This window comes from Brienomyrus brachyistius, chromosome 21, assembly GCF_023856365.1.
Source record: "Brienomyrus brachyistius isolate T26 chromosome 21, BBRACH_0.4, whole genome shotgun sequence".
NCBI lineage: Eukaryota > Metazoa > Chordata > Actinopteri > Osteoglossiformes > Mormyridae > Brienomyrus > Brienomyrus brachyistius.
In genome coordinates this window covers 12,630,699-12,700,336 of record NC_064553.1, presented here as the reverse complement: position 1 = coordinate 12,700,336, position 69,638 = coordinate 12,630,699, and the positions used below count along the sequence as shown (strand labels likewise).

General features: G+C 46.4%; 5 protein-coding genes and 1 non-coding gene across 14 annotated transcripts in view; 4 read left to right on the top strand and 2 right to left on the bottom strand.

The window, feature by feature from the left end:
* The first annotated feature begins 5,240 nt into the window (after positions 1-5,240).
* Positions 5,241-7,724, top strand: theg (theg spermatid protein). Of its 2 annotated transcripts, XM_048989024.1 has the most exons (7): positions 5,241-5,275; positions 5,426-5,544; positions 5,809-5,870; positions 6,075-6,141; positions 6,454-6,577; positions 6,985-7,144; positions 7,413-7,724. In XM_048989024.1, exons 2-7 carry the CDS (start codon positions 5,483-5,485, stop codon positions 7,652-7,654), a joined length of 717 nt encoding a protein of 238 aa, XP_048844981.1. In that variant the 5' UTR covers positions 5,241-5,275; positions 5,426-5,482; the 3' UTR covers positions 7,655-7,724. The 2 variants fall into 2 exon arrangements, with proteins under 2 accessions (XP_048844981.1, XP_048844979.1); XM_048989022.1 differs by lacking the exon at positions 5,241-5,275 and having other exon boundaries at positions 5,285-5,544.
* A 1,254-nt stretch (positions 7,725-8,978) lies between these two features.
* LOC125716520 (interleukin-6 receptor subunit beta) lies at positions 8,979-24,327 on the top strand. Of its 5 annotated transcripts, none has more exons than XM_048988920.1 (16): positions 8,979-9,244; positions 9,639-9,685; positions 10,313-10,410; positions 10,706-10,826; positions 12,673-12,845; positions 12,952-13,112; positions 14,654-14,864; positions 15,434-15,516; positions 16,161-16,392; positions 16,795-16,983; positions 18,023-18,124; positions 19,253-19,399; positions 21,270-21,395; positions 21,770-21,866; positions 22,024-22,105; positions 22,890-23,066. In XM_048988920.1, exons 3-16 carry the CDS (start codon positions 10,344-10,346, stop codon positions 22,920-22,922), a joined length of 1,824 nt encoding a protein of 607 aa, XP_048844877.1. In that variant the 5' UTR covers positions 8,979-9,244; positions 9,639-9,685; positions 10,313-10,343; the 3' UTR covers positions 22,923-23,066. The 5 variants fall into 5 exon arrangements, with proteins under 5 accessions (XP_048844877.1, XP_048844876.1, XP_048844874.1 ...); XM_048988919.1 differs by having other exon boundaries at positions 8,982-9,217; positions 10,313-10,364; positions 22,886-24,327; XM_048988917.1 differs by having other exon boundaries at positions 8,982-9,217; positions 22,886-24,327.
* Positions 24,328-25,406: 1,079 nt separating this feature from the next.
* Positions 25,407-40,648, top strand: LOC125716560 (phospholipid phosphatase 2-like). Its single transcript, XM_048989011.1, has 7 exons — positions 25,407-25,651; positions 25,780-25,866; positions 35,688-35,839; positions 36,218-36,480; positions 37,032-37,089; positions 37,997-38,173; positions 38,254-40,648. The coding sequence occupies exons 2-7, from the start codon at positions 25,806-25,808 to the stop codon at positions 38,401-38,403; spliced, it is 861 nt and encodes a 286-aa protein (XP_048844968.1). The 5' UTR covers positions 25,407-25,651; positions 25,780-25,805; the 3' UTR covers positions 38,404-40,648.
* Positions 40,649-43,319: 2,671 nt separating this feature from the next.
* trnaq-uug (transfer RNA glutamine (anticodon UUG)) lies at positions 43,320-43,391 on the bottom strand. Its single transcript has one exon. It is a non-coding gene; the product is annotated as a tRNA-Gln (tRNA).
* A 5,629-nt stretch (positions 43,392-49,020) lies between these two features.
* Positions 49,021-64,933, top strand: LOC125716516 (transducin-like enhancer protein 1). The gene is given in 21 exon segments (XM_048988905.1): positions 49,021-49,642; positions 53,009-53,163; positions 55,128-55,191; positions 55,845-55,889; positions 56,845-56,907; positions 57,123-57,227; positions 58,010-58,181; positions 58,671-58,687; positions 58,797-58,892; positions 59,006-59,050; positions 59,564-59,725; positions 59,863-59,922; positions 59,924-59,987; positions 60,842-61,020; positions 61,125-61,204; positions 62,048-62,297; positions 62,390-62,637; positions 62,915-63,062; positions 63,205-63,355; positions 63,464-63,540; positions 64,155-64,933. Coding segments are annotated over 21 exon segments (2,313 nt in total). The 5' UTR covers positions 49,021-49,618; the 3' UTR covers positions 64,263-64,933.
* Positions 64,934-67,003: 2,070 nt separating this feature from the next.
* Positions 67,004-69,638, bottom strand: part of LOC125716517 (transducin-like enhancer protein 4) — an 18,466-nt gene continuing 15,831 nt past the window's right edge. For all 4 annotated transcript variants that reach the window (XM_048988906.1, XM_048988907.1, XM_048988908.1 and 1 more), the window contains 4 exons: positions 69,431-69,578; positions 69,138-69,288; positions 68,757-68,833; positions 67,004-68,137 (listed from right to left, as the gene is read on the bottom strand). In XM_048988906.1, the coding sequence (XP_048844863.1) occupies positions 68,030-68,137; positions 68,757-68,833; positions 69,138-69,288; positions 69,431-69,578 (484 nt within the window). In that variant the 3' untranslated portion in view covers positions 67,004-68,029. The remainder of the gene's footprint in view (positions 68,138-68,756; positions 68,834-69,137; positions 69,289-69,430; positions 69,579-69,638) is intronic.

Here is a 69,638-nt window from a genome sequence, read left to right as displayed (position 1 = left end):
GGGAGCCGTACGTCATCCAGTCTAGTTTTCTCCAAATATATGACGTCTGACTCTGCTGAATTTGTGTTTTAAGCGTATTAACTTGCAAAAACTGCCCCCCAAAAGCACAACATGGAAAAAACGCCAATCCCACTTTTATATTTGCAAGAACAATGGCTCCTCCTCATGGATCAATGGGTATATAGCGTTTGTTTTCAGAAAATTAAAACGCGTTACCGAACCTGTTGTAAATTACACAAGAGAAACAGGCAGCTGTAAAAAAAATACAGTAATATAATTACTATATGTTTACTTTATTAAGAATGACATTAGGAATTAATTATGATTTAATGATGTTCAGTTCTTGATATTTCAACAGAATTGTACTAATTTTATTGCTTAACAATAGAAAGAAAGACACTGAAAATAATTCATACGATTAGAAGTATTGTTTTTCACATAATTACACTGAACAAAAATATAAACGCAACACTCTTGTTTCTGCTCCCATTTTTCATGAGATGGACTTAAAGATCTACAATTCATTCCAGATACACAATATTACCATTTCTCTCAAACATTTCTCACAAATCAGTCTAAATGTGTGATAGTGAGCACTTCTGCTTTGCTGAGATAATCCATCCCACCTCACAGGTGTGCCACATCAAGATGCTGATCTGACATCATGGGTAGTGCACAGGTGTACCTTATACTGCCCACAATAAAAGGCCACCCTGGAATGTGCAGTTTTTTGCTTTATTGGGGGTCTGGGGACTCAGAACCGGTCAGTATCTGGTGTGACCACCATTTGCCTCATGCAATGCAACACATCTTCTTCGCATAGAGTTTATAAGATTGTCAATTGTGGCCTGTGGAATGTTGGTCCACTCCTCTTCAATGGCTGTGCGAAGTTGTTGGATATTAGTGGGAACTGGTACACGCTGTCGTATACGCCGGTCAAGCACATCCCAAACATGCTCAACGGGTGACATGTCCGGTGAGTATGCTGGCCATGCAAGAACTGGGACATTTTCAGCTTCCAAGAACTGTGTACAGATCCTTGCAACATGGGGCCGTGCATTATCTTGCTGAAACCTGAGGTGATGTTCATGGATGTATGGCACAACAATGGGCCTCAGGATCTCATCACGGTATCTCTGTGCATTCAAAATGCCATCAATAAAATGCACCCGTGTTCTTCGTCCATACAGTAACAGATGCCTGCCCATACCATAACCCCACCACCACCATGGGCCACTCGATCCACAACATTGACATCAGCAAAGCGCTCACCCACACGACGCCACACACGCTGTCTGCCATCTGCCCTGAACAATGCAAACCGAGATTCATCCGTGAAGAGAACACCTCTCCAACGTGCCAGACGCCATCGAATGTGCGCATTTGCCCACTCAAGTCTGTTACGGCGACGAGCTGGAGTCAGGTCAAGACCCCGATGAGGACGACGAGCATGCAGTTGAGCTTCCCTGAGACGGTTTCTGACAGTTTGTGCAGAAAGTGTTTGGTTATGCAAACCAATTGTTTCAGCAGCTGTCTGAGTGGCTGGTCTCAGACGATCTTGGAGGTGAACCTGCTGGATGTGGAGGTCCTGGGCTGGTGTGGTTACACGTGGTCTGCGGTTGTGAGGCCGGTTGGATGTACTGCCATATTCTCTGAAACGCCTTTGGAGACGGCTTATGGTTGAGAAATGAACATTCAATGCACGAGCAACAGATCTGGTTGACATTCCTGCTGTCCGCATGCCAATTGCACGCTCCCTCAATGCTTGTGGCATCTGTGGCATTTTGCTGTGAGACAAAACTGCACATTCCAGGGTGGCCTTTTATTGTGGGCAGTATAAGGTACACCTGTGCACTACCCATGATGTCAGATCAGCATCTTGATGTGGCACACCTGTGAGGTGGGATGGATTATCTCAGCAAAGCAGAAGTGCTCACTATCACACATTTAGACTGATTTGTGAGAAATGTTTGAGAGGAATGGTAATATTGTGTATCTGGAATGCATTTTAGATCTTTAAGTCCATCTCATGAAAAATGGGAGCAAAAACAAAAGTGTTGCGTTTATATTTTTGTTCAGTGTATATCGGTTATGGAATCACATGGCAACGTGTATTTAACCAGCATCAATATTTCAAACATATAATCCGTGGCTGTCCCAGAATGCTCTCGGTTCTTAATGGGTGAGCCCCGATTATCATGGGAGCATCTTTAACCCTTTGTTCACAAGGACGTCACGTGGCAGCTGATGCCGACGAGCGATTTTGACTGCTACAGGCATCTATCATGTGTCGTCTGTCAAGGCTAAACAGGTGATACAGTGTGCACTGTACACATTATGCAACATTAAAATACGTTGCCATGCATTTTTTCGTGCAACACGGTTATTGCAATTGACCCTTGTGCTAATAATGCAAAAGCTGTAGGTTCAAACCCCATGGAGTACGCTTTAAAAAAAAAAAATAAAAAAAAACAAAAGTAATTCCTTCCTTTAGTGCAAGTTGTTTTGGATGCAAAAGCATCAGGTGAATGTAAATCAGGGGAGGGGAGCCTGATCCATGGAGGGCCGGTGTGGGAGCGGGTTTCTGGGATGACCTGTCAATCAGCCAATAACAGTGGGTCCTCCACTGGAGCTGAGAACCTTATTATTGACTGACTGAGAGGTCATCTCAAAAACCTGCACCCAGGGGAGTTTGTAGTTATGGAAAAGATCTGGGGCTAAGGGATTATGCTTAAAACATGATCAGATCTAATGACCCCCCATGCTCTCCATGAATCAGGTTCCCTTCGCCTGACATAAATGTTAGAGGAAATGCAAAAGATAAGAAACTCGGTCCATTTACTATAATCCCTTCCTTGACTCTAATGGCAGAGCTGAAGTCCCTTAGGACCCTCTGCCAGGATCCTTTTCTTGTCTTTGCACACAGATGATTTGCATCCTGAGCCCCCTGACCTACTACAGCGGGAGTTAGGTCTGGAAATCAGGCCCGGGATCTCCGGACAGGACAGCTGCAGGACAGCAGCAGGACAGCAGCAGGACAGCTGCAGGACAGCAGCGCCCTCATCTGGTCCCCGTGGGCCTCGTCAACCTCATCTGGCATCACTGATGCCTAGATAGATACAAGATACATATTGTCACTGTCATAGATCAATCTTGTAGAGGCCTTAATAAAAACTATACAAGGTAAATAATAATAATAATAATATAAAAATAACATGTAGCTATGTCTAAACACACAGAGTACTCAGTTGAAAGTACCAGAGAAATATTGCACTTAAATTATTACTTAAAATGATTGCACCTGAGAAAGGCAGCAGTTGAGAGCTGTAGCATTGCCGCAAGATAGTGATTATGATCAACAGTATTTCATTGCATAGAACACAGTTGTGCTGGGATGAATGTAATACAGTCAACATGGGGGGTTGTGTGATGATTAGGAGCCAGAAGAGTAATAGTGCATATTCTGTGTGTGCAGGGTGGATAAGTCTCAGTTCAGATAAGTTCATCTTGTGTGCCATCCAGCCACCTCCACCAGCTGATGCTGGGGGAAATACAGTTCAAAAAATAGGAGCAAATCATCAGGTGTAGACATTTGTTGACACTCACCAGCTCTTGAACACACCATCTGCATCTCTTTGAATCTGTGATCGCTTGTTTTGCCTTATGGCACAGCCCCTTTGGTCTCAGCCTCAAAGGGCCCCCAGGCATTAGTATGCGAGACTGTGCAGTTCAGACAACAAGGCTGGTGAACAAGTCGCTTGGTCAGGAGGACTAGGACGGTCGGATGGACCGCACCTTCACGGCCCCCGCACTTTGCTGCAGAATTCCTGTTACGGGTGTTGGGCCAGCCCTGATCAAAACACCTGCTGATACCTGTAGCTGGCTGTTCACTAGAAGCTCCGCCCAGCTGCACTTATGCCTAGTTGACTCATCGACAGTGTGAATGCTTGTAATGTGCTGTTTGCCTCACTGTAAGTTGCTTTCATACAAAAGCATCTGCTAAATGTGTGAATGTACATGTCATGCGATGCATCCTCCCAAGACATACAAAAATTCCAATCTATTAAACTGACCAACTCCAGACCATAACACTGTCTTCCTCACTGCAGAAGCCAAACTCTCATATTCATCCTTCTGATTATTAAAACTGTCTTGCGATTGAACGTGAGGAAACACACGACTCCCAGCATCACGACTTACATGACGGGTTTGTTTTTCTACACGTTTGCAGATCAGGGATTTTTTACTACAGCAAATTAGTGCTTTGGGACATTCTGGTCTTTGTGCTGAAGTAGAACCAGGAGATGGTGCTTAGCAGAATAATTTCACTGTACAGTGCACCCGAGACATATATAACCCACTGAGCAACAAGCAATATTACATTAGACAAGAAACAACATTATCTAGATAGTTAGCAATCAGCTTTGTAGCGGGATGGAGATCTGAAGTTACCCGATATCACAGGCAGAGTGTGAAATCTCACAGGGACCGCTAGCTGCCAGGACCCTCAAAGGGATGGAGTGACACCCAGAGACCATATGCTGAGGTATATTTCCAGAAATGCGACAGATGCATGTTTAGGACTAACTCCCGTCATACCCAATCCCGGGATTTAATACACGCCGCAATTTTATGTCATATTTACGTTTTTTACTGCCCTTTGTAAACCATAATGATAGACTTCATTAAATGCGATGCTAAATTATGCTAGGTGATTAAAACTGTATTCCAAATAGCTCAGAGACCAATATCTCTAAAGAGACAATATGTATTAGCAGGAGACAAGGAAAATCATTACTGAGGGTATATGAAAGATTGCTAGCAGACCGAAATGCTTTGGGTGCCCGACTGAAAGAGTGTTCTAAGGAAGAATGTGCAAGAGCAGCCAGCGGTATTGATCAATGAATATAATTATTGGGCTCAAAGATTTCTTCTACTTGATTTAATAACATCTGCATCGCTTGCCATTTGCAATTTTTGAAAAGAAAAAAAAAGTTTGTTTCTGTGTTTTCGGAAGACTCCCAATAATAAATAATAAATAAATAATAAGAATAAAATTGGCAAAAGTTCCACTTGGGGTGATTGATTAAACCTTTCGACTGAAGTTCAGTCAGGGTTCTACTCTTACAACTGCTTATGCTAGTCAGATTAATAAAAACAAACAATTAAGTACAACGGATATAACTAAAATCTAGGCCTATATAAAACCCCCTACACTGGCGGGCGGCCCACGTTGCTATGGTACCGGGTTTAGCGTCTTTGTGACAGCGATCAGGTAGGATATGTACATGCATTTGCATTTCAAGTTTGCGTGCTTATTTAGAATGATTAGTTAACTTGTCGATTTGCCATTCAGAATAAGTTAAATGATACAGATACAGCGATAACATTTTGAAATAAGATACGACCGATTGTCGTTCCACAGATAAATAAAACCGAGTTAAACACTTAGATCGTGACATGCAGCGAAGTGCCGCAGGGTATGTCGGCACGAATGGAACAGCTCGCCCGGCCGAAGCCCAACCTGCAGAAATACCCCGACAGGTGCCGTATCACGCCGCGCCGCCTCCGGGACACACCGCTCACTGTTCGGTGCTAAAGGTACATTTCAGCAGCGATTACAAAAGCAGTCTCTTCGTGACACCATGACATCCATCACAGCAACGCTGCAGTTTCCTTAATTTAAAATTTTCATAATTTGTTTATGTGGCCCGCAAACACAAGGGCTCGGAATAAATCAGCTTCCCAGGTTTTGTGTTACTCGTGTCCTCGCTGGGGTCTCACTTCTGTCTCTATTCGCTGGTGAAGGAGATCGGTATATTGGCTAGATGAACTTCCCGTCGCATCAAAGGGGTCAACAACCACCTTCGGTAAATAAAACCTCTCTCTGCTCTCCATCTGTGCTCATAGCCATGTAAATCACTTTTGTATAGCTTGTATTCGGACAACGGCTTTCTGCTATATGAAACCTGCTTAAGGTTCACTGCCATTGTAGTTCATTATAAAAATGAATTTTATACTTAAGGCGCCCGTATAAGCTATTATTGATGCACGTATTTTTAACGTGTGTCCAGATCTGACACCACGCTGGGCCCAGCTCGCCCTTAAGAAGCTGGTCCACCCCAGTTTCCAGGAGAACAGGTGAAATGATGTTCTGTTATATCTCCTGCGTTATTCTTTCCTGAGCACCTCCGTGAGAAATATATATTTTCAGGTGTATGTTAATAATAGGTTATCTGCTTTTGTGCGTGTTCACTTTAATAGTTGATGCACATTTCACGTATAATGGATGTTTTTTTTCTTGTGAGTGAAATGTTCCTCACATCACGCCATAATACAAGCTCCTTTAGGGCAACAGCCTTTTTGTCTGCACTTGTCAGGCTGTTATAATTTTATCGAATTTCACCTGGGGTAAAACCGATGTTACTGTTGCTACTGTTCCATTCTTTGCAGGTCTCCGGCATGGCAGGTGTCGGCCGCAACCCTGCAGGCTTCCCCCTCGGAGAGGGTGTGCCACCTGGCTATACCCCGCCCGCCCGCTAAAGGTTGGCAACCAGATCGCCCCCTGTTGGCCACAGTGAGTATTGACTGTGCTTTCATTTGGCTGATGCCTTGATCACCTGTCCAACTTAAGCTACTTTCTGTTTTCACATCGTTTGCTGTTTTCTTTTACTTCTTTTATGTTGTTACAATACTGTTTGTTCCAGGTTAATAACTCGTTGAAAGAAAAGACAATGTTTTATGGGTTTACCATCCACTGTCATTGGCTACCTGCATTAATCCAATACAAATCACCAAAGCTACCCATGAACCCATGAGTTAAACCAGTCCTGACTAACAGCATACAATGCATGGATGTATTGCATACATATTAGTAAAACTCCTACATGTTTTATTAAAACGCCAGATGGACCAGATTGTGTAAGTGTTGCCAGGCCTGCAGAAAGGGAAAGTGAAGATTATTGTAGTCTTTGTTGTCAGTAGCAGGTGAGTAAGTCTATGCGGACAGCTGCTCCCAGCCCCCGAATCTGCCAGTTATCCCAGCCTAGGAAATCGGCGATCCTGCTCCCTGATGATGAGCACAAACCATCTGCCAGAGGGCTGGGTCTCACCAAAATGTCCCCCCGAATACACCTCCTGGCCAGTGAGTGACTATGAATTATCACTATTAATCACAGTCTCTGTTATCACGACAGCAGGTCCTGGGTTGGTTTCTGATTATGTTTCACAGATGATGCTGCAAGTATGCGGCACGAAAGCAGGATGTGTTTATTATGAACCTGCTGAGAAAAATTAACTCTTGACTAAAGATAAATTCTGATGAATGGAAGCATAAATGTATAAAGATGAATGGAAGAAATGCTTTAAGAATATCTAAGTGTCTGTGGTCCCATCTGTGTCCTTCCCTTCAGTCCCAAAGTCTGACCACCCCGAGCACCAGCAGGATCGGCCTGTGCTGTGGACAGTCCCTAGGTCAGCTCTTTGTGGGCTTCCCAGCGAGCGGATACAGGTGCTGGCCCAGCCTAAACAGCGGAGGGCGCTGTTTGAAGAACATGACCCCTACTGTGTCAGTCCGGCCGCCCTCTATGGTACTGCCTCCCTGCGGCTCCTGCAGCTCAGCGCCCCGCTGCCACGCAAGTGCAGAAAGAAGTAGCCAGCATGTCATCTGGGGCCAAGGGCCCAGAAAGATAATCCCTGTGTTTTTGCTCAGAATAAAGTCTGTGAAAGCCACTGTCGGCAAAGTTCTCTGCGTCTGAAAAGGCCACGTGCGACGACATGCACAATACTGCTGCTTTTAACAAAGATCCTTGCATGGTGTGACACAAACAGAATAAGCATTTACTGCTGGTTGTTCAGGAAGAAGTCATGCACATTTAGGCTACTTACATATAAAAAAAAGCTCATGTAAAAATACATGGTAAATAATGTTTCTAGTCTCAGGCAGGGGTGGCATGGTGGTGCAGTGGTTAGCACTGTTGCCTCACACCTCTGGGACACGGGTTCGAGTCTCCGCCTGGGTCACATGTGTGTGGAGTTTGCATGTTCTCATGTCGTCGTGGGGTTTCCTCCGGGTACTCCGGTTTCCCCCCACAGTCCAAAAACATGGTGAGGCTAATTGGAGTTACTAAATTGCCCGTAGGTGTGAGTGTGCTGTGCAATGGGCTGGCCCCCCATCCTGGGTTGTTCCCTGCCTCATGCCCATTGCATCTGGGATTGGCTCTGGACCCCCTGCAACCCAGTAGGATAAGCGGTTCGTAAAATGGATGGATAGTCTCAAGCATTTGTGGAATGATGGAAGCTACAAACATTGAAGATTAAGTCCTCTAGGTCTGTTACACAGATTTAAGCACTTTATTTCATTACACTGTTATTTGGGATACTTGTTATTAATACTATGCTCATTTCTGGATTCAGATAACACATTACAGCGATTGCTTGTAGTATCAAGTGACTCAAATTTTTACAACATCAAAAAAGTGCAAATTATTACGGAGGTAAAACATTACTTTAGGCGCATCAACGTCGTGTTCAACATATGAATATTTCTTAATAACCCTATAACTGAATTTGTACTTCAAGTGCGCAGTAATAACTGCTCAGTGCTTCGGTCTTTGTTTTCATATTAACCCAGCTAGCAGGGGGATGTTAATCGAGCTATCTTCCTTTTATGAAGCCACCACTGGGATCTTGTACCTTGTGTTAATGCATAGTGAGCCCGCTCAGTGCGCTACTTGATGACGGGGCGACTGAGATTCTTATTTAATCGGGGGTAATATCACAATAATTATCTAAAATGCAGCCGGACGTCATTTAATGTTTATTGGCTTTTGACTAATAACGGGCAGGTGTACAAGTTACATAGAAAATCCAGAACACCGACGTTAGTCACAGCACCAGAGCCGACTGCATTTCTAACTCTCCGCCAGGGAAGTTTCTAGCTAGTTTTAGCAAGTCAGGTTTACCTGGGGTGTGACTTTTTTATTTTAAGGAAGACTGGCTTCGGAGCTGAAATACTCGAGGCTATAGCCTGAGCGATCGAACCTAACAATGCACACGCACTCCACTCCCGATTCACCATAAATGCGAACAGGTGACCATGCAAATTTAACCATGCAGAGGAGTTAAAAACAAGTGAGAAAACTGCAGGGACCGTCCGCTCCTATCCGAACTAGTTCGCCATCGTCAGTGCCAGCGGTCCTGTCACATCATTTTCCAAGTAAGTTGGGAAATGCGTCGTTTTAAGGTAATATATGTTTTCAATCGTGCAGAAAAATAATGTGTTCTGTCACTTTTATATTACCGTACCTTTATCTTTCAAAGTCTTGTATTATTTTTACCTTTTATCATGCATGGGTAAACAAGTATGTTTGCTTTAATAAAGCTGAATACATTTGTTCCTCGCATAGAATTAAAATTCGCTCTTTTATTTCATAGAGCAGTCGAGGGTTACATACTGAATAACATCCGTTAATATAACGCATGGCATAGATCGAAAGAATCTCTTCGAACTAATTTCTAAACTTTAAGGGGTGTTTTGAGATCACACCCCACCCCAAAAAAATGTACTGGAAATGGTTTTCAGAATATTGGAAAGGACTATTTAACAACCTAACACACCTTTTTTTCTTTCAATACAGGTCCTGCTGGTTTCTGTTCTACCTCCGCTGTTAACTGTTGTATAACAGTAAGAGTATATATTATACATAAATTATTACATGTGGATGGAAATGATGGAGATCACATCACTGGCATGAAATGTTGATGTAAATTTGATCCGCAAATATTGCAACACAATTTTAAAAAATAAACGTGTGTTAAGCTTTAATTGTCTCACCTTCCCTTAATGAAAAAAACGTTCGTAGCTTTATCCATTTTGTCGGTAAAAGATTTTGTCGCGATGTCCTAAAAAGAGAAATGATTATTAGGTAATCTTATTTTTGGTTTATTAGTATTAATTTTGAGTATTTGGTGTGACCGGTCTTTAATTATGGGGCACAGTGGTTAGTGCTGCAGCCTCACAGCAAGAAGGTCCTGGGTTCGGACCCGGGTCTCCCCATGTTCCCGTGGGTTTCCGCCGGGGGATCCGGTTTCTTCCCACGGTCCAAAAGTGTACAGTGCAGGTTGATTGGCGAGGCTAAATTGGCCCTGTGTGTGTGTGTGTGCGCGCGCGCGTACCTTCAGGTGTGTTGGCAACTGCCCAGGGTTGGTTCCCGGGATAGCCTCTGGGTCCCCCCACGACCCCAGTTGGGATTCAGTGGTAATGGTGATGGATGGATGGTTTTGTGGGTCATTCATTGACGGTGCCTTACAGGTGTCATGCTTGGACCTGGAGACACGGGATCATGACTTTGATGCATTGCAAGGTGGCTGACTGCCTCGTCCTCACAGTGGGAGTTGCTCTCATTGCAGGTGTAGTGGGGGCTGTGGTGCCTGGGATAACAAATTGGTTATATGCAGGGATGTCATTGGGGGGGGGGGGGGCAGTTGGGATGAGTCCGAGAACCTCTGATTGAAAAAATTAAGCCATATTTTCTTATAAATATCCTCAGTAAATATTTATTCATATAGTATGTGAATATTATATCTTTCTCTGTAATTTTTTGCAACAGGCAACTTGGGGTGAATTGTGTTTGAATTGTGAATTGTGATGAACTTATTCATCAATTCCAAGCTGGTCTAACATGATCTCTACTTGTTTCAATAGCCCTGCCCCCTCCAACCCTTCTAGACTGTGAGTTCCTGGAGCACAGCAATGCCACCTGCTGGTGGAACCATGGACCTGACAGCACCGTCCCAGCAACCTCATATATCCTGCAGATCAACGAGTAAGACGGCGATCACACCCTCCCCCCACCCCGACCCCCTTTGACTGCACTCTGGGCACCGGAAAGTCCTTGTGCACAACATTGATTGACAGGCCTCACTAATGGGAAATGCATGCAGATGGATGGCATTGACTCTCTTCTGGAGATGAACTGATACTGAGCTTCAGGCTGGCCTAGGGACTTCACCTCCAGCACGCACCATGCCAGTACACTCACGCTGATTATAAACAGTGCAGCCGTGCAGCAGCTCCGAGCGATAGGCTCAGGGAAGGAGCGTCCTCTGAGCAGATGCTAATTATCTCTGCCCACGCATATGCAAGACGGGGCAGCTTCATACTCGCCTCGTTTCTGCAGCAGCTGCTCAGGACTGACTTTTTCTGGCCTGTTGCTGCTCAGGGATTAGTGTTGGATTTATTAGTCTCGTCCTCCATTAGATCTTTTCTGTTTGCTGAAGGCAGGCATTTATTGAATAGTTTTCTTAAGTACCGTCCATCCATCCATCCATCCATTTCCTGAAACTACTTGTCCTTCTCAGGATCGTGGGGGGGTCCAGAGCCGATCCCGGAGGCTAAGTGAAAGGCAGTATTGATTTTAATCATTATATGATATAACTTTCCTGCTCTATCAATTGAATTGAATTGTGTATAGATACTGTCCTCAAGATCAAGCGATGTGGTGTGTCAAGTTAGTTATGGTTAAATCTTGTTTTACCGCTACTTTTTACTATCATTATTACTGTTTTTGGTACTTACATTACTATTTTGTTACTGATATATATATTTATAATTAATAATAGAAATTCAGTAACATTTCTAGCGACTTTTTTGTTTTCCTTCTGGTCTGTGAATTCTGTGAAAAAATGAAAAAGAGGGGGTCTCGCAGCAAGGGGGGTGGGATCCCCCCCTCGGTGCAATTTGCAGATCCCGGGAGAGTGGCTTCTCTGTGAATTGTTGCACGTTTTGCATGACCATATGCTATCAAACGTGCATGGTGCCTGAACAGCATTGCGGATATAAATGCGCCATCAGTAGACAGTGACTGGGGCAGATCAGGAGCAGATAAAGGTCCTGCTGCCCTCAGCCAGTTCAGCAGAACATCAGTAAAGGCTGAAACTGTGTGGCTGGCTGAGACTGCAGCCGGCGTGCGTCCTCTGCTCATGCTGGCACACACAGCTGGGGATTTCCTCCCAGCATACGAGACCAAAGTCAGTGTAGTCGCTGTCCTTTTTATACTAGTTGGCAAAATTGTGGAAACACCCTGGCACTTTTGGCATTATGCTTTAAAGACAACTACATGAATATTAGTGGTGATGTTTAGATAAACGAAATGTTACCAAATATCACACATTGGTCGATAAAATAAGTAACTAGAATAACGTTCTGCAGTCTCTTAAAAATAGGAAGCGTTTCCACAGCTTGGGCCTCTAGTGTAGATTCTGTGGTTTCTTTCGCCCCTCTAGCTTAACCCTGTGTTCTAAGAGCTCTCAGGATTGGTGGGCTGACCTTAAATTTCAGATATATTGAGGTTGGAGCCAGCTTGAGGCCCTCAAATGTAATATCAGTGCATGTCCCTGGCTGTTGTGGTCAAATGAGCTTCCTGCACTGAAGCATGTGAGTATTTATCAGTGTGAGGGGAAAGGTGCTTACTTTTGACAGTTTGTGCAGGATGTTACAGGCGATATGATCAGACTGGTTTCTGTCTTCTGATCAGCACCAGATAATGTGAAAATAATTTTAGTAAAGACGCATGTTTAAGATATTGACAGGAAATGTCTGTTTCTACCATGGCTTGTATTGAAGAGTAATGGCCCATTTCAGCTTGGTGTGTCTTCACCCACCATTTTTAGGACCCTGGAGCCTAATGGTGAGGTGTATAAGGTCCGGTCTTGTGAGACGGTCAGGGACCACTGCTCAGTGAACATCACCACGGTGACAGCCTACTACTGCATCGCCGTGACGATGCGCGGAGCCCACGGGGAGGCCACCTCAGCTCACCGTTGCCTCCACGGCCTTGAAATAGGTCAGATCCCGTTAAGAGGGGCTCCAGACCTCATTTTTTGAAAAGAAGCTTCAAAAAGAAATGAAAAGAAATGATTACTGTCCTTCTGCTTGTGCTTCCACCCCAGTGAGGTTGTACCCCCCCAAACTTTCCCAGCTGTGCCCCGTAGCAGGGCGCCCCCACTGCCTGCAGCTCCGGTGGTCCCTGCCCCCACACTTCGCCCTGTCTCCCCGGGAGGTTGCAGAAGGCCATCTGAGGTATCAAGTGTGGTACCTGTCTGAGACCCAGGTCAGCAACTCCTTCTTATTCAGGCCCAGAACATACGAGGAAATTTCCCAGTGGTCTGATCTGCCATTCAGAACATCATCATATGGTGAATTAGATTTAAATAGACATTTCTGGTCCAGAAAGTAAAAATCCTCACCTGGGTTCTGTTTCAACCAAGCAGCTGATCATAGAGTAACAGAGTACTCAACTGGGTGGTTGAAACACAATGCTAGTCTGGGTTTTTACTTTCTGGACCTGAATTGTCCACCTCTGGTACCGACCCGTGCTCTTAGTTCGTGGTTTCACCTGTCTGTCACGGTCCCACAGCCCTCTGAGACCCACGTATCAACATTGTTCATAGAAAAATAGAAATTACTAATTACAAAGTGTGCATTGGAAAAAATGAGTCCAGTTGCTGATACATCAATGAAAATGGGCAAACACTCTCAGTATGCAGATGACTGCTTTATCATAAAGTTTAGCAGTCATATAATGAGTTATGGACTGTTATTAACTCTGTGATCCACCCAAACAATATTATTGTGTTTCATTGGTTAACACAGAGCCTCCCGACTAACTACGAAAAAAGTTTAGCTACTTGCATTAATGGTTAAACGCCTCATCCCCAGATGATTGTTTGTAGTGATTGGACATGGGATGACCAGCGACACCTGCTGGCCAAGCAGGGAATTGTCATAGGACAGGGACCAATCCTGACATGTGGCCTGGTTTACAGTTAGGATTCTCAACCTAAAAGAGCCTCCCATCCAGCAATGTTCTTTGGGACGTATACAACAGTATAACCATATAAAATATAATAAAGCCAAATATGCTCTGAAAAATTTTCAATGATATACAATAAAATATGGTTCAGGTGCCAGTCTGCAGGATCAATGTATACAGGCAACTCCCGACTTGCTTAACTTACTTGTGTAAATCTAGATTTATGCAAAAAATATCCAAGATACAGAGTTTATGGAGACCCTATAACAAAAAGGTGAGAAACTGGAAATTATATTTAATCCATCTCTTTTTTTATTTAGTATGTAAGTATGAATTAGTAGTATAGTTTCAGTTTGTTTTTCTTGCTTTAAGCAGGGGGTGACCAACCTCATCCAGTAAGGGCCATTGGGTATGCGAATTTACGCTGGAACTCCCTAATTAGACTGATTTATTGACAGATAAATAGTAATCAGACTTTATTTATACAGCACTTTTCATACAAATACAATGTAAAATGCTTTACATAATAAAATCAATACCCCCCCCCACCCCTGCCTCCACCTTGAAGAGTCCTCACGCCTGGGTTTGAACAGCTGACCAATAAGGTTATCCCAATAACCTGCGAAGACATTGGCCCTTTGTGGATAAGATTGCCTAATTCTGGCTTCAGGTGTCATGAGTGGTATGGGAAGGTAAATCTGATTTATGAAAAATTTGACCCACGTAAGGGTTTGTAGGATGGATTACTTCTGAGGCAAGGACTGTGTGCATTTCGGCTCAAGGTGGCGCCATTGAGGCTCCCATTGCTGTGAGTCACGCATTCACCCTTGTCCCTATAGACTACACCCCAAGTGTTGGAGCAGGACCTCAGGAGGACGGAATACGCACAGGTGTCGGAGCGATCCCTCTCCCTCTCCACCAAACACACCGTGGAACTGTGCATTTTCTCTGCCTTCACCCGTTACACCGTGCAGATCCGATACCGCTACCACCGCTCGCAGCACTGGAGCGATTGGAGCTCGGTCCTGGAGGCACGCACCGCGGAAGGAGGTAACATATTGTAGGGGGGGTGGGTAAATTGAAAGAGACTCTCTCAAGGGTGCATAGAAGCCGGCGCCCAACTGTTTCTATGGTGACAGACACAATGGCTGTGTTCGAAATGGTTCACTTGCTCACTGACTACTTGCTGTGGGGAATTTGTCGATGAACAATTTCAGAACTAAATTCCAAGGTGTCCTGCGTTTGTATCCTTTGACAGGTGACAATTGTCTGTACCCTAACCCATCATTTGTACAGTACAACTTGCAGTGTCTTGTGGACATTTTATAGTGCACTATACAGTGAGTCAGGTTTGCCATTGAGAACTGAAACAGCATTATAGAATGGCAGGCATACTATGTATCGCACTGTTTCTGCAATGGGAAGCGATTGTGATCACAGCCCAGGATGTGTCTGTTGTCTTAGCAATGAGAGTAGGGTGGTCTGGCATAAACGGCGTGTTGGATATCTAAGCTCTGATGGAGCGCTGGTGTGACTCCCCAGAGAGTGCAGGTTGTAGAGTGACGGCTTGGGCGTGCACATGAGTGAACGTGCATGTGTGTCACCCCTCTGCCCTCTAGCCCCTTCGGTTGCCCCCCACATCTGGATGCAGGTGGAGCCTCCAGGCCCAGGAGGGTCTAGGAAAGTCACCCTGCTCTGGAAGGTGAGAATTAAACAACGACCACCCCCCCCACCCCATCCGTACTTATAAACTTGTGTGGTTAACCCTTCCGCATTCTGGTCACTGGCAGAGATGCAGTAACTCAAACAGTTGGAGTCCATACCCAATTATTATAGCCTGCAGGGGGCGCTGTGTTGGTTCAGTGAGTTAGGGTTCCGTGCCTGTGATCAGAATATTTATTCTTATCTGTTCTTGTCTGGTGACACATAACTAGGACCATCACTAGAGATTCTGAACCTCATGAAAGCATATTGGGTCTCCAACCCACACCAACACTTATTTTCCAAATTCCAAATTTTTTTAGGGCCCTAGTCACTCAGGGGACTCGCCCTTGGACTCGCCCTAACCTCCCCCCTATTTACGGCACCCCTGGGCAGAGTCATCTACGGGTTGCGCTCATGAGCAAAGCCTTAATCCTAATTGCTCTGTGTACCAGCTGACCCCTCTTTTTCAGTTCATCACTTTGGATAAAATTTCCTACTAAATAAATGTGTATATAGAGAACGCAAGACATTATCTTATTATTATTATTATTATTATTATTATTATTATTATTATTATTATTATTATTATTATTGTTAATGTAAGGTGTGTCTGCACATGGCTCTTTGTCCTGTGTTTTATAGCCACTGCCGCCCAGCCTGGCCAATGGTAATGTTGTGGGGTATAACACTTCATGCGGGTGTGAGGACCCCCCCACACAGACACGGGACATGGGCTGTGGGGCTGTTTCCCCAAACTCCACGTCCTGCAAGCTGGACCTGCCCCAGCAGCCCTGCTCCTGCAGCGTGTCCCTGGTCACCTCCGCCGGCGCCTCCCCGCCTGCGTGTATGAGGATTCCTGCTGCCACAGATCCAGGTGACCCGCCAGCCACCGGTTGCTGTTTTCGGACCCCTTGTTGAGTAGCTTACAAGCACACACTGCTTCTCCAGTAAGGGATTTAAGCCTCCATTTATGAACAAAACATATGAGAAAATGACATTGCACAGGAAAAGGAGCATGATGGTCCTAGAGCCGGAATCTGAACCTTTGAACAACAGTAGTGTAGCTTTTAGTATATTTTTTTCAACACCACTAGATGGTGCTCTTGGTTTGCTTTGGAGTATGTTTTGTGTCTTTTTTGATTAGGGAGCGCCATCTAGTGGGGTCAAAAAATACAGCAAATGGTTCATGAAGTGTTATGTTGTCCATCATTAGCTGATAGTGATAATAAGATGTCTTAAACTCAAAAGGAGTTTATCTATGCCATTTTATTCTTAGTCTGCCCGCCTCCCAAGAACATCAGTGTGCTGCCATTGGATGAATTCAGGCTCCTGGTACGATGGACAGCGCTAGAGAGCCAATTAGCAAACCGCTATGTGGTGGATTGGTTCGCAGTGACCGAGTCTGCACCACGCTATCTGTACTGGGAGATGCTGGAAAACGGGACTAATCACACCGTCATCACAGGTCTGTTGGAATTAAGAGATTCAGTCCATCCTTTCAACATTCTGTGACAAGAGTCTGTACCTCCTGTTTTGTTTCAATGTGGAAAATGGATGTCTGGTGCAGTAGTCTAGTTTGCAGTTTGGGTACATTAGATGTGTGAAGATTGTGTGGAGTAATCTGCGATGCACTGGTTTCCTGCCCAGAATGCTGCCTGCTCCGCATCACTGGTTCTCAACTGCTTTAGCCTCAGGAACCCAAATTATTTCTTGGCACAAAAAAATACGAGAGGAAAATTTTGTTACATTTGCCGATGGGGGTGGTGCTGGCGGCAAAAATAAACACCCACGTTGCGGCACACTGAAAACGGTCCCGTGACCCACTTTTCGGGCTACAACCCACCAGTTGAGAAGCAGTGCCCTGTGTTTCCTGGGACTGGATCCAGCTCACCACTGTAATGACAGGATAAGTGCCTATTAAAAATGTATGGCTAAATAAATGTGTACACTCCAAGCCAAACTGTTATGTGAAAGCCCAGCCCATTAGGTTAGACTCTGTGTCATTCTGCAAACCGAGTGGCATGTCTGTTACATTTTTATGGCTGCTGTTTCGCGTGAGGGCAAACTGAAAGAGGCGGCCAGTAGTTAGTGGTCATGGGTTCACAGCTGAGAGCAAAAACACTGCAGGAATGACAGCGGTTGCTGCATCTTCAGATTCAAAAGGTTTATTGTCATTTGTAGTAGTACAAGTGCTAGCGGTGCACGATATCACATTATGATTTAATCGTGATTATGTGGCACATGCACGATAATCACCAGGACTTTGGATAATGGATAAAACATTTGTCCGGACGCCAGCTTCCCTGTACTATCCAGACATTTACTTGCATACACAATTTGGTAAGCAGATTAGCATTGTGCCTAAAATATTAACGAGATGTGAATTGTGACGCTCAGAAGTCAGTGATCTCCTTAGAATTTCATCTAACATCCAAAGAAATGTGCAGGTTCTGGGCTCAGTGTAGGAACCCGGATAATCCCACCATGCTGCCTTTGTGTTTCAGAGGGGATCAGGCCAGAGGTTCTCTACAAAGTGTCAGTAAGGGCCCTGTACGGATCTTTGCCCGGGCAGGAGCAAGCGGTGGAGATCTACACACGACAGGGAGGTACGCTGGCCTCGTCTCCCTCCTCTGCTTCTGGTAGGAGGCGCTGATCAGGCCGTTTATCACTCTCGCTAAGGTTGGGCTAAAAGGAACAATCCAGGATTAGCAACTAAAGGTAGTTTCACACGGTTTCTCTTCCTCCCGCTGGTCTCAGTTCTTTGTCATCCCATCATGACGATACAATGCCGCTTTTCTGTGACTGTTCCTCTGGACAGTGTTGTCACATCTGTCATTGTCTGAGTGTTAGTTTTGGTTCTGGATCTCTCTGGTGTTTGACCTCTTGGTTTCTCAGTTTGGACTTTGCATTGTTCTGCAAGCTCTGTTTGCACTTCATCTAACCGCGCCTGGCTTTCAAGCCTGAAGTGGGATATTGGATATTAAATTGTAATTAAACCCCCACATCTTGATCTGATTTCTCATCTCTGTGACTAATGAAATAACAGCTTCATAGTCTCTGGATTAAGTTCTCGTTCCATTCTTTGCATATCGTAGACGTGGCTCAGACGTCTGAAGTGACAATAACCGAACACTGTGTTTTTGATTGACATAAATCATTGGGATGAGTTTGCAGCTTAGTCAGATTTTTATAAGGTTATAAATAGCTGTTGAGGTGCAGAGTTCTGCCTTCTGAATTGCGACTTTCCCTGCGATTTATATATATATATATATATATATATATATATATATATATATATATATATATATATATATATATATATTTATATAGGGGTTCGGCATAAAACATTAAATGGGAATTTTTTGGGAATTTTGCAAAAGCTGCAGATGACATGCGAAGGCCAGCAAACATCCCACAAAAATATAGTAACTCATAAATGCATAAAATATACATACAGTGTTGGTTTGGATGGCAACCGTGTTTACATGAGCCTCTCACGTGACACCTCGCTGCGATCTCCCAGAGGCTTTTGTATCTTACATCTGTCGTATCTTTTAGCTTTAGTTCCCTCTGCTTGCATGCTCGCTTTCCTCAGCAAGGGGACCAAAACATTTTATGTGGTTTTTCCAGATCAAGGTGGGCCTGCGCCCTTAACCCCGCGATGTCAACTTTATTCCTTGAAGCCTCCGGTCCGCATGCATACCTCACCTGATTTCTTAAATCATGCTCCACAGTGCCATCTGCTGGACCGAGGCTGCAGGTCGTAGAGCTCAGAAGCAACAGTGTGATCCTGCAGTGGGAGCCCATTCCTGTGGAGCAGCAGCACGGTTTCATCCGGAACTACACCCTGTACTGGCAGCACATGAATGACCAAGTCGGAAGTGAGTATCCCTGATTGGAGGACGTGGGTGAGGGTAGATTACAGGCTCCCAGCTGCCTTAGGAAGGCCTGGGGAGCCACCAGAGAGGGTTAGAGCTTCGGGTCTTGGAGAGAGAGGTCTTGTTTAAGCTTCTCTCTATGCTTCCTTAAACAGGAAACGTGGTTGGATGGATGGATGGATGGATGGGTGGATATAATATGGATTTAACTAGGGAACATATTCAAATAATATCATTTGTAACAGCAATGGGCAATCTTATCCATAAAGGGCCGTCATGTGTGCTGGTTTTCACTGCAACTCCCTAATTAGATTACTAGAGGACTGATTGGCTGAAGAGTCCACACACCTGGGTTTGAACAGCTGACCTAAAGGTTATCTCTGCATAGACACTAGATCTTTAAGGGTAGGATTATAGTATAATGCATCTGTCAGTCACGGGAGGGGCTGAATGTTATCTTGGGTAGCAGAGAGCATGAGGCAGGTGTATTTGTGGGATGCCAGTCCCTTAATGGGCACACGCATCCATGCCCAGAAACATACATTACGGGCCACTGAGAGATGCCATTTAACCTAAGGACACGTCTTCAGATGGCGGCAGGAAAACCCAAGTGCCCAGAGGAGCCCCATGCAGCACGGGGATACCATGCAAATGACACAGAAACCTAAAACGCTCATCCCGAGAGGTGTGAGGAAACATGCTACCTGCTAAGCAAACATTATGCCCTTTATAATATTAATATTTAATAAAAAATAACTAATATTATACTAAAGTACAATACTATTAGTATATAGTATTGTAATTACAATGCTAGTATTGTTGTTATTTTACAATGGAATGGGTGTTGTGCAGGAAGGGTTACAAGATCATAAAAAGATGGTTTAGTAATCTGTACTTTGGAATGTAGCGATAATCAGTGTGAGTACCCAATATTTCCACTAGGGGGTGGAAAATCCTAAAGCAACGATGTAAGGTGGAGGAGAGTCATAAGGTTTTGCTATAGATTAGCTCGTTAAGCAGCTTTGAGTAAATGTAAATCCAGCCATCCATCCATTTTCCAAACCGCTTATCCTACTGGGTCACGGGGGGTCCGGAGCCTATCCCGGAACAATGGGCACGAGGCAGGGAACAACCCGGGATGGTGGGCCAGCCTATCACAGGGCACACCATTCACTCACACATGCACTCCTACGGGCAATTTAACAACTCCAATTAGCCTGTGGGGGGAAACCAGAGTACCTGGAGGAAACCCCACCACGACATGGGGAGAACATGCAAACTCCACACACATGTGACCGAGGCGGAGACTCGAACCCGGGTCCCAGAGGTGTGAGGCAACAGTGCTAACCACTGCACCACCATGCCACCCTGAAATGTATATTTTGTGTTTAATTGCATTAAAGATTTCAGCTCTGGTATTTTATTCAAAAATAATTCACTGTCTTCCAAATGAGAACACAACAAATTTATGTTAGAATAAAAAAATGTTAGAATGAAAAATTTTGTACTAAGAATCTAAGTCCCACAGTTTTGCCAGTTAATCAATATCTTAATTATGTATACATGCCTTGGACTGCTTAAAAACTAGAATAGAAGATAAATTTACCATTGAATCATTTTATTTTCTGCAAATATTCTTTCAAGTTAAATGAATTTATGCAAATACAACTATTTAAAAATATTATGGCCACCTACAAACTACTGCATTGACAATTTAAGAATTTATAATATTGACATTATATGATACAATACATGTGTAACTTTGCCATATCGGTAAACATTTGTGTATCATATTAATTGTTTTGAATGGCAACAGCAGAAGGTCAAGTTTGCACATGTGCCAATATGCGTGTGTACTGTGTGCGTGTCGTAGGGATTGTGGTGCCGGCCAGCTGTCATAGGCACCTGCTGAGCGAGCTATGCGGAGAGTACAACATCCATGTGGAGGTCAGCACAGATGTGGGACAAACAGCTGGACTGCCAATCACTGTGGTTGTAGGTGAGGACACTCAAATTCTACTCCCCCAAACCAGAACCTGACTCTCACCCTAGGAAATGTGATGGCCAAATGGACTATTTGTTGTATTATTTGACAACATTAGTTTGCTTTGGGGCATGCTTCGAAATTTTTTTTTAACATAGAGCACCATCTAGTGGGCATCATATAATACAGCAAATGGTTCATGAAGCTTAATTTGTCCAATACCAGTGAGGCTCATTACCATAAAAGGGAACCATGTTCTGCGACAAAAACACGCCATTCATCCTAATAAGTGGACAAGGAAGCATTGTAGTGAATCAGTCCAGCTACAAGCCTGTTTCCTGTGCTTTTACATCCCCCTTCTGGAACAATTTGGTCTTTTTATGTCCTAGGGCAGGGTGATTTGTCACTGTTGACCATCCTATCCTGCATCATCATCTCTGTCTTCGCAACATTCATACTGATCACCATCCTGTGGCACAGAGAGAGGTGAGAGTCTGATAGTGAAGATCACCATGTGGGCAAGACAGTGACTGAGGGTGATAGTGGACTTGTGTTCAGGTGACTCCATTCTATAGCTGAGTACAGACCTCTTCATGTTACTTATTGTTACCTTATAACCTGATAACAGTCATGTCGTCTTCAGGGTAAGAAGGTCCCTGTGTCCAGTGGTACCTGATCCAGCCAAAGGCAGCCTTTCTGTCTGGGTGCCTAGGATGTATGGGAAGGTAAGATAAGTCCAGATTCTTCTTCCATTTTTAGCACTGAAGCACTGTGATGTTACCTCAGGAAAAAGGGTCATGTATCCCTCGCACTGTTTTCCCTTCATCGGCTGTATACTTGGAAAATAACATTCATGGTATTTATTTTGTCAGAGAAACACTTCTTTCAGAACAAAGACTTCACAACAATAATCTTTAATCTCAATACACTCACATCCTGCTAATTTTCTTAGCTACGGTCACTCAACATGTTTCAGAACAATAAAATCTGACATTGTTTTGTTAGTAGGATCCCAGGACGTCTGCCCGTTTAAAAACACCAGGTCTCATTCCCATTTGCCTGATGTATAATGGCTTTTGTTTTGAGTGAAAAATAAATGGCTGGATTTACGTTCGCAAATGCAGTTGTTGCTAATGCAAAGATTTTAGTATTTCCTTCCTAAAAACAGATGAGCTGAATGTCCAATTTTATCATATTATGCAAGTCAAGTTACAGGAACTCACTGAAGATTTTCTTGCACAAAACATTGAATGCCTTGCAGGTTTTGTATATTGTACCTGTTGAGATGTGGTATGTGGAATGTTTCATAACACTTCATAAATTCTCATCAAATGACCTCCCAAGTTCAGCAGAACTAAAACGGACGCACAGGTTAACATCATTGTACTATGCTACCTACTGCTTCATCTATCCTGGATACTGAAGCTCAATTAGATCTGAGTCAATCTGAGTACCTGTCCCTTATCAGCACATGCAGAATGTTTATCAATCACTCTCTCCATCAGAAAGATGTCAGCAGTTCTGAGATGGAGATCAGCATGAAAACCTGTGACCCCATCAGTGGGCTTGTCACCTGGGAGGAAAATGAGCACCAGCGACCCCTAATGGTCATTCCAGTCGTGCAGGATGAATACATTAACTGTTCAACAGTGGCCATCTGCAGTGAGGTGGGCTATATACTACCTGATGACCAGAGGCCAGCCAGATGTGACCTGAAGTCTTTCTGTCACTCCTACACAAACCTTATGAGAGAAGACAATGCTCATCACTACTACCCCTGGAGGTCTGCCCCACCTTCTGCCTATCAGCTCCTCAACAATTTCCCCAGGGACACTGACTTCCCTCTGCTACTACAGAACCTCCTGAAAGACTCGGATGCCTCATCCCCTGTCATTAAGAGCTCCCCTCTCCGGAGACTCGTGACATGCAGTTATGAAGAGTTCCCATTAGAAAAGCCACCACCACCAGTGATTCTGTAGTCCAGTGGTTCTCAAACTCGGACCTCGGCCCCCACTGCCCTGCTTGTTTTCCTGCTATCCCTGCCCCACACACAAGTCCCAGCTGTCTTTCAGCTTCTGATTGACTGAACACACCTGACCCAGGTAATCAGGAGTGTGTGGGGCAGGGAGAGCTGGAAAACAAGCAGGGCAGTGGGTCCCAAAGGACCGAGTTTGAGAACCACTGCTGTAGTCTGTGTGAGAGTTGGCACAAGTTCCATAGCTGAAGTTTCAGACAGGCAGTATTTTTCACATTTTATTTATTATACACTTTTATCCAAAGCAAACATTTTTGTGAAAGCAGCGTCAGCCAGTCCCTGTGGCTTTTGGGGGTTAAGGTCCTTGCACAGAGTCCAACAATGAAATTACTCTGGGATTTGAACCAGCAACCTTCTGGTGACAGCCACACTGTTCTAATCCACCCAACCACACACCACTCTGACTGTTTTGTTTGGCCGCAGTGTGGCCTTGAGAATCCTGCAGCCCATACACGAATGCTGTCATTTCCAAAAACTGATTGTTACTGTTGCAACTACGTGGTATCAGACTATGAAAGTTAATACACAAAACCCTGGATTCGGTCATATTATATAAATGGATGTATGCTAAAGATAAGTCTGCAGGCTTAAATCTTGACAGGTAAATCTTATTTTAACTTGACCTGGTTAATAACAGACTGCACGTCCTGTATTGGTCCATCGAAGAGAATGGAGTGATGCATTAAACTCACAGCAGAGGGCGCCGTTGGCCGAACACGGTATACGGAATACGGTAATGTACGTCGCTTGTTAGTGAAGAAAACAACGGCGCAAATATTTAATTTTGTGAAATTATGAATATACTGTTCATATGTTTAATGAATAAAGCTGATAGTTAAATGTAATAAAAAGAAAGAAATGTAGTATGTCTTATCTGTAACTGATCAGACCAGATAAAAGAATTGGCATCAATAGAGTTGACTTTGGCTTGTCACGGTACCCAGACGGCCGGGTCTATCTGTGGGGTTGTCCGCAAAGGTTTTTCTGCAGAACAATAGACTGAGACGGGAACGCACGGCAATGTCACCGTGTTAAAAAAATGTAGCTGAGACAGCGGCTTTGTGCAATTCGATATGTATCATAGACACAATGAGCCGCTGCGGAAAGGGGAAAGAGGAGAGGTCCCTCGCTGGGACAACAGGCTGCGTTTGTGGGAATCTGAGGGCGATGCGCCAGGATTCAGTGCCGCTGGGGCTGCTTTCCTGAGGCTTGGATTCCTGACAAAGACGGGTTTTGTTTTGACAGCGAATGGCTCCATGGTGCCACATCCATCCTGCAAGCGCTGCAGATTAGCCGGCGTCAAAGGGGAGATAGGCAATATGCCAAGAGTGGCCACACAACAATGGGATTTCTGGAAAACAGATATCCCACAGAGAGCTGTCATCGTCTACGCTTCCATCTTTGACGTGCATGCCAAAGAATGCCATTCTTGGCATCTGAATCTCTGAATCCGTTTTTCAGCAGAACTTGGGCGGATTTGTGGAAATGCAGAGTTACAGCACCCCCTATGGGTCACCGTGTGCAACTTCCCTTCGAACTAATGGCTCTAACCTGTGTGACATACGGTTTGGCAGCAACGTTCCACTTCATGTTGGGTGTATTACGATTGAAAAATAATCCAGTAGAGTCCAGTAGTAAATATTCTTTCAATAAATCCAGAGGGCTCATAAATATTGACAATATTACAAAAACAATAAATGCATGGATCCAGAATCCACAAACAACTATTCCGATTTCACTTCGTTTAAAACTAATGTGACAAGGACCTCATTGATGCGATTACAACTGATTGTTTTTTAAAGGTAGGACAGTTCATTGTGAGACTTCAAAATAAATTCTAGTAATTTCTTCTTGAAATAATTATACAAGATTTTCACTGGGTATCATTGCATGTGCAACTGAACTTGAACTAATCTACACGTTTAATGTAAGTAGTAAACCTCTGATGTTTATTTTTCACCTTTATAATCTGACGTCAAAACGCTGGGGCGGGAAGATATGGAGAGCGAGAGGGATCCTTGCACAGTGGTAGCCGGTCTCCTACAAAGGATCTGCGGGCGGTTCGCCTGAAAGCAACCATTGGCTTTTTTTTGTCTCATTAGAGAGACGGAAAGACATAATGCGCACAGAGCTTTGAGAGCAGCAGCAGCAGCATATTGCCACCCACCGAACGCCTGGGCGTTCAAGGGGCTCAAGTCGAGAAGTTCCGTAAAGCGCACCTACAGCTCCGAGACAGGTAGGGGCAGGAGCCGGAAGAACCCGCAATTCAGGTTGCACTATATAATACGGATTTACTACGCTCCACATGCTTTGGTTTTGATTGCGGGTCTGTCGTACATATTATAATGAAAAACGTTTTAAAAGGGTCTCAGGGATCAGAAGGGGAAACCATGCCGGAGCAGCGAAAGAAGAAGCTCTTCGTGTTAGTGGATGTGCTCTGCGTGCTTGTGGGTAAGTACAGTAAACTTAATTCCTGTTTTGCCTAAATTTTTCTTTTCGCTAATCTTAACGCTTTCCTTCCCCCCTGAATCCTCGGGAGTCGTTTGCAAATTAAACACCAAAAAACTCCGTTTATCGGTCCTTTAAGTAACGTGTCCAAGTTCTTATCAATACTTGAAAAGAAACTGGGTTGGTCAATGCAAACTGGATCGTGAAACGTGCCCATTGCACTACTGTGCTTTGAGTCTAACGCGCAAAATAGACTAAGCTGTCAGTGAATGTCGCACGTTTTCATCCCGAATACATATTTTTACATAATTTAATGATATACACTGAATACTTATACTTTTACATCAATGTAAACTATCCAAGTATTACAAGTTAATTTATTATCATTAATCACAACCCTGGGCATGTCAAACACGATTTACAATCAAAGCCAATATTCAATCTTTCTTTTTTTTACGGTCTTTTAAAATCAATGGGTACCCTCATCTCATGGTTATTAATGTCAGTTTTTAAAAGTTAAAAAATCTGTTCTCTCCTTTTGAGTTAAAGTTCAGCTTTGTTAACTGTAATGAATGTGTTTGTGTATTAGTGAATGGAACAGCAAATATGTTATTTAGTTATGTAGTGGGTATACACCTGTCAGGACAGAATTGTTCTAGTTTTTAGCCAAATACAGCAGCAGCTGGCTTCATCTTTGTAAAATGCTGTTCTGATCACAAAGCCTCTGGTCTTGCACACATCAGTTCAGTATCGACGAGCGATATCTGGGTCATATCTGGTATGTGGTTCTGCTGCTTTTGACCCAGACGTGTGACAAACGTTCAGAAACAAGCCCTGGAAGTCTCCTTGTTTTCAGAACTCTGACGTCATGTCCTGTCCTGTTTGGTTTCTATGAGTTTTGGGTGGTTTGATAAGTTGAGAGACTGGAAAAAGCTGCAGATGACTGCCTAAAGCTACGCTAATCCAGTGCTCCAGTGCTCCAGTGCATCGTGTGTTGAATCCGTCGGCTTTGCTGCCTGTCACACACACTCTTGAGGGCTCTGCATTCCCAGGTACTTTGCATCGCTTAGGCTACATTTATCTTGCACGATCCCCTTTGACGACCATATATTGTTACTCCATGTGCAACCTTTGAAATTTATCCTGTGAACGAGACGAGATGAATTTATGAGAGGATTGTGAAGGGTTAGGTCACTTCGTTTCATAATAAACTGATGCGGTTAAAAAAATATATCAGATTTTATTGTTTTGCTTGTGGGACAATGGAGGGAATTAATTAAATCCAGAGACTAAGCGCTGTGCAGTGGATTAGCTGCCTGGTGTGATGAGCTGATGTAGTTCTTAATGTGGTAAAGCAATATTATGAAGGAAAAATTCCATCGCAGAAATGCAACGTGGGGGTCTATTGCTTGATGAAATTTCTTTCCTATGAAAATCAGACACGATGTTGGCCGCCAGCTGAGATGTTAAGTTCCAATCCCTGGAGTAACTAACTCTGCAAGAGTAGACGATACTTCATTAATCCCCATGAAAAACATTTCTTTCTGCCTGCCTTATATTCTGCTCCGTGAGACACGTATACAGATGAGTGCGAGATTGGGGGTCACAGCACTGGATCAGCTAGCATATGGAGGAGGGAGTTATAGGCCTAAGGACATGTAGCTATTCTGCCGAAGTTGGGGTTCAAACCAACAACCTTCTGATGACAGCTAGAGATTTAGCCTGCTGAGCCTCACTCTGCTCACTGCTGAATTGTAAGAGAATCAGCTGTATAAATAATTATGAGGTAATGAAACTCGCATGCGAATGTAGCCGCGTAAACATCCAAGGACAACAACGCAAAAGGAAGGCTGCGTGCTCATATGGTGAAAATTCAAGTTATTGTTTCGAACACAATGTGGAAAAAAGGACACGCAGCAAAGAATCGGAGAGGAAAGGCAGTTTCATCTGAAAGACGTCCGAAACAATCAGTTGTGGAAATGGCCTCCATTGGGGGGTGGGGGGGGGTGGTCCGGTGCTTCTGGTAAGTCATGGTAACTGTATTGTTATTTCTTGCTTATGACGCATTATTGCCATAATCATAGTTGAGCAACTAATGTAAGGTTCCTAGTGCAGGATGCCAGAAGGTTCCTGCTGTTGTACCTTTTTAGTGAGGTACTTCACCAGAATAGTTCAGCTGTAAGTATTCCCAGAGGTGCTGCTAGAGATTTTGGCCCCCATGAAAGCATGTCATACCGGCCCCCCAACCCAGACCAGTTCTCTTATGTTCCAAATTTTTTGTCACCCATGGGGCTTTTGGATTCATCCTTAACCCACCCCCCCTGCCATGGCGCCCCTGAACACTCTCCTTGTGTCCACATGGCTGTCCTTCCAGCACCTTTGTTTTCTCTCAAGACCTTGTGATTTCGGCGGATCAGGGTGCTCCCGTCCGTGCCCTCGGCTTCCTGGGATAGGGTCCAAGTTTCCCTGAAGCCCCTTGCTTATGACGACTAGCAGTGGAAAATGGGGAGATGCACGGATCGGTGGCAGAATGGTAATCATATATGAATGGCTTTTCCAGTTTGATGTTCTCTAACCAGCTGAATAAGATTTATTACGACAATAAATATAGGACGGGGATTCAGCTCAGCTGACACTCAGTGATGTACACACCAGTTAATCTATATAGAGGGCAGGTTAGGAAATTCTGAGACAAGGCAGCTCACCAAGACCATGTCACACAGGCTAAAACACACTGTTTTTCCTGGGACAGACAAGATTACAGCCCATTTAATGAGGGTTAGACATTCAAGGGATTTAGCATCCTAACATGAGAGACCTACCAGCTGTGCTTTCAAGCAACTGTTAAAGCATAAGGTGATTTTTGTTTTTAGATAAATTCCATGAGTTCAGTACGTGGCAAGGTGCCTGATTCACAGAGGGTTCATTTGTAATTTATATTAGTAGCGGATGTTAATGTCTTTTATAATGTTACACAAAGAACTGGAGAGGTTGTGTATGTATGTATAGGAAGTGCTGGTTATCTGGGAAGGATGTGGATCTTCGCCACTGACAAAAGGCACGTTGAGTGACGGGAATGCCGCCACCTTGGCCTCCCTGTAACGGAGCCCCGTGGTATGTTTGGTCAGTCTGTGCCCCCAGTGCATTGTGGGACAGTTCGAGTCGTGGTTAGAGGTTGTTTTTTTTTTTTTTTGTTTTTTTTTTTTTTTTATCTTTTTGCAGCTTCCCAGGGAGTTTTTTCTTTGGTTTGATGTCTCTTCGGAGGCAGGAGTTTTTAATACTTGTTTGGGAAAAATATCCATTCTGACTTCTCAAACATTCCACTCATTCACAGACCATCTTTTTATAATATGAATCCAGAATCCCCAAGAACAGGAACTGAACACGCGGCATGGAAATATCTGTGGGGCAGACAATATAATGACGAACAAAGGTGTCCACAAATCCGACAAGAACTAAGCTTAATGATTGCCCGAAGACTGTGATGGTCTAAACAATGCATACGTTACTAATTGGACAAAGACTGAAACTTGTGACGTTATGAATTCTGGCAATATCCCCATTGGATCCAGTAAAAATGATCTTCTTTTCCCCTGGGTACTTATCAAGTGGAAAAGTTACATTATCCCGGAGTTAATGTGCTCTCCCTTGGCCTGTCACGGACTCCTTTCAAGAGTCTAAATGATTTATTAGTTTTCTTTCCTTCTGTTTTTTTTTTTTATCTGCTATTTGTTTGCTGGCTCTTTATAGTTTTTACAGTTGATATCATTCAGATGTTTTTTTATCAGACATTTTCTCACTAGTTCTATCAGTGTGGAGGCAGTGAGTAGGAGTGAATTTCTGTGCGTCTTTGCTGTCACCCCCAGCTGTGAGAAGCGGTGCATTCTGGGAGCGGTAATCAGCTATTTCCCATCATCGATGGATCCGAGAACCTTTTTAATGTGATGCGCACACTCTGACATGGCATGTCTGATCGAGGAGTTACCCCAGAATGCATGAGTCAGAGCAGCCAAACATCTGGCTGAAGAGCACGGATGATAGAGGGCGAGCGAGCAGGAGGGAGTGCTGGTGTACATTCGACTGCCAGACCCACTGTTTGCAGCCCAGAACCAGCAGTATTTTGTCCATGCAGTCAGCACATACTTTCCACAATACTCAGCCTGTTGCTAGCTGCCACACAGGTTTTTGTGAAGGCCTGGAGAGTGATGGGGAGGAGCTCTACCAAAGTTTAACTTTACCTAGAGTGGGCGGCTATGTGCTCGGTGATCGGGGTCACCGTCATGCCAAGGGGACAACCAACGGTTACCCGGCATGATGGATTTTATGGTCCCAGGATGCCACTGAAACATAACACTCTTATAGCGTCAGAGTCTGACGGCTCATTACCCACACAACAAAACATCAGCTCGCACTGCGGAATACAGCAGCCAACAGGCTGCTTAGTAATAGCAGAATCCAGGAGTGTGGCAAGGTGTGCGGGGAAGAGAAAAGTGTGGAAATGGTCAGAGTAAAGTAACACAACAAAATAATCTTATTGTTACCTTCTCACCTTGCCTTTAGCGCCGAAATCAAAGCGGTAAAGTGGAACTTCTCACTTATAGTGCTGTTTGTTTTGTTTTTTTTTTTTGACACCCCCCCTGGGGGGAAAAAACAAGATCCACTTATTTTTCCTTGTCGAGTGACTCAGCCAGGGAATAAAGGCACAGGTGTGCAGCCACTGACTTACAGCACGTGTGACAGTTCTTTATTATTATTATTATTATTATTTATTATTTATTATTATTTATTAACACAGTCACTGACTACAGATCATTTCATATTTGCTTCTGAGGTCTTAAAGTTAATTTCAAGCAGCTAGCAAGACCGACAAAGACCTGGTTCATCATGCCTTGACCTTAGACCTCAGCAGTTGCAGGTACCCTGCTGAGTCCCGCCTGCAGTTTGACTCATGAATTTAACTACTGGGGTTCCTCCTTTTCCTGGTGACTCCATGCGCCCATAAGGAAGCAGCAGCAGTCAGAAAGCATGGAACCGTGTCAGGCTTCATCCGGAGGGATCTGCAGGTCTCCGCTGGGCAGTCGAGCAGCACTCGGGGTAAACTCAGATCATATGAGGTGATTAGCGAATGACACTTCGGTGACGCTGTAGAAGCTGACCTGCGCTCTGCGTTGTCCTGTCCATACCGTCCTATCATCAACAAACAGCGGATAATTCGGGTCCAGGAAGAAAAAAATCCAGACCAAGATGTTTCAATCAACCAGTTGAGTATAAAGGGTCATGAACACAGAGTACTCAGTTGGTGAGAAGAAAATCTTAATCTGGATTTGTACTTTCTGGGCCTGAACCTCGGTCAACAAAGGCATTGACTGCAGGTCCTTCCCTGCGGATTCACTCCTGTGCATGAAGCAGAATGAGGGTTAGGGTGAGGGTTAGGATGGGGGTTAGGGTGAGGGTTAGGATGGGGGTTAGGGTGAGGGTTAGGATGGGGGTTAGGGTGAGGGTTAGGATGAGGGTTAGGGTGAGGGTTAGGATGAGGGTTAGGGTGAGGGTTAGGATGAGGGTTAGGATGGGAGTTAGGGTGAGGGTTAGGATGGGGGTTAGGGTGAGAGTTAGGATGGGGGTTAGGGTGAGAGTTAGGGTGAGGGTTAGGATGAGGGTTAGGGTGAGGGTTAGGATGAGGGTTAGGGTGAGGGTTAGGGTGAGGGTTAGGATGAGGGTTAGGATGAGGGTTAGGATGAGGGTTAGGATGAGGGTTATCCAGGTTTACCATGCATTGTTTTCTCCGCTACCAGCTTTCTGCTGCCATTTCTTTTTGCCAAATGAATAACGCGGCGGTTTTCAGGCGGACTCAACTGATTCACGATGATGCTGGGATGCGTGTGCTATTCAGAAAGGGCGGAGTGCTCTTCGTCATCACTCCCACAGGTGTCCTAACCTGACAGCTGTCACACGGTATCTGACTAACATGGCGGAGTCCCTTCTCCAGGCTTATGTGGGTGTGGGTTGGGTACGTTTTATCCTGTGTTCTTCTTCTTCTTCTTTTCCAACAATAGAATGTCTGTGGAGGGCTGGGCTGGACCTTTTGTAGAAGATGCTGACTTAAGATTTCATTCAATATACGCTTGTTTGTCCGACTCTCAGTGCCGAATAGCTTCGGGGCTTGGCACTGGTGTGTTTAGGGAATCCTAGCTGTGTGTTTTTCTTCAGTACGGTCTGTCATGCTTGTTTCAGATTTGTTAGCTAGTTGAGGTTGCACAATCGCAGGGCGACGTGGCAGAGTCTAACTGCGCTCATGATCTCTGGTCTCCGTTATTTTCCGTCTTTGTCGGTTTATCAATAGAATAGATGTCTTAGTAACAGAATGGTCTGTCTGTGCCAGTGGTTCACAACCTTTTTTGCACCAGGATCCAATGTTTTCCAAGGCAGCTCAGTCACGTCCTTATGTCAAGCATAGGTTTAAATTAAGCCTATTATCAAGCACGCAGTGCCTATTGCACAAATCTGATTGGATGTGCCATTGAATTTTAAATGAAGCACCTGTGGTTTGGCTATTTGGATTGGTTGAGTGTTCACTAGTTTTACACTAAGCATTTGCAGACCCAAAACTGGTTTGTACAGGTTAATTCTACGACTGGGCTGAGAAATCTGATCCAGGATCAGCATAGGAGCTCGCCGGTTTTAAAATGCTTGCATTTCCAGCTCTGCCTCGCGAACCCTTTCAGAACTTGTGACCCGAATTTGTGTTGTGAATCCCTGGCGTATGATGTTTCCAGATGACAGTGTGCAGGACCTGGGCCTACAGTAGCCTGCAGCCTGTGGGAGCAAAGCCTTCTGGGCCGTGACATAGGTGCATCACCCACCCCCCCACCCCACCACCTGAAGGCATGTTAATGATCAACAGGCTGGTAATGAGGATTCCAACTGGGTGAATGGTTGAAAAGTAATGACTTAAAGGAACAGGGTTTGACTGACTTGCCATTCTGCTTCTCACAGACTTTTCGGAACACATCATTTTTTATTACTGTCGTTGTTCTGTTTTGCTTTTTCGAATCTGAGGTTTTATACAATGTAACTTCATTAATGGATGGGAACCATTCATGAACCGTGTGAGACCTTAAATGTCACCAGGCTACCCGGGACCGCCTAAAGATCACTGAATCTCACCATTGAGCCTCAAGTCGGGGCTTGTTTGGAATGATTCGAGGGGAATGGAAAATCCTCTTTTAACTGATGGGTCTTTTTTTTCCCTCCATTGTCACCTGATAATGGGATTCTTTGCAGTCGTTTCTGCTCCTCAGCGTTTCTGTGCTCGCTGTCCCTGCGGGATTCGCAGTGTAAGCCGAGCGGCGTGGAAGTCTGCCCTGCCATTGTTACACCCGGGAAACGCCCCTTCTCTGCCCAAACAAACTGAAGCCCAGCCTATCAAAATGTTTTCTCTCTCTACGGTCAAAAAAAAATAAAAAATCGACCTGCTTACATGTGGGCTAGAAGACTTTGTGAATCGAGAACAAACATCAATCCGTTTTCCAGTCCCTTATCCTGGTTGGGGTTGCAGGGGGCCTGGGGAAAACCCTGGACGGACTAAGAAGCAATTGTATGATGCTTTATTTTGGTTAAGCCAGGTGTGACCTTTGAACTCAAAGCGGGCTTCTTCCTGGTCTTCCATTGCTGGCTCCTCTCGCTATTCCACCGTGGCCTGAAACGTCCAAGCCAAAAGGCTGAGATTTTGGCTTCTCCAGATTCGTTTCGCTGGCTGTACTGCTGGTGCTGTTTGGCACTGTGGTTGTGCCCGTCAGACACCCACTGCCAGTGACCAGACCATACCGCACACACTGCCTGTGTTTACAGCTCTTGGCAATGGTGTGGAATATCATGTACTCCCATACACGTAATGCAGACAATGGTGCTAAAGATCACACGACCTCAATCTATAAGGTTCTAAATGAGCACGAGTGTGAAATTCATACCCAGGCGTCTGTCTTTGACAGTGTGCCCAGTACACTGGCTGGACATGGCCATATTCAATCAGCATTTTATAGGAGAGTGGGTTGTCCCAGATATGAGGTAATACGTTTGGGCAGGTTTTCTTTGGTTCACAAGGCTGCCTGGTGCCACATCATTCAGCCAGTGCCAGAGTTTAACAGCAGAACAAGAAACAACGGGGTTCATTGCCAGGCTAGACCCCAACTGGAAGTGATGCTAGCATGCTAGGCTGGAGGAAGAGTTTGCTGCTAAGGGTGAACGTTAACTGGATGTGATGCTAGCGTGCTAGGCTACGGCCTTATTAGGAAAGAGTTTGCTGCTAATGCTGAATGTTAACTGGAAGTGATGCTAGCATTCTAGGCTAGGGCCTTATAGGGGAAGAGACGGCACAGAGAATGTCACAGAGAGCATAGAGGGAGAGCATAGCCTGTAGATAACAGTAGGTCTACCACATAGCGTTCATCCTCTTATCAGAGGAGATTGCTGCTTCCTGGGATGTCAGGAGCTCTGACATAGCTGTCAGATGCGAGGGTGGAGCTCATTTTGTTTATGCATCTGGATTATACTGGTGTTCCAGAATCATTGTTAATCCTCCTTAATTATTACGACTTGTTTTCATTCATTTGGTGGTGTTGTTTTTGCAACAGAAGCAGCACCACTTTACTGCAGCCATACTCAGCAGCAAAGGGCATAGTGGTAAATTACACATGCTCACCTGAAGGTTATTGGTTTAAATCCTGGGAATAAATTGCTGCTGTGAGCAAAGCAACCTCTGTTGCATGAGTGAAATATTCGTCTCCATGTGGGCTTTCAGGCGGCTTTGGCTAAATTTAATACATGCGATCCTTCCTAGTACTTCACCCTCAGCCTCTTTTTTTGGCTCCTTAAACCCACAGGAGGTGTGGTTATAATCTGCAGGATCAGCTGTACATGGCACCTTATGAACACCGGTAGCTTGCTTTCCCTCGTTGCCATGGATACCACAGTACAAGTTTTCAGTAAAATAAAAATGTGGTGTCCTGCTTTATAGGCCCGTTTTCTCTGAGGTGCCCCCCTGCCGGTGAAGGGGAATTTGTAGAAACGGCTGCCTTTCAATTATGGCCGGTTACACCATTCGCTAGAGTCAATAAGGCAGCGAGCGCAACGGCCGCCGAACGTCGCGATTGCAGGTAAGACAACGACGAGCAGGAAAACTCGATCTGCTTATCTGATCTGCAACGCCTCCTCGGTCACCTGATGACACGCTGTTGCCTGAAGTACTGGCCGGAGCAGAATGGGAAGATGTTTGCGGAAAGGAGGCTCGGGGAAGTGCTGCAGCGTTCCGCTGGGAGTGCGGTCCATGCCCTCGCCATGGCGACGGTGTTCGGCAAAGGACCGAGAGTCAAGGCCGCTCGCTGTGGACGGGGAGCTCCCACGCTATGATCATCGCGGACTTTTTTTCCCTGTAGTCGGCACGTGGTCGCGTCTCCTTCGTTGTTTGCGGCTGTGTTGTGGTGAATCACAGTGCCTTTTGAAGGGTAGCGTAAATGGTGTGTTTCTTTAATAATTCAGGTCATGGTTTTCTTTTTCGACTTTGACTTTCTGGACTGCTGCTGAAAATATTGAGCTCTTCGCTTTTCACACTGAAGTGATGTGATGGTAAGGTACTGCCACCATGACTTCATCTTGCCATTCAGGAGCTGTTTATAGCGCAGGGCTGTTTGCACTGCTCCACGAAGAGCAGTGTGTGCCGAGTCGGTAATTACCTTAACGACGTGTAATTACCCTAAAAATGTGCTAGGACTTGTGTCATTTTATATGATTAGCTCAGACTGTTTTCCTGCCTCCATCTCGTCACACAGCCTCACTGCCCTTCCTGATCTTGACCATCATGTCCAGTCCCTACAAACGGAGAGTGCACTGTGACGACGAGAGTATAAAGTATCCCTTCCTGCCGGACACCATCACGCCTGGCCTCATGGCCGCTGTCACCATCTCCTGCACTATCATCATTGTGAGTCGCTGTGGCCACGCCCCTTTTTTTGCTGCTCCACACCCCACATTTACATCTTCCTTTTTGCAATCCCTCACTTAGGAAAATCAGTTAGTGCATCAGATTCTGTGTTCTAGCACCATTCAGCGATTCAGCTGTTCTAAGGCAGTTCTAAGGTTTTTTTAAGGTGGGGGGGCACAAGAGGGGCCATAATTCATACAGAGGGGCCAACCAAGAGTGATAGGAGAGGGGACACTCTGAAACCAATCAGCTTGCAGCTAGTCTCCTGTGGCCCCGCCATATAGTTGGTTTTACATATACAACATTAATCACTGTAATATTTCACAGTAATACCGATCACTTTGTTTTAAAGTTTTTTTTTTTTCCTTTTTTCTTCAGATTACGTCTGGTGAGGCTTACCTGGTCTACACCAAGGGACTGCATTCCAACTCCGACTTCAACCAGTACCTGTCGGCCCTATACAAGGTGGTGGGCACGTTCATATTCGGGGCAACAGTCAGCCAGTCTCTCACTGACCTGGCCAAGTACACGATTGGCCGGCCGAGGCCTAACTTCCTGGCTGTGTGCGACCCTGAGGTCTGCGAGGGCTACCTCCAGGATGCCAACTGCACCGGGGATCCCCGCAACGTGACAGAGTCCCGGTACAGATCTGCAGCTATCATCCGCCTCTTTGTTTACCAACCTGCCAGTCAGTATATCGACTAGTCAATCAGATTTTATGTTCTACACAGTAGATTTTCTTCAGAGACCAGTAAGAACCAGCTGAAGCTGGGTAGGGATGAAGATGTTTTCCCCAGCTTCATCTCTAGCGCTGGTTAAATTTTGTTTATATAATAGTCGTTGGGGGAAAAAATGCTGGCAGAACTGTCCGTTTTGTCCTGTAAATCAGAACCAGACAGCTGAGACTCAGGCTGCAATGCTCTCAATGTGCCCCACCCCCCAAAAAAAAAAATACCTCCAGCAATCAGCTGTAGTGCAGTGTCTTCTGGCCCATAACCTCAAGCTGCGTCCATTAGTGAAAGATGCAACAGCACTGATGGTCCTGGGAGTGGAAGCTGAAGTTCTTCACCCGACGCATCAGCTCTCGGTCGTTTGTTCAGCGCGTGATTCACTGTAGGGGTGGGAATGGCCTAATGACAGATCTGCGCGTCTGTTTGATCATGCTAACATCACTGCTCTTCCTGATGTCCAGGTTATCCTTCTACTCCGGACACTCCTCCTTCGGGATGTACTGCATGCTGTTTTTGGCGGTAAGTGCCCCCCCTCCTCCATGGTGTTTGTGTTTCTGTAATGAATGTGTTACAGATGAAGTGACCCCTCTGGGGCGGGGGCGGGGGGGGGTTATCATCACGTTCTCTGATGTTCCGGGCACACGGGCTGGGGCTATTGAGAGTCACAACCTCCCGCTGTGTTTGCAGGCCGCAGCGGAGGCTCACCTTCCCGCTGATGTAAAGCTGGAAAACATCGATTCCCTCATTGTGGGGACGCCCCCACGCAGGGGAGCACGCGCCTGTGTCTGAGCGAACAGCCAGGGCAGCAGATTGTATTGGAAGGGCCAGTTCTGCCAGGCCAAGCAAAACATGTGGTCATTCGAGATAGAATGTATCAGGGCTCGCTGATATCCTGTTATGTTTCAGTTCACGCCACAAAAGCTGCATTTATAGCAAACTGTGTGTGTGTGTGTGTGGGTGTGTGTGTGCTTATGTTTACAAAGTTCCCCACAACTGTAATAAAAACCTGTTATTTTGACGTTGTGGGGACGTTCAGGTCTCCACAAAAATCTGCGAATGCAATCAAAAAATCTAAAATGCCAAAAGTCTCATGTTTTGTTTGGTTACTTACGGTTAAGGTTTGGGCTGGGTGGGGGTGAAGGTCGTCATGTTTTCCCCATAGAAATGAACAGAGAGTCCCCACAAAGATATAATTACAAACCTGTGGTGTGTGTGTCTGTGTGCCGCCACAGCGTAATGAATACCCTTTTTTTTTTTTACCTTACGGGGACCAGTTTCCTAGTCACCATAAGGGAAAACTCAGTTTTCTAAAAAATCCATGATTACAATAAAAAAAACTCCTCTTGTATTTGGTTTAGTTGCTTATGGCCGTGCTCAGGGCTGGGTGGAGGTTAATCCTTGCCATCTTTCTCCATCTTCTCTGCAGCTCTACGTCCAGGCGAGGATGGTGACAAAGTGGGCCCGGCTCCTGCGGCCCACCGTCCAGTTCTTCCTCGTGGCCTTTGCCCTTTACGTGGGCTACACCCGTGTATCCGACTACAAGCATCACTGGAGTGACGTTCTGGTGGGGCTCCTGCAGGGGGCACTAATTGCCGTCCTCAATGTAAGTGACGATCAGCTTTTCGTTTTCTTCTGTGAATATTATATGCCACTATGTGCCGTTTCCATCTCCCCGGGGATTAGGTGCGCTACGTGTCGGACTTCTTCAAGCAGCGAGCACCCAGCTGTGTGCAGACGGAGGCGGCAGAGAGGGAGGCCCTGGAGGGCAAGCCCAGTGTGCAGATTGGGGAGGGGGAACACGGCAACCACTACACCTACCCCCGGATGGTGTGAGCACCAGTGTGCCTGTCTCCCATTCGTGGACAACTTGTTCCCCCAAAGCTACCACACCAACCAAAGCGCTGCAGACTGTCCACAGCCCCCCATTTCAACCAATCACTGCCTCTGACACTGACCCCGCCCCCCAACCTTCCTACCAATGGCTCACCTAGCCTGCTCGGACTGAAAATACTTATCCTTGCAGGTCTATAACACAAGAGGTCATGTCTGATTTACATATTTTTGCCTTTTTATCTTTCTCCTGTTTTTTTTTTTTTTTTATCGGTTGACTTGAGTACTGCGGATGCTGCGCAATGAAAGCCGTACAAAGTGAGTTATGAGTAAGTTTGTGGGTTGAGGTTGGCTGTGACGACGAAGTCATGTGATGGTCTAGTCAAGTGATCTCAGTGCCGGGCAGCCAACATGAGCTCTTGAAGACCAGCATAGTGTATCAAGAAGGACCCAGAGTCGCTTTTGGTAGATCTCAGCTGATATAATGTCCATGACTTAATCAGGACAGCTACTATTGCTTAGTCAAACCAGTAAGACAAGTTCAAAAGCATCGCTGAAGATTCAGCTGAAATGCTACAGAAAAATCTGTCCTAGAACCTCCTGCTTATCTCAGATATTCCGCAAGACTGTGAAGGTGAGTTCAGTCCTTACGGGAAAACCCACCACTGTCCCGGTTACCTATATTCAAAGCTCACTTGCCACATACACAGAAGCATTTCACTCCGCATCTGCACAATGCATGCGTGTGTGACGAATAAAACCTTAAATTATTTCCAAATATTTATCGTTGTCCAGAGTGGTTCTAAGTCGGCTTATATCTCCTACTGAATCACAATTTAAAAAAAAAAAACTTGTACATTAAATAACTTGATTTTTTTTGCTTTCCACATACAGCTTGCAGCTGTAAGTGTATAGCAGGGTATTTTAAGGTAGACTGGTTTTTATCTGGCTATGTAAAATTGTTTTTGTTTTTTTTTACCAATGATATGCCGCCTCCAGTGCTGCAGGTTCCAATTGCAAGCAGTATGAGAATCAATATTTGTGTTACCCACCCCCCCCCCCCCCAGTCTGACCTGTTCTCTCCAGTCATGTGACAATCGAAAGGGATTCTGCTGTTGCCGTTGTGCAATAGTTACATGATTAGCTACTTTGAGATTGTGAAGCAGTGCGCAAATACGCTGCTGTTATTCTGGAGTGTGTGTATGCAGTGTGTGCGTTTTGCTTGTGTTTCTGCATGTATGCCGGCCTCTCAGATGCGTGGACTGTATGTGCGGTAATTGGGTTCTGATGGGTAATCAGGTTCTAGCTCAGTCTGCATTATAAGTGCATGCAGGAATCATACCGTTCTACGCTGATGCACTTTCCTCTTGACTTATTCCTAAGGATGAATTCTAGAAAACCTGTTCATTTCAGACACGAAGAGAAGGTTTAAAAATCAATACCAGGGCTCTATATAAACAAGCCCACTTTCATCCTGGTAGCTTTCATAGAACAGAAGTTTTATCATAAAATAGTGCTGGTTTAATTACCTTATTGAAGGAACCTTTGGTATATATGCATTTTTAGTATTACGTGGCTGTTTTTGCTGTAAACAAACCCTAACCCTCATCCCTCTCATATTGTATATTGATGCATTTTTTTGTAGTTGTCAATGTCAGATCCTGTTAAATATATGTGACGGAGAGACCCCACGCTGCCACTTTGTATTTCATTGCTGGTTTTATGCCAGTCATCCAGTGATTCTCATTTGAGTTGTAATGGGATCCATCAAGAATTCCTCGAAACTGACTGTGACCAAAGAAGGCACCTGTATTTTTTGAATGCTGGGATGTCATGATTGCTCAGTCGCAGTCGATATGACGTTCAACCAAAACTGCTGAAAAAGGACTTAAAAAGGACTTTTGTCAGAGAGGGAGAGAGAGAGAGAGACTTCTGTTGTCGCTGAGAATGTGGACTTGAAGACATCAAAGCGGACGTCTCGCCAACAGCTAATGGGGGTCGTGAGCTGACAGACAAGTTCTGGAACGAGCTGTTGACATGCATGCGCCTAGTTATCAAACTTATCAATCCAGATTCCTGTCTGCTTAGGAATCCCAGAGTCAGAAGGGTGAAGGTTTGTTGGCAGAAAGTGCCAGAAAGATTCACAAACAGCCCATGTCTGTGATGTATGATCTGTGTTCTGGTCAGTTCCTCAGCTCTGTCGTTTTGTGTCTGTGTGACAGTAAAGCTGATAAATCCAGCAGCCCGACCATGGGAATCAGCCTCATTCATATTAACTGCGCGTTGGTGCCTAACACGCTGGAAAAGCCTTCGATTGTTACCGGAACATTCCTCTTGACAAAACACAGGGCTTCCTGGATCTCCTCCTGGCTCGGTTCCAGTTAGGCTGTGGGCCAGGTTCATGCGCAGGGACAAGAAAGTTCTTCCTGTCCACAAACCTACAAACCACAAACCTTAACTTGTGGGTCAGAGATTACTATCAAAGTTAACAGGCAGGTTCCTACATGTCTATATAGCCCAATCAGAGCTTGTACTTGTTTTAAAACATAAAATTACATAAAACGCTGGAACATTCAGCCACCTCTACTTTGTAAATTGGTTAATAAAAGGAAATATGGGCAAACAGCCCGTTTCAGTTTGACCATTTCGATGGGTATCAATCTTACTTGTAGGTTCATTACAGTGGATATTTTTCTCTTTTGATTTGGATCTTATCACCCCCCCCAGTCCCTTCCATTAGCTGAATTGCCCTTTGATCTCATTATGGTCCTTCTCCTGTGCAGCTGCAGCAGACTTCAAACGTCTGGTTGGGGGGTAGAGGGGTATTTTTAGCTATGTAAACATCCGATGTGTTGGGAAGGGCTTTCCAGTCCGCCGTGGGCAAAGCTGGTAAGGTGGCCAGAGGTGCTTGGTCAGGCATATGTCCTCCAGCTGTCGTGGGTGAGGAGGCTCTCCTCCTCCTGCAGTGGGGGGGGGGGGTACTTTCATTCTGATGGCTGATCCAGCTGCAGATTTGAAGACACCCGCAATTCTCTTGCGTCTCGGCATGCCCGTAGTCCCACAGATCGTCTCTCTGGGAGACAGCAGTGACCAGGACCTACTCACTTTGGGCAGTGCGCTTCCACTCCGTATAGAAGCACGTGTGTCCGGACCCGACTGCCTGGAGTCCAGACGGCTTCATTCAGCAGGGTGACCAAACTTTCAGGCGCTGAGCAGTGATCCGCACTATCACCACGCCCCTCAGAGGCCTCAGGATCCATTTTAAGCGAGGCGTGTGCTATGTTTGTTTTCAGCTACACGGTGGGTGTAGGTTCAAAGACCGCCACCTGGTTTTGGGTGTTGTGGGACTTTAAATAAGATAATCTGACATCCCAACCCTGCAGAGTGGCTCAGCGGCTTAGATTAGGGACTCCGACAGCAGTAGCCGACCGTCCAAACATCCGCCTGGGGCGTGTTCAAGAACCACGCCAAGACCACTAAGGTGTCAGGTCATAGTCTCCGTCCATTTATATTCTGGAGTTTTGCACCGGAATTAAGCATCTGTTCATAACCCTTTTTCCGTTGAACCTCAAATGTGAAAAGTCAGGGTTAGTTTTTCAGGGTCGTGAGTTTTGTTCTGCCATGTTCACCGCTTGTGGAACTTCAGCCTCGTGAACCCTCAACACAATTTGAAATATAAACACTCTGTCCATATACACTGCCATCCTTGTCCTCATTAAAGGTAACCATGGCTTGTAATGGGTTAAGTTAAGAATCAATATCAGGACATACACCGGTATCTTTGCTATTTGCTTCCACAGGCATATATTTCAAACCATTTGCTTAGAACTCCGGAAGACAACAATACAACACTGAAGAAAGCTAATACTCAACAAATCCGGCAGTGGGGTCTGATTTTTTTTAGGTGGGTCAAACCCCAAGGTAGTTGTAAGCGACTTTCCACAAAGATGTCTGTAGTTTGTCATTTTTAAAGTCAGAGCTGGAGAATTACTCTCTTGGTGTCAGAGAATGTTTGTTTTCCTTCTGAAAAATAGACCAAACAGAAGGGAAGTTGAAGCTATGAAGACCGGAGGTGTCTGTACACTGTTGGGCTTGTGCATTTGACACCATCCGTAGACCAGATTGGTACAATAACCTTCATTTTCAGGTGTGTTCTATTGTAATTGATGCTTCTGAAAACTGAATCATGCAAATATGTGCTTGTTAAAAATAACCGTGAGCTCAGCCCACACCAGGGTGGAATCTTTTTTTATTGTCTGACTGGAAGCACACTCCCTGGGCATGTGGGAGAAACCTGTGCGCCGTATTTCACACCCTTCTGTCACGGCCGAGCAGCCTGTCCTCAGAAGAACCGCTAGACAGGAGCCTCTGGTACCTCGCTGACCTGTGGTGATGCGCAGAGCTCTGGGTCTGTTTGTGGGAGGGAAGGACCCACATAGATAAAGCTGAAGTAACAGCAAAGCACGGCAGTATTACGACCTTTATTTTAAAACATTAAAATTTCCCCTCATTGTTTCCAGCACGTCACAGGAAGGCAGGATCCAAAAAAATCCGTAGGGTGTGAATGACATCATTTTTGAACACGCCAAAACGATTAAACTCGGTTAACTTTTTAACTACTTAATACGGTTGTCGATGTTGTCATCCATTTATTTCAATGCTGTGATACACTGTCCCTTGGGGGCGCAAATCAACCAACCACAAGCAATAATCTCTCGAGTATCAATGATTAATACTGCTGTTGTAATGAAAAGAATAGATACTCAGGTAAGAAATTACGTCATTTTCAACTTCCGCGCTTTTTCGTGAGGACCTCTTTCCTGTCTTTAGGTGCTACTTATTTTGCACAACTGTTCTCATTTCTTATTTTCAAGGTAGAACTTGGACTAGGATTATTACACATCGACACAAAACATCGAAGGTTCTACCGAGATTTGAACTCGGATCGCTGGATTCAAAGTCCAGAGTGCTAACCATTACACCATAGAACCTACCCGTGGAAACGCTGGTTTAACTAGATAGAAAACTCTAGACTCATTTGTCGATTTATGGGTGTTTTTATGTGCGTGTGTGTTATTGTGATTCTTGTCATATTCATGTTCACAAACAACTATGAACAATGCTGACAAGCGAATAAATACAAATTGAAAATCTTTCTACTTTGTTTCCCAAAACTACCGCTAGGTGGCAATCGAAGCTCATCGTGAAATAAAGCGGTTACTAGATGCACTATTGCTGTGTGTTTGATATAGCATCCTTGTAGCTGAACTAGGCACAAATTTCGGGGAAATTTACAGTCACAGGTGTAAAGAAAGTGGCCATGATATGCGCGATACGTTATTTGTAGGTCTTAAAGCAATGGGGAAACAGTGATCGGGGGAGTGGGGCCCTGTCAGCAGATGTTTCCTCAGGTCGTGTTGCAGAGCATTAAGCATCTGCAAGTGAACAGTGATGACATCATCACTTTCAAGAATCTGAACCAGGTATATATATCTCTGGAGGGTTTAGGTGAGGGTTACATGGACGGCATCTTGGCACAGGGCTGCCGCACATACAAATGTAAATGATGACGTGTGTGATCGGTTTTGTATCGCTGATCTTCACATCACGTCAATAATATCATGTCACTGTGTGGGGCAGTGTACTTGTCGGAGTGGGCGCCCTGATTCTAGTTTGTACGACATGGGGGGGGGGGGGGGGTTGGGGGGGGGCTGGGCAGACCTCCAGTCCGCCCACAAGAAGCCTGAGGTATGTCGCTTCTGACTTTGTTCAGGGCTGCTGCAATTAGTCAAATCCTTCACACAATGGAATGCTATCAAATAAGCCATCCATTCAAAGCATTGTGAATATAGTTTCACAGTAATAATATTGTTTTTTTTTCTGGTTTGTGCGAAATCTGTACAGCGCTAAGGTGAGTTTATTCAGTTTTGAATCCTGGTTGCCAGTGTTGGGGGATGGGGGATGCAGTGACGCTCGAATGCCAGATTAACACAAATGGATAAGAAAAGGTCTGAGCCCTCAGGTGCCCGGTTTAGAAAAAAGAGGGAAGAAGTAAAGGTGAAATGTGCGAAAGATAAAGGTTTCCAGCTCTTTCATCTCTTTGTGAGTTTAATATTATGCCTGTAATGAAATAGGCCAGTATAACACCAGTATGTTTAACCAACAGGATAATAGTGTAATAATTTGATTCCATTTATCCATCCATATATTACAATTTTTTATTTGTCTTTTTTATTCCTTTTTGACAGTTAAGAATCTTATTATGTATATATTTGTATAATTTTAATTTTATCATTGCTAATTTGTGTAGTTCCAAATCTCTTAATAAAAATGTCAGTGCTGAATGGTGTTTTTTTGTTGTGGGGGTGGCCGGGACACACACACACACACATTTTTTGTTTGGGTTTGGGCGCTGGGGCCGGGGGTTCACCCAAGGCACTATACAAGCTAGAACCACCAATGCCAATTATGCTCCAGATTTTTCGGGTCTTGCAATTCTCCAAACTACCCACCCCCCTAGAGTACCGCCATCGTGTGGACAGCTGATTTCAGAATTTTGTTGGGTAATTTGTAATCTGTATGGAGTCATTATTCCGGTTCCACGTTCCCGAGAACATCAGCAGGTCCCCCAAGACCAGAACCAGTCTAATCTCCGTCAGAATCTGCTCCCTCTGACGCTACGCAAATCTCACGCTATGCTGCCGTTCCTCCAGCACTCGTTTTATATTCGTGACTGTTTTTCTGGGCTAGTACCCTTCCCCTGTCAGATAAAACATCCCCGCTGCCCTGTGGCAGGGCTGGCGCTGTTTGGGGGGCTTTTATCTGTATGGGGGACACCTGTTTAGTCCCTAACTACTTTCACAGAGCGGGGGGGGGGGGGGGGTCATCATACGCTTCGATACGTCATGGAGGGCAAACAGCAGCCTGCCCATGTAATTATTCAAATGGAATATAATGACCGTGGCTGCTGTATGCTGTATACAATACACTAGTGCTGACGATGATTACTCAGTTCCAGTTGTCCAGCTACATTATACTCCCATTTTTCGTCTTTTATTTTTTTCTCCATCTTGCTACAATGCTCATTCTAACAGCAGTCATTACCCTCCTTGCTGGTGGTAATGGTGCTAGGTGTAGGGAGGAAAATTAGTTTAGCCCTCAATCACATTTTTTTTTTAAATTCATACTCCTAAGTTTTCTTTCATTCTTTTGCCTGGCAGACTGCGATTGCGCGTGTTTTGATTATGAGAGATGAGAGGCGCCGCGGGGAAGCCGCTGTGATTATAAGGAGAGCGGACTGTGAGCCTGTGTGTGCGTGTATGTGCACGTGCGGCTGCGAGTGTCTTTCTGCGTGCCTGTTTGCACTTGCGTGTGTGGGCGCTGCGGTGGGGATGAGTGAGTGTGCATCTGGGGATATGTGCATGCAAGTATGAGACGTGTGAGTGCATGCGCGCGCGTATGCGGGTGTAGACGCCTGTGTTCTCGTGTGTGTGTGTGTGTGTGTGTGTGTGTGTGTGTGTGTGTGTGTGGTGATCACTGTATATATTACGTTGTATTGACCAAGTATACTTACAATGTGATAAGAATTCTGTTATTTTTACCTAGTGGGGATATTTTTTTCGGTCCCCCTAAAAAAACTCAATTTTCTAAGAATATGTGAACACAATCAAAAAACAAAAAATGTTGTATTTGGTTACTTACGCTTAATTTTTGGTCTTGGTAGAGATTCAGGTTGTCACAAGTGGGGTTAGGTTTTTTCCCATAGAAATGAATGAAGAATCCCTAGACGGATACGGATACCGTGTGTGTGTGTGTGTGTGTGTGTGTGTGTGTGTGTGTGTGTGTGTGTGTGTGTGTGTGTGTGTGTGTGTGTGTGTGGATCCTCGTCTTCGCAAACCTCCAGACATACAGCCCAGGGACATTCATGAGGAATTATTTGTTTGTTTCTATTAAAATAAATATTCCCTTGTTCAGAAATAAAACCGCGTGCGAGCCCGACTTCTAAAAGGAGCGTGCGTGGATCCGAATGTCAAAATTCAACCGGTTAGAAAATGCTTGCGTGTTTGTAGCCTGCAGATCATTATGACTTTTTTCTTTCTTTTAATACCCCAAATTAGTCTAGTAAATCAAATTCAAATGCTTTTTGAGGACGATTGACATCTGCAGTATTCTCGATCTGCACCGGATAATCTCCGTTCTCCTCTTGGACATTGTTTCCACTGCGACAGTAACGTGCACAGAGGTGGAGACTATGGGGGAGGGGGGTCAGGCTAAAACTAATCAAAAATCTGGTTTTAAAATCTTCACCACAAATCTCTCATTGCAGTCTAAGTTACGTGGCATCACACATCAGAAAGCGACATCGTGTGTTAATATGGATCCGAAATTCAATTAATATTCGCTCCATTATATATGTAAGGTGTACTTGTTTCTAAATATAGCGAATAAATATTATTTACCGTAAACGAGACTAAAGTAGCGTTCCAACAATTAAGCAAAAAAAGTCCTAACCACTTCAAATGGGAAAGCAATGTGGAAATCCTGTCTGGCCATGTAATCCTTATTTTTTAATGAGAAAAAGATAAATGAAAGCCTCGTCCTCTTGTATTCTCTCACACACTTTTCTGTGCAATGATTTTCTTTTTTCCCCGTGCCCTTTTTTTTTTTATCAGGGTCTGTCTGCTCGTATTCCAGCCTGCATCCTTCCTTGCCCTACCCCCCCCCCCCCCCCAACGCACCCCCCACGCGCTCCCAGGCACCTCCGCCTCGTTTTCCCTCGGTGGTGAATTAAAACCTCTTTGCAGCCCCCCCCCCCGGCAGGCTGAGATTTCCACTGTCACGGAATAGTTTTTTCCAGTATCGCTCTCTCTAATTATGAATTCCGTCAAAGGTGTTGTGTCGTCAGAATCCTAATCGGTATCTGGGTTTCGTACGATTTTTCTCAGAAATTAGTTCGCCAAATAATCAATTATTTGCCTGGATCATCTAATTTACCCCGATCTCGCCATCGCAAGGATAGGCCTACATGTTCTCTGTAAAATAGTCCACAGTTATGATTCCGTGACTCCAAATATTAATCAATGGCTAATAGGAATTTTATTGGGTCAATATATCGGGCTAAATTAAATACATAAATGTAGCCTTAAGATTTCGAGAAATATTTTTAATTTTAGAGCTGGCTCTGTTTATGGCAGCTGGCATTCATCGTATTCGCGCTTGAAACCTAGTTTTCGGGACTGTTGTCAGCCAGGCCTTTGCACCAAGCCGGGATGTTTGAGGACCGTTCCTCCCTTGGGGTGTCCTCGTATCCTCCCCTCTCCAAAGTAGACAGCGGAGGAGGACGGATTTGAGACGAGGAGGAAGAAATAAACGAAAACAAATATTTCTGAATGAGAATCAACACATGATAGCGTTTCTTCAGGCATCTCTCATTAACAGCACCACCCACGGCCCATCTGAAGATTGTAAGATAAAAAGGCTGCGGGGGGAGGGGGGGGCGTCTAGTGAGCAATTAAGAGGCCTAAAAAGGTGTCTGTCAGCAAATCAGAAGAAATGTCCAGGGCCACTGAACTCAAGTACTCCCTGCATTTTCAGTTCAGTCTCAGCCGGGGACCCCATTGTCCCCCATTGTAGTGATTTCTAATTTACTACGCTATTAATTTACCACAATTTCGAAAGGTTGCCTACGCTTCTATTATATTCACCGCACAGGTTACTGCCACAGCTACACACAAATAATAATAACCCAGCAAAGAAATTTTGTCTTGTTCCTTGGTGAAGGATGCTTACCTAAATCAGTTATGATGAAAATAATAGCTGTTTTTTTATTAAAATGATGTGAATTAGACTGTTGGCTAATTTGGAATACCTAATCATCGTTACTCATCTCTCCATTTTTAAAACTACCGAGTACGCGTGCATAGTAACAATCCACGTTGTTGTCAAAAAAGAGCGTGAAGCCCCATCCCCAACGCCTGTGATGATCATGCCTCCAAAGGGTTAAATTTCCTTTCAGTCTTTCCTCGTGATTGACGTTTCGAGCAGTCCATACCCCACACCCATCCAATGAGAAATCAGAGGCGACACCCCACGTGGGCACCTCCCCAGATCAGTGCGCTTATTGGTTATAGCTGCCTGCACTTATTACCGTCCAGTCTAACCCCACGTGGATATTTCATTCATTGATCAATTCCATTCCATTTCTCCTCTCCCATCAGTATATCGGCAAAGTTGCTGGCACATAAAATGGAAAATGCTTTAGAGGCGGCAGTCTAAAAAGACAACGACATACAGTGTGCACGATAAACATTTCACTATTGGGAAGTAAGATACCGGGAAAAGTAATCTATACTTTTCTGTAAATTGTCTTTAAAAAATTAAAGATTGATGCTCATGTTTTTATTATTTAAGACACCGCCCTGCCCAAGAAGCAAACATACTTGAAATAATTTGTGATTATATCGATCCAAGCAGGTTTTGATCCCTTTATCAAACACATAGGTAATAAAAACGGCCGATAAGCAAAGCATTTTTTTCCATATTAGGAAAAAAAAAATTCAGTTGCGGGGTTTGAAGGTGAAAAACAATTTTATCGGATATGCACGATCCAATCTCTGTTTTAGGACAACGAGCTACAGGACGGAAGAAGCCCACGCAGCCCTGAAGCCTGATTAGTCGCAAGCTGGCTGCTTCAGGATCAGCTCGCTACGGCAGTGTCTCCTAAAGGAAAAAATGCACAGTTGAATATTGCAAGACATTGACTTTGAAGGGAAAGGAACTAATTGCTTCTTACGAAAAATCGCCAAACGACCTAGACAAAGGGGCAGTGGCCGCGACTGCGTTGAATGTCTGCACTTTTTCTTGTTTGGCGGAGTTGGTACCGAGTGAAAGACGTGGGGGTGGAAAACAGGACAGATTGCCGCGCGACGCTGCACCTAGCGAAGGCATTGCGGCGTTCGGGGGTTAGCGCACGAACGGGTGGATCTCAGCTATATGCATTTGGGTTTTTTTCCCCTTTTGTGTCGGAGATTAAAAAAAGCAGGACAAAGAGGGACTTGGGAATGCGAGAGCGACGGCGAGCTTCTCAGTATAACGTTTGAAGGAAGGCCCGATGCCTTTTATAAACCTGCATTAAACTGTTTAACAAACGCATTAAAGACTTGTTCGGATTAAAGAACCGAGAGAGAACAACAACAAAGACAACTTCTAAGAATCCAAAATGTTCCCCCAAAATCGACCTCCGGTAAGTATCTACCAAAGGTATTTAAACAATGCATGCAGAATTGTAATTCCTTGCTGCCTCTTAGTGCTGAAATTCTTTATTATTCAGACGTCGCCCGCTTTTAAAGTTGCTTTAGAGACCACAACTTGAGCATGGGAACCGAGGAAGGCGTGTGAGCTGTCGGTGCGCCCACAGAGCGCAGGTATCCCTCGTTATGAGCCGGACTTGCAAAAAGGCGCTTTCTGCATGTTAAATCGAAAGTACACTTGGGTAGTTCCGACGATGTGTTGCATCCAGCGTGGGTCAGCGTGTGTGTTTTCTTGCTAATATTTTGCGCATAGCTTCCCGATTTCGGGAAGAGCCACCAGGTTGCTGTTTGCCTTGGGCTGACGTTATCCCTTAATGATTAATGTAATTTACTGGCGGCTAGATCAATCCAACTCACTCTGGAAAATAAGGTGGCGAAGCTGATACGTTGTAATTCCCAGGTGTGCGGAGTTTTGTAACAGTACCTGCGCCGTGTCATTGGCGTAATGCTGATGTGCGGCACTGCCGGGGCCGCTGTGTAACTGATGTTTCAGAACCTGACTCATGACAGCATGATATTCCTCTTCAGTTATTAGTCATACTAGCAGAGCCCCATTCACCAGCGTGTAGTGTCCCGATTACTGCGGACATCTACTTTTTATCAGGTTGATGTCTAGCTGCCACTATTGAATGGGGTTTGATGTGCATAGGACTGTGTCCTCGAAAAGAGTGGACTGTCCTCCCAAACTTAACTGATATGAGAAGACTATTGATTATGTACGTAGTTCACCGTGACTTTTCGATAGTTTACGCTGGCATCAAGCATTGTCATTGGCACCTTCGGTTATCAAAGCTTAAATCTTCCTCCTGTGCTGCCTGTTTGAAACATGTTTAATCTTCACTTGATTGCAGACCAGAGAACAAGATTAGAGAAAAAGCAAAGGTCTCTTTGCCTGCATCTATCATTATATTTTCTGGTGGGGTACAATCTGTCTCTGATCACTGGCTTTAACCCTTCATACAGTTGGGAGCTATTTAGGACAAGATTCCTGTGCTGGATCCCTTTGGTGACTTTAACTGGGAATAACTGGGATACTATTGTGTCCTTAACTTTTGTGATTCTCCCCCCCCCCAACTCCCGCAACAGTGCCTGCTTTTGCTGTCACCGACCTGCCTGTTAGTCCCTAACTGTGTGCCTCGGGTGTCACCTGTCATTCCGCACATGATTGGATGTGGCCGTCCAGGTGTTTTCACCTGTGTTGGTCGTCCTGACCTGTGCGATGTCGACGGGGACTTGTGTTGCTGTCTGGTTGGGTTTTATTTTTATTTTTTGGGGGGGGGGGGGGGGGGGGGTATGGATTTCTGAAACAGGTGGATCGCAGCAAGCCGTCTGTGCTCTTGAACTGAGGTTTTGATGCTGTTGCCGGTGTGCAGGAGGTCTACACAAACACCCAGTCTTGCAGGCCATGTTCTGGGCCAGCAGCTGGCTTGTGGTGCCAGGGACCCAGCCCCCCCCCCCCCCCCCCCCCCCCCAGGAGTGTGGTCTCCACCCAGAGATGTTCTGTGGTGTGGTTATAAGCCCTCACTTCCCCCTGGTTAGAAAGCTAGCAGAGAAGCAGACCCAGCTCACTCTCAATTCCACTTCCCCGATTTGTTGGTTCAGCACAGCTGTCCTTAACCACATATGACTGTGGGGGTGGAATCTGGAATGGTACATCCCTGGGGGTGTGTGTGTGTGTGGGGGGGGGGCTTGTTTAAGACCAGCTGAAACTTATGGATTGCCAAGTAGGCAGTTGATTTTTAATGTCTGATGTGTTTATATTGAAGGTAACTCTAAGGTTGCTGGAATGACGGCATGAATCCCCCACTCCTGACAAGGGGCTGTGCAGCCTGTGGATTTAGGGCTCGTTGTCTGTCTTGGCCGTGTATGTGGGCTGTGCTGTCAGCTGATGCTGAAACGATAACAAGAAACGTAAGACTGGAACCTTTTTTAGAGAGACGTGGCCGAAATGGTGGAGGGGTGTGTGTGTGTGTGTGTGTGTGTGTGTGTGTGTGTGTGTGTGTGTGTGTGTTTGTGTGTGTGTGTGAGATGCAGTAATGTGAGGCAAGAGGACCTGGACTGTGAGTCCTTTTGAGGTGGGTGCCATTATAGGCAAGATGGATGTTATGAGGAGGGGGGTTGGGTGATTGATAGGAGCCCATTGTGCTGTGCCCTTGGGTAATAACGTAAAAAAAAAAAAAAATCCAGGAACGATTGCTTCAGGGGTGATGGGGGTGGGGGCTGCATGAGAGAACACGGCTCCCTGTGTGTATGGGATGAGAAGCTGCAGGCTTTGCACACATCACCACAGAACAAAGCCCACCGGCCGGTTCTGGAATTAAACCGCTGCGTTTGACTCTCCGCTGTTTCTCGGCAGCCTCCCCCACAGGCCGACAGGTCACGGGCTGATCGGAATGCCCCCCCCCCTCCCCCGGCAGACCTCCACCGCAGACACAGCAATAAGAGCTTAGGCCGGCCTACGTTTGCTCTCCTCTGTGACCGAGATGAGGTCTGGATGCTGTGTTTCTTTATGGGCTCCGAGGTCTGAGTGTAGAGGATGCGAAATGCTGCCTTTTTAAAGTCCTTCCCCCTTTCGATTGTAAATGCACAGCAGTTCCTGGTGTCCGGGCCGGGACTCCCAGTCTGTCCCTCGGTGTCCAAGCTAATCGTCCCATTTCAAGAGAAGACAAAGTACGATGGGTCAGATTATCCTCAGATTTTTTTGTAGCCGACTCTGCCATCTATGTCCGTACACCAGGACATTAATTGCTAAGTGTGAGTACAGAGCAATATCCAACAGACATATTCAGTGACCAGAATTGGTGTCTGCGGATTCGAACCTGAATCTGGATGAGATCCCTGCTACTGATGGGTCTCTGGAGACGGGGGGATGGGACAACCTAAGCTCTTATGGAGCTACACCTTGTATGACTTGGGCATTGGATTGAATGGGAGACGGGTTTTGTGCGGGGTCCAGCGTGACCCCGTCCAAAGGTGAAGCAGCCGTTTGCTTTCCTGAATGAGAATCTCAAACTGGGTCTGCTCACTTTTATTTTATGGGCTTTCCGTGGGTGAGATGGGAATCGCTTGGTCCTCCCCCCTGCCTTGGGGGTCGTCCTGTGGTTCTGCTGTTTGGGGCCTTCTCTTCTCACAGAGGGTTGCATCCCACAGTCCGGTGACTTTTGCTCTATATTCGACTTAAATTCTTTTTTTTATTAAATGAACACACAACATGGATCTTTATTATTCTCTCTAATTTCACTGTGCCTAGTTTCTGCCAATACTGAATAAATTTTTTCCTTTTTTTTTCTCCTCTGCAGGCACCTCTTCAGCCACCCCCTGGGTCCTCTGCTGCAGCAGCTGCAGCGGCGGCGGCGGCAGTGTCTGGGCCCCCCCCTTCGCTGAAACTGACCTACCCCGAAACCCTGGACCGCATCAAAGAGGAGTTCCAGTTCCTCCAGACTCAGTACCACAGGTAGCAAACGTCTGCAGGTAGAGGTAGGACGGACGCCGGCATTTTTCAGCGTGCAGATCGCAGCCGGTGAAGACGAGTGAAGTTCAGTCATTATTGGCCAGTCTGTTCTGAAGATCTCGTTAATCCTGCACCCTGGGACTCGGGCTGTCCACATCTGAGTGCTCTCTGACTCCTGTTTTACACTTGGCCCCAGTTTCTTTCTCTCTTTCTCACACACACACACACACACACACACACACACACAATGGCAGCTAGAGAGGTACCTGAATTTGAGAGCTGGCAGCATTCCGATAATCCTGGGGGCCGGCTGGCTGTGATTCAGGGCCTTTGTTGGCATGCCTGCTCCCCCGCCCCCCTCCCTGGCAGTCTTTCACACGGGCTCCGGCTTTGATCCAGCCTGCCAGGATTCGCCAAATCCTCTGTCCCCCATCCCTGGACCACCCCTCCACACCCCATTGTTGGGTCCCAGTCTGAGTGTGATGGCAGAACAAACAAGGGCCTTTTTTTTTTTTTTTTTTCTTTCCTCTCACCCCCAACCCCCCAACCCCCTGGATCGCTGCCGCTCTGGCTCATTAGGGCTCACGCCTCCCTGCACCCCCCAGCAGGCCCTACATCTTTGGGGTGGGGGTGGGGGGGGTAGCTGAGGCTCCTGTCTGATGGCGTTGATGGAGTGGAGATGCCGTGGATTCCACCCTGTCTCATATATGATCTCCCTTTTCCCCCCCGAACCTATCAGGGAACAGGCCTGGGTGTCCTTCCGGTGAAATTTTTCTACCTGTTGTGCCTAAATTAAGGCCACACCCACATTTCAGAGCTGATGCATTTCAGCTGCGTGAGCGTCGCATGTCAGCTGCATGCGCGTCGCATGTCATGCCACTTCTATATGTCCTTTGCCAGCAGATCTGCACTTTCAGTTAGTGTGTAGCTGGCTGTTACGGTCCAGTGCAGAGTATCAGAGTCAGGAGTAGGATGAGGTGCTTCACGTGTGTGTGTGTGTGTGTGTGTGTGTGTGTGTGTGTGTGTGTGTGTGTGTGTGTGTGTGTGTGTAATCATGTTGGCATCTGCTCTGCCTGCGGATTTTATTTCAGTATACACGTGGCCTGTATGTCTGCAGGGAGATTTGTAACTCAATTTGAACCTCTATGTTACCTGTGGTTCTCATGGAGAAGGACTGGCAGCTCCGAACAGGCAGGTTTTGATAGGATTAGAATCTGGGACAGTTTATGGCGAACACCTTCCTTCCCGATAAACAGGCCTGCTCCATGGCAGCAGGCCACGGCGGTAACGAGCGGAGTTTCCCAGGGCTTCGTTACCTGTTTACAGCGGCCGCCTGCTGCATAGATAGAGTAGGCGGGGCTTGTGGTGTTCCCAGGGGCTTGTGCTGAATCCACCTGGATGACACGCACATTAGCGAAGCATTCCTTGTTTTTTTTTTTTGCGAAACTGAGGTCCAAAGACATACTAGCATCAGGACTGCTGCCGATGGATGGATGGATGGATGGATGGATGGATGGAGAGGGATAATGGTATAGCCTCATCAATCAGCTCGCTTCCCTGGGCAGGGCACTCCGCCCTGTTCCTCTTTGTCATTTTGTTCGTTTATGTCATTTTAGTCATTTTCTGTTACAGCCTCGTCTTGGAATTTACATTCATTTCATAAATATGTACGTCCTCGGGAGTGTTTTCCCAAGCCGGACCTCAGGGACCCCTAGACGTTTTAGCTCCCTACTCTGTCCCCAAGGACTTGGTTGAGAAATGGCACCCTACCCTACTGGATGTTTTGTGAAAACCCTCGTCTTGTTTTTTGCCATCTAATCCTGTTGGATGTTGTGTCACTGACTGGATAAGAATTACTGGAATACTGTGTCTGCTTGTGCCGCTCCCTCTGAGCGCGTCTGGGAAAGGCAGACGGGGCATCGGACGCTGGTCCGCCTGCCTGACTGCTCTGTCTCTCTCCTCTTCAGCCTGAAGCTGGAGTGTGAGAAGTTAGCAACTGAGAAGACGGAGATCCAGAGGCACTACGTGATGGTGAGTGGTGACAGCGCCCGCGGCCTCTCGCCTGTCTGTACTAGAGTCCGTCGTCCTGCCTCTGCCCGTCCTGTTGCACCTGGCCCACACCCAGTACTCTGCTAAATCATAATATGACCGCACAAAATTCCGGGGCCAAAGGTCTCGAAATGCTGAGCAGAACCGGCGGCATCTCCGCAAAACCGAGTCCCCGTCCCTGGAGCCGTAGGTTACCATGACGACCGACAGGCTTCACCGCGGGCTGGCCACAGCTGTAATGTTTTCCTCTACCCGAGCGCGTGGCCAAGGTTGGCATGTGCCTGGCACGGACCGGTCCTTTTGGCTGCTCGCTTCCTTCTTCCTTTTTTTGCTGTTGTTTTTTTTTTTTTAGAGCTGGTGTTCAGAAGTCTCCTAGCAACGGGAGAGTCTTGGCACCCGGAACTGAGCGACAGCACCAGCTGTCACAGTGGAGGGAACTAATTTAGTCAAAGGCCGTCGGCCTGCTGGCAGTGGACCGGGCACAACAGATTGGCATCCGCAGATTGGCTCCGGCCACTCGAAACCTTTGCCTTTTTTTTTCCCCAGGAGGTGGAAGACGGAGCGTAAGGTTTCTACGTGAGATTATTCCGTAGCGCAGTCCGCTAACAACGTTTGCAATTTCTCTGCCGTTTCAGTACTACGAAATGTCCTATGGCCTGAACATCGAGATGCACAAACAGGTGAGGAGATCTGTATTTATTCCCCATAACCATCAAAGATTACTTTTAAAACTAGGATCATTTCAGTTCATCGCTGGTACTATGACGTGTAAGCGCCATATTGAATTTGAAACAAGTTTATAGTGACACGACCTGTAATCTGATGCTTTCTGGCCTCGCCATGCTATATGCTGTCTGCCCATATCCCTCCTTGCCTCTCTTCCTGTGGTCAGACAATTATGCTGAGTGTCTTAAAATCAGCTCACAGGCCTTCCTGTCTGCCACTTCCTGCTCTGGCTTTTACATTCTCCTTTTCTCCGCCATTATCTTTTTTTTTTTTTTCCTCAGCCCTCTCTCCTTTCATTCTGTGTCTCTTTATGTCGTCCAGCGTCCTGATTCTCACTGCCTGATGTACACCCACCCCCCTTCTGCTGTCTCTCCCTCCTCCTCTCCCTCCCCTTCTTAATTCCCCTACTCTTTCCCACCCCCACCCCCTGCACAGTCCCTCCCCTTCTCCTGAAGATGTAATTTGGTAGTTCTCTAACAAGAAATCATTGTGCTTCCGTGGGGAGGAAGGTAATGGATTTCTATAGCCAAGTGCTGAAATGGTGGGGGTGGGGGGGGGGGGGACTCAGCAGGCGGTAGAGGGTGGGGGGGCTTCCCCGTTAATACACTACATCTAAGTGATTGCCATGTGCAGTCATCCCAGGCACCAGCAATGTTGCACCCCCCAGCAGTGGAGAGCCTCCCTTTGTCTCTTACCCCCCGGGTATTTTGGAGGGGGTCATTTGCCATAAAGTGACACATGATTGCCCTGAGCGTCTACAAGGCATTGTGGCATAGTGTCTTTAGCGCTATATCCACTGTTTAGCCCAAACAATGTCCCACTGGTATTTGCGCATGTGTGGGATGTCCACTAGGGGGCGTTAGTGACCTCTCATGTACACAGTTCTGATGACTGTGCTCATCCCTCCAGACTGAGATCGCCAAGCGGCTAAACGTGATCTGCGCCCAACTCATTCCCTTCCTGTCACAGGAGGTGAGTGTATCCTACATATTTTGAATGTGTGCAGAAGTCCTGCTGAGTCACGAATTTTCAAAATGATATTCTTGTATATTCAAAATGTATATTACCAGAACAGCTTGACATAATTAGACTTGCTGTCATCTCGCTTTGATGCTATTGGTGAACAGTACTCATCGATTTGTTTTCTCCCCCCCCCCCCCCATCCTTTGCTTTGGTTTGACCTTCAGCACCAGCAGCAGGTGGTTCAAGCCATGGAACGTGCCAAGCAGGTGACTATAGGGGAGTTGAATGCTGCCATAGGGGTACGTGGACTGCCCCTCCTGCCTCCCACAGTGTGTACCTCAGCCATCCGCTTTTTTTTCCCCTTCTGAGCTCCCGCTCTCTGTCTGCTTCAGCAAGGAGGCACCGTTGTTGCCCTGCAAGCTTGTGTGGTGGCAGGGGAGAGATCAGCCAATAGGGGCGAGCCAAAACCTACAACTGATGCTGGCATCTGTTATTCAAACCTGTTTGCACATGTGCGCTGATGTAATTGGGTGGTTTCTTAGAGCGGAGAAGTATTCCTCCTTTTGTGGCTTTTGGAGATGATCAGCATCACAAACACGCCTTTTTGCTCTTGAACTCCCGCCTGCTCCCCAGCTTCGTCATGTAAATGTTGCGAGCGATCCTTCTGCTTTCACGGTTTTCCCCTCTCTTTCATCAGCATGTCTCCGTGGGTGCTGGTGGTGTGGTGGTGGGCGCGGGGGGGGCCGTGACATCCCCACACGCGTCACGCTTCTCTTCACTGCTCATTGTGTGTTGCTCCCAGACCCAGATCTGTCACAGGGTCTCCTTGTAGTGTGTCTATGGGGGAGGGACTTTTATTATGGTATAGTGACCGTGAAATTGCTTTCAAATTAAAAGTAACCCCTCCTCCCAAGAGCATCTGTAGGTGGTGAGGATGGGTAAACCCACTCCTTGGTGGTTTAAGTGTCACTGGCTAAAGGTGACAAATACCAGTATTCCCATTTGCTCCCAGCCTCTTACTGGGGCATTCCAAGTCTCTGTGCCCCCCTGCCTCTGGATACCAATCCTTCCCCAAATCATTATGTGCTTTCTGTCATCCTCCCCCTGACAGCAGCAGCTGCAGGCCCAGCACCTCTCTCAGCACGCCAGCCTGCCACTCGGCCCCCACCCCTCTGGCCTCCAGCACCCTGGCCTGCTGGCCCTCTCCGGGGCCCTTGGGGCTCAGCTTGCCGCCAAGGATGAGAGGGCCCACCTGGAGGCCGCTGCTGCGGAACACCACAGAGGTAGGCACTGAGCATTCTGGGATGCAGCTCATTCCTGGTCCTCTCCCACCCTGGCTGTGACGCCTCATGCAGTCACCTTTACATTATTGGGGATGAATTTCTCCTTTTTGTTTTTCCCCTGCTTGAAAGATGATGATGTGCGAGTAGCGCAGTGTTGCTTCAGCAGCTGTGAGCTAGGATTGCAAAAGGGCAGAGAATTTCCAGAAACTTTCCATGCCAGGAGAAGTTAAGCTGTGGAATTTTGGAAAAATTCCTAATTGGAAACTTTCCAGAACATGAAAATGATCAATTTTTCAACCCTGTGATGCTCGTCAATACCGACTTCGCGCCATACTTACGGTCACCTCTGCCTTTATAGACCCAGTTGCTCTAGATAGCCACATGTAAGCACAGAGGAATTGCTGAGATGCTGCTTTCAATATCTTTGTTTGTCTCTCTCCTGATTGGCTGGTGCTGCCGGCACGGTTTTGCCAATGGTGATGGACATAGACCGGGAGGCTGGCCCGGTGAGTACACTGGCTGGGATGCCCCCCTCCCCCCACCATGACTTAGACTAGACTAATGTGAACAATTTGGAGTGCAATCATTGTTTGAACCCCCCCACCCCCTCCCCAGAGCTCACTAACTAACGGGGATAAAGGTCGGCCAGCTGACTACCTCAGCAATGGGAAAAAGCGGAAGGCGGAGGACAAGGAGTTCATGCCCGACTATGTGAGCTGCTTTCCTTCCTTTGTTAATGGCTGACCTGCACACCTCATGCTTAAAATCCCATTTCCCTCCGGCAGGAAAGGAGTTAAATGTGTCTGTCTTTCTCTCTCTCCCAGGGCAGCGATGCTGAGAAGAGTGATGACAACCTGGTTGTGGATGAGGTGTGTGTTCCTGTGCCCAGGGAATGGCGCCCTTCTGCGGCTGATATGACAGTGAAAGACACAGCGGGCAGTTGTAGGTTGTTTTTAAGGTGGAAGACGCAAGACTGTCTGTAATTCATATGGTGGGGCCAAGCTTAGCAAAGCATAAATCACCCACCTCTGTATACTTCCCTGGGAAGACTCCTTGGGTGCAGAAGATGGGGGCCCTACTGTGTTTACACCCCCCCTTCTTTTGTCCTACTATAATATGTAGCCCCTATATAGCCCATGTGTAGCCATTTTTAATTAATTTGAAATGATAAACTGTGACATGTTTAGCAAACACTTAACCCAAGTGCGTTGCATCTCTTCGCCTTTGCTGTATTTGTACGCTGTGGTAATTAGGCAATTTGTCTGGGTTAAGCTGCTTTGGAGGGGTGCAAAGGCAGCCCTTACACACCCTGTGTCAGTGCACTGGCCCACCCGCCCATTCGGCGTCAATGCGGTGACCTCTGACCTCTCCCGCTGTGCCAGGACCCCTCGTCTCCTCGCAGCGTGCAGTCTTACTCGTCGCGTGAGAATGGTTTGGAGAAGCTGCCGGTCTCCCGGAAGGAGGCACCTCCCCGGGCGAGCCCCGCCTCTCTGGCCTCCTCCAGCAGCGCGGCCTCCCCGTCACGCAGCCGTGGGGAGTCAGGGGTATGCATATGCAAACATTCCAAAGCACCCCTTTCCTTCCGAACCTAAGGATGCATCGACAAACGAATGCTTCCCACGATGCTTTGCACCGCTGCACCAAAGAGGGTCTTCACATGCCTTTTGTCTCCCTCCCTAAGGCTGATAAGTCCAGCACACCCTCCCTGAAGCCAGGTACCTCTATGCCGGAGTCGTCCACCCCCTGGCCCCAGTGGACCCCCCCAGTTCCGACCTGTTCTCGGGAAGCCTGGCATGGATGCCCTCGGTAGGTACCCTTCACCAGGGAGGGTCGCGGTTAAGTGGCACTCGCTTATCGGATCGGTGGGATTTTTTTCTCCTTTCTCAATTTTTTTCAGTTGGGGTGATATTGGTAAACCGCAGTACCAGGTTGCTGCCAGCAGAGGGCAGTGCGAGTTCTGGGTTATTTCAGTACTCAGCCTCACAGTGGAGATAAAGCGTTTTTTCCAAAGGCTGTGCAGCATTGCAGCCATGTGTCTTCTGAAGGGATGCACTTTATCGCTGGCATCCATGACACAATATGCAGTGGTAGTTTCCTGCCTGGTAGTTGGATGTCACAGCGTCTCGGAGTCAGCCGCCGTACCCCCTCCCTTCACCCCCCTCCCCCCCGTTGTACCGAGCAGTGTAGTTTTCCAGAAATGCTAAACTCTTGGCTTAGGTTATGTAGCAAACAGATTGCTATAGCTTTTGAAATATTTTGGCTCACTAGCCATGGTGTGTTTTTCCAAGTGTTGTTTTTTTTTTTCCTCCCTGGGAACAAAAGACTTTATTTTTAGACGTGCAGGTCCTGCTGCGTCCATTTGCTTATTCATATGTATTTTTTGTCTCGGGTTTAATCAGATGTGTAACATTATGTGAATGATATTGTAATATAAAAGCTAGGGAGTCTGCTACAGTAAGCACATAGTTCAGTGAATGTTTTTATACCCTAGACAGGAAACTGCTATCTTCGGTAGGATCTCTCACTTGCAAATCTGATTAAAACGGCAAGGTAACACTGTAAGCCTGATGTGGAGAATGGCTCGGTCAAAGTGTGCCACACCTGCATGAATTCAGCATCTGTTAGGTCTGTTTTTTTGCCTCCCTCTCGTCCCTCCCCAGCTCTGGGCCTGCGGAACCCCCTGGCAGTGCAGGGTGCCTACCCAGCTGGGGCCTTTGGATTGCCCCCCCCAGGGGCAAACGGAGAACTAGGTGGGGCAGCAGGATACGGAGTGGGACTGCACCTAGTCTCCTCCCAGATCAACGGTGCAGCGGCTGCTGGTTACAGCCGATCTCCTGTAGTAAGTGGAATGAAAATTGCTGTGTGTGTGTGTGTGTGTGTGTGTGTGTGTGTGTAAAAGTGAGAGAGGATTGAGTCGCGCTTCTCGATGCTGCTGTTCCCCAGGTGGGGTATGAGTCACCCCATCCACACATGAGGGTCTCCGGCATTCCTGCTGCAATGCAGTCTGCATCTTCTGCTAAACCGTGAGTAGCGTTGCCGTAATTATTCGATGCTGGCAGATAAAAATTTAAAAATTGGCCCGGGTTAGATTTAATAAGTCATGCTGTTTTTATTTTCACGAGAAAGATGCAAGAAAAAGGACTCAAGTTGTTATCTTTAACTAGGGCTGTCGTGATGTAATCGCAGTTGTATATTATATATGATGGGTGACACATTTGTCTGGACTCCAGCCTTTTGGTGCTTTTATGGACATACAGTGACGCCTGCAATTCGGTCAGCAGATTAACAGTATGCCTAAGATAATGAGATGCCTCTTGTGACGCCCGAAAGTCAGTAGTCTGGATAAATTCAGCGTTTCCGTACGTTTATTACATTAAGCTAGCAGAGCACGGCACCTGCTATTGTTTTAGTAGGTCATAGAAGCAATAGCCACTGAAGAGGCGGCGAAGAAAGGGACAGCTTTTCTTTTAAAAAAGGAGATATTGTGGATAAACAAGGCAAAAAGATGGTGGTGTGACGGTACTTTTTTCAGTTTAAAGTTCAAGCCCTGGTGATTGTGCACGTACCTTATAATCATTACATTGCGATGATCGCGACAACCCAATCATTAACGGTCCCTGAGACATACCCCCTGACCTGATGAGTGGGACCTAATGTCAGATGATTGTGAAGGTTTCACCATGAATCTCATGCTTGTTTTTCAGGTTTGTTTGCATGCCTAGTTTAGTGGGAGGGGGGGGGTGGTGGTGATAATGATGGCAAAAAGTAAGGTATCCTTTATTTTCATGAAAATGTTTAAATGTGGCATTTCTGCACAGAGAAATATCCAGAGTGTTAACCCAGAGTCTCCTCTCCTGCTGTCGCAGGGCCTACTCCTTCCACGTGAGCGCGGACGGGCAGATGCAGCCTGTACCCTTTCCCCCCGACGCCCTGCTGGGCCCAGGGATCCCGCGCCATGCCCGGCAGATCCACACGCTGAGCCACGGGGAGGTGGTGTGTGCCGTCACCATCAGCGCCTCCACCCGGCACGTCTACACCGGCGGTAAGGGCTGCGTGAAGGTGTGGGACATCAGCCAGCCGGGCAGCAAGAGCGCCATGGCCCAGCTGGACTGCCTGGTGAGTGCCGGCCAAACGGGGCTGTTAGCATTAGCCGCTCCACTAGCATTTCTGGGGAGCTTAACCGCAATGAGTCTGTGTCACCTGATCAGAACAGAGACAACTACATCCGCTCCTGTAAGCTCCTCCCCGACGGGCGAACTCTGATAGTGGGAGGGGAGGCCAGCACCCTGTCCATCTGGGACCTGGCCACGCCCACCCCCCGCATCAAGGCGGAGTTGACATCATCGGCCCCCGCTTGCTACGCTCTGGCCATCAGCCCCGACAACAAGGTTTGCTTCTCCTGCTGCAGCGACGGAAACATCGTGGTCTGGGACCTGCATAACCAGACCCTGGTCAGGTAAATATTGCCATGGGGGAGAGCTGAAGGGGGCTTAGGATACACAGTAGGGGTGATACTAGGATTTTTTAAGCTGGGGCCTTAATTCATGCTGGGGGGCCAACTTTATCATCAGCCAATGATTTATGTTCTGAATTGATGAATGACAGGGAGAGGGCCAATCAGCTGGGGCTAGTGCCCCTGTGGTTCCGCCCCTGTATTTACCTGTGTCACACACAGAAAAGTGAAGTATTAGCAAGTACCTGACAGTATGCCGACTGCTCCCTGGGCCTCCTAGACAGTTCCAGGGCCACACAGATGGGGCCAGTTGCATCGACATCTCCAACGACGGGACCAAGCTGTGGACGGGGGGGCTGGACAACACGGTGCGCGGGTGGGACCTGAGGGAGGGGCGGCAACTGCAGCAGCATGACTTCACCTCCCAGGTAAGGGGTGGGGCCTCAGTGGGACAGACTGCAGTGATTGGTCAGTTTGGCCTCTGTGTTCACACCCCCTGTTCTAAGAACATTGAGCCTGCCTGGTTTCCCTCACGTCTGTCTCCTGACCCTCCTCCTCCTCTCCGTCCAGATCTTCTCTCTGGGCCACTGTCCCACAGGAGACTGGCTGGCCGTAGGGATGGAGAGCAGCAACGTGGAGGTGCTGCACGTGTCCAAGCCCGACAAGTACCAGCTGCACCTGCATGAGAGCTGCGTGCTCTCGCTCAAGTTCGCCTACTGCGGTACGTGACGGTTGTTTTGGACCCTCTGTCTGAGCACGCGGCCTTTTCTGACCCCACAAGCTGTTCTCTCATTGTTCCCATACTTTCTTCCTCCATTTCTCCTTCCAGGCAAATGGTTTGTAAGCACAGGAAAAGACAATCTGCTGAATGCATGGCGGACACCATACGGATCTAGTATATTCCAGGTTTGTTTGCTGCATGGAAGTTTAGTTGTGTAATATTTCAGTGTTGGTACGAGCGCCCAGTTCTGCAAAACCTTCCACCGTAGGAATTTATAATAAACGGTTCTGAAACTGTTTACTCTGCTGCCAAAATATTTGGTGACTTGTTGAGCAGTGGATACTGTAGAGCTCTTTGAGGGGGGGAGAGGGGGGGAAGAAAGACCTTTCAGAGGTTTTAGTTTACAAAGAGTAAGATGACCTGCCTGGTGTGTAAACGACTGACTATGGGGATTTTATTGAGGAGGAAAAACATTCAGATGTGCAGATGTGTTGTTGGACAGTAAAATGAAACGTGTTTATCGTAAGATTAGGCTCCAGAACTTGCGGTTTGCGAGATTTCCACGCTCTGTTAATCACTGGTTTGACTGACTTTCCATTGGTACTGAGTTTGGTTCCCATTGAATTAAACCAGTCAGTGATTAACAGCAAACTGAAATTCCGCCCGCTTGGAACTTTAATACCTTCCAGGTTGCTTCCGGTGGTTTTTGTGGCTAAATAATCCCAGTAGGGAATGTATCAGTAGGGCTGGAGTATCAGCACGTGCCTCTTAACGTCCCTTCTGCCCTCCTTCCCCACAGTCGAAGGAGTCTTCCTCAGTACTCAGCTGTGACATCTCCGCCGATGACCAGTTCATCGTCACCGGCTCCGGGGACAAAAAGGCCACAGTGTATGAGGTTATCTACTGAACCGCCGGACCTCCTGGATGCAGCACGTGAAAACAGAAGGCCTCATGTGGGCTGTGACGAAGAGGAGAACAGTTTCACTTGGTGTGTTTTTTTTTTTTTTTTTTTTTTTTTTATACGGGACGGAGCAGAAGACGACCCTGGTCCTTTGGTCTTTTGACCTCTTGGTGGCAAAGGTCGTAAGAGGCCAGTCAGGGTGAAAATGCAAGTCCTCCAAAGTCCTAATTTTTTCCCCCCCATCGCGCTTTGTTTTTCCATGACACAGAGGCTGACACTAAACGACTAAACGACCACTTTGGACTCCGTGCTGCTGGGTTTCGCAACAAGTGGCCGACGGCTGGGAATATTTATGTGGGATCGGCTGTCATTGTGGCCAGTTATCAGTGCTTTGGCTTTTCTTTAATCCTCGGTGTGAGGTGCTGAAGCCAGTGCTCAGATTGGATTTTTTATTATTTTTTTGTTTTAAATCAACCTGTGTTGCTGTTTGGCGCGGCTGTGGTAGTAGCCCAGGTAACACCTGTGTCGGGGGCTGGGTACTCAGGCAGACAATCTCATACCTTAAGTGTTAGGTGTGCTGCCTCAGTTTAAACAAGCATGATAGTCTATAAATGAACATTTAATAAAGGTTTCTGTTAAACGTTTTGAAATGTAAATAAAGGTTTTTTTTATAGTGACCCTCTAGGTTTGTGATTTTGGTTTGGGGTCATGGGTAATTTAAGATCTTCATGAAGGCATGTTTCACAGAGAGATTTGACTTGATGTCCGACGGCCGTCGATTGTAGCCGCCCAGAATCAGCCCAAACCAGGCCGACGGGCCCAGAAGATCCTGGTCTTTGTCACTGCTTATGTTCTTCGTTTGACTCCCGCGGGCTCCTCAGACCGTCTCTCCTTGTTGGCGCGGCAGACGCCTGGTGTCCCAGCCTCGGAGTCTCTGCTCTTGCTCTCGGCCTTGTCCTTGCAGAAATCTCGTCACACGCACCGCTTTTCAAATGCCGTCGTCAGCTTTGTTCCCCTGGTACTTTCAGACAGAGCTCTATTGACTTTGGGATGGGTAAAGAATTCTGGTATTGAGAATGGGGCAGGTTCGGGTCGAGGGCGGCGGCTACTTTCTGGCCGCCGTCCAGCCCTTTTTCCGTTGTTGTGACAAGTAACCACTTCCTCCTGTCCTCACAGATCTGTTGAAATACTAAAGAATAATATTGTTCTTACATAGCAGGACTGGAGAAATTAGTAATGGGAAAGGGTAGATACCAAAAACAACATGGGACCAATAAACTATTTTTTATGGATTTTAATGGTCTGTTAAAATCTTTTCCTTGATGTATTTTTTTCCTTCCCTTGGAAACAGTTTTACTTCAGCCATGATTACGGAGCTAAAAACTGTATTAAGTATCTTGACAATCTTTCGATGTAGGACAAATCCGCAATCTGTGTGCATTTTCCTGAAGTGCGGCTGTAGGGAGAAAATAGCAAAATGAGAACGGAGGGCATGGAAGGAGCAGCAGAGGGACACATGGATGGACGTTAAAAGGCCAAACAGATTTTATTTCCATTTCCATCTTTTGTTTGTGTGTGTGTGTGTGTGTGTGTGTGTGTGTGTGTGTACAACACAGGAAACAACAAAGCATTTGTAACACTTCCTTGGCTTTAGATGTTTTTTTTATTAACATGAAATTGTAAAGCAGACACAATGAAGATGTGCATGATGAAAGTACCAAGGCTTAAAGGGACCTGCCTCAGGCGTCTCCCACCTCCCACAGTGCTGCCATTGCTCACACTCGAAGGTCACATGACCTCAGTCAATGACACACTGGAGCGGGATGGTGTATCCCAGCCCCTCACCCCAATCTTGCTTTATTGGCCCCATTTAGTGGCAAAATATTTGTACTTGTACTGTGGTACTACTACTAGGTTGTAAACTGGGAATGCAAAGTGGCGTGAAAGTAAAAAGTTTTGGATACACCTAACCCTTAGGTTTCTTTGTACTATTATCTACATTTTAGAATAAAGACATCAAAACTGTAAAACAATATATGTGGTATCATGCACCGACCAAAAAGTATTAAGCAAAAAAAAACGTTATTTGGGAGGAGGGGGGGCAGCTCTGCAGGTTGGGACTCAGAAGGTTGCTGGTTCAAATCCCTGGGTCAGTAGAGTGATCCCTCCATTGGGCCCGTAACCCCAACTGCCCCAGGCTGCCCCTATAGTCTCCTCTACTCCAGTTCCATGAGGTGGCCTCCTCAAATGCTCTTCCAGCTGTCCTGAAGGAGGTCCCATATATGCTGAGCTCTCATTGGCTACTTTTACTTCACTCTCTGGTCCAACTCCACCAAAACCATTTCTATTGTGTTTAGGTCAGGTGGCCAGGTCATGTGATGCTACACTATCGTGTGAAAATGTTTTACTGCTACTGAGCGTCTTTGAAATCTGGACACGCCATTCAAGACTGAGAACAGAAATGACAGAAGTGGCCTGTTGAAGCAAATGAATTGTGCTGGAAAACAGGAACAAAGCGATGGTGCATTGGCGTATTAGTGATTTTGAATTTTGGTGTTTGTGGTGAGTTCCGGCGCAGGTCCCTGTCCAGGGTGGATTTCAGCTAATCTGCCAAAGATTACTGCTTATGCTGATTATGAATCACTGGTACTCAAACAACTGTCCATATGCTTCCACAAATAGCACATTAAAAGCTTGACCGTGTAACTGGTTTTGAGATCAGCCTCTTCAAGAACACTACGAGAATGTAGTCAAGAGCCAAAACTTTATTTTGCATACCTTAATAATATTCCATAATTAAGATCAAATAATACAGGGTTTTAAAAAGTGCTGTAATTTTGTTTGAGTCTGTGTGGACAAGTCGGCTATGACGTACTGCAATGGCTATAACCCACATCGCGGACAGGAACATCAGGCCCGAACCCCGCCGAGTGTCACAACAGGGCAGGGGCGATCGCTGCCGTGTCCCTCTGTACGCGCGGACATCGAGAAACCAGCTTTATCTGAGGTCCGAGAATTCATAATCATCCTGATTTTATTTTTAAACCCAAGAAGTGCTTGTTCAATACGGCCAGCACGAGTTTTCAAGATGCGAGCAATTTGGAAACAATGCCGTGAGCATCTTTGTATTTACATGTAATTTCCAATAGGCAAGCGGGGGCATGTTTGTATAATTGTACCTCACAATGGAAGGTGATATCAGATTTCCCCCCTGTCCTGTCCCGGGGGAGGGGGGGGGGGGGCCCTCATTACTGGGCTGGTTGGACTAATGCAGACGCTTGTTTATTTTCAGTGTCATTGCATTGGGCTTTACTGTGGCTTCACATTAACATCCCTCATGGGCTTTTCTCTGACCGCATGTTCATCAGGAAAGTACAGGAATTACACCCTCTGTCAGCTTACAGTGTTGTAAGGGTGTGTGTGGCTCAGCAAGTCTGGACACTCTGCCTGTGATCAGAAGGTTGTTGGTTCAAATTCCAGGGTCGGCGGTGTGTTCTCCGTGTGTAACAATGTGTCTTTTCACCACTGGGACCTTAATCCCCAACAGCTCCAGGGACCATCTGGCTGTCGCTGCTCTCAGGTCTACGTTACTACATAAATAAACAGTAAGGGGGTCGCTATAGGCCAAATTGGAGGCAGACACACACACACACACACTCAAAGCTGGATGTGGATTGGGGGGGGTCAAACTGAGCTGAAGGCCTTGCTTGGGAAGAAGAGAGGAATTGGGCAGGGGACATCCTGAAAGGCAGGGGACATCCTGACTGCTGACTTCAGTACACGACTTCATACACAGTGGCCTTCTTGTCCCCAGAGCCGGTGACGATGAACTTGTCGTCTGGAGACACGTCACAGCTCAACACCGACGACGACTCCTTGGACTGGGTGCGGGTGACAAAAGACCGATATCAGCAGGACAGGAACATTTCTTTTGTGATGGGCCCTCAGTAGGTGGCATTGTCGTTTCACACCCCCAGGATTGAGGGTTTGAATATCACGCCCTCTCTGTATATATGGGGTTTGCATATTCTGCTCTCGCAAGCGTGCATCTGTGACTATCTCTGAATTCAGGGGCTGCACCCTTCGAAAGCTGTATTCGAAGACCGAATGCGTCACAGCAGCGCAACGAGGCTGTCGCATTTCAAAGGCTCCTTCACATGTGGTCTATAAATGCATCCTTCTTTTGCCAAGTGGCGAGGGATCCACTCAATGGATGCTTCGCAACCCAACATATCCGAAGATTCACTGGACAGAGGTAAAGTGGGTAAAGTGGGATGCAGTCCCTGAATTCAGTCACAGCTTGCATGCGTCCTGTGCTGCCGGGGAGAGGTTCCAGACCTTCCATGGCCCTGACCCAGTTCAGCAACTGGACGATGGATGTTATCGTGTGCTGAAGTATTATAATGTTTGCTCAAGCAGCTAGCTGTCCAGCTTGCTGGTGTCATGTTAAACGCTGCAGATTGCCTCAAGGTATTGCAAGGTATACAGCCCCCCCCTCACCTGGAATATGCTGGCTCCGTAGGGGGTCCTCCATGCGTTGAGGAGGTTGTCCTTGCCGGTGCTCACAAACCACTTCCCTGTAAAATGCAAACTCATCACAACCGCTGCAGGTTACATTTCTCTTGCACGCTTACGTCCTGATAAGTTCTGATGATGTGCATGCACTGCTTCAACAAGATCTTTTTAGTATTTTGCACACACTTCTCACAAGTGCCACAGTCTCAGAGTGATCCTGCCTCTGCTTTGTCTGTAAAATCGGTAAACGTTGATTTATTTTGCATGCTGTTGTACCAGGGTGCAGCAGAGCAGTGTGGATTTTTCTATGAAATTTTCACAGGTCTTTAATGTATGGGTGGCAGCACGAGGCCCAAAGTAACGTACCGCAGTAGGCGAACTTGAGCGAGAGCACACAGCTCTCATGCAGGTGCAGCTGGTACTTGTCGGGCTTGGACACGTGCAGCACCTCCACGTTGCTGCTCTCCATCCCTACGGCCAGCCAGTCTCCTGTGGGACAGTGGCCCAGAGAGAAGATCTGGACGGAGAGGAGGAGGAGGGTCAGGAGACAGACGTGAGGGAAACCAGGCAGGCTCAATGTTCTTAGAACAGGGGGTGTGAACACAGAGGCCAAACTGACCAATCACTGCAGTCTGTCCCACTGAGGCCCCACCCCTTACCTGGGAGGTGAAGTCATGCTGCTGCAGTTGCCGCCCCTCCCTCAGGTCCCACCCGCGCACCGTGTTGTCCAGCCCCCCCGTCCACAGCTTGGTCCCGTCGTTGGAGATGTCGATGCAACTGGCCCCATCTGTGTGGCCCTGGAACTGTCTAGGAGGCCCAGGGAGCAGTCGGCATACTGTCAAGTACTTGCTAATACTTCACTTTTCT

What these genes read in the sequence shown, in the direction of transcription:
- theg (XM_048989024.1), top strand. Translation starts at nt 5,483, where the DNA reads ATGTCGGCACGAATGGAACAGCTCGCCCGGCCGAAGCCCAACCTGCAG. An exon ending in ATCGCCCCCTGTTGGCCACA is followed by an intron (nt 6,578 to 6,984) that starts GTGAGTATTGAC and finishes TGTTGTCAGTAG; the next exon opens with CAGGTGAGTAAGTCTATGCG. An exon ending in CCGAATACACCTCCTGGCCA is followed by an intron (nt 7,145 to 7,412) that starts GTGAGTGACTAT and finishes CCTTCCCTTCAG; the next exon opens with TCCCAAAGTCTGACCACCCC.
- LOC125716520 (XM_048988917.1), top strand. Translation starts at nt 10,344, where the DNA reads ATGACTTTGATGCATTGCAAGGTGGCTGACTGCCTCGTCCTCACAGTG. An exon ending in GATCTACACACGACAGGGAG is followed by an intron (nt 18,125 to 19,252) that starts GTACGCTGGCCT and finishes CATGCTCCACAG; the next exon opens with TGCCATCTGCTGGACCGAGG. An exon ending in GCCAATCACTGTGGTTGTAG is followed by an intron (nt 21,396 to 21,769) that starts GTGAGGACACTC and finishes TTTATGTCCTAG; the next exon opens with GGCAGGGTGATTTGTCACTG.
- LOC125716560 (XM_048989011.1), top strand. Translation starts at nt 25,806, where the DNA reads ATGCCGGAGCAGCGAAAGAAGAAGCTCTTCGTGTTAGTGGATGTGCTC. An exon ending in TGTGCTCTGCGTGCTTGTGG is followed by an intron (nt 25,867 to 35,687) that starts GTAAGTACAGTA and finishes CTCGTCACACAG; the next exon opens with CCTCACTGCCCTTCCTGATC. An exon ending in TCTCCTGCACTATCATCATT is followed by an intron (nt 35,840 to 36,217) that starts GTGAGTCGCTGT and finishes TTTTTTCTTCAG; the next exon opens with ATTACGTCTGGTGAGGCTTA.